This window comes from Gambusia affinis, linkage group LG21 (assembly GCF_019740435.1).
Source record: "Gambusia affinis linkage group LG21, SWU_Gaff_1.0, whole genome shotgun sequence".
In the NCBI taxonomy this organism is placed as follows: domain Eukaryota; kingdom Metazoa; phylum Chordata; class Actinopteri; order Cyprinodontiformes; family Poeciliidae; genus Gambusia; species Gambusia affinis.
In genome coordinates this window covers 6,724,450-6,782,706 of record NC_057888.1, presented here as the reverse complement: position 1 = coordinate 6,782,706, position 58,257 = coordinate 6,724,450, and the positions used below count along the sequence as shown (strand labels likewise).

General features: G+C 38.7%; 3 protein-coding genes across 12 annotated transcripts; 1 reads left to right on the top strand and 2 right to left on the bottom strand.

Moving 5' to 3' along the window:
* Nucleotides 1-328: 328 nt before the first annotated feature.
* On the bottom strand, nt 329-12,616 carry topbp1 (DNA topoisomerase II binding protein 1). Of its 3 annotated transcripts, none has more exons than XM_044104717.1 (28): nt 12,287-12,616; nt 12,022-12,186; nt 11,783-11,917; nt 11,339-11,482; nt 11,046-11,227; nt 10,394-10,587; nt 10,094-10,270; nt 9,350-9,516; nt 9,103-9,266; nt 8,067-8,311; nt 7,670-7,995; nt 7,414-7,586; nt 6,662-6,873; nt 6,152-6,468; nt 5,888-6,073; nt 5,638-5,753; nt 4,909-5,032; nt 4,037-4,195; nt 3,838-3,934; nt 3,571-3,763; nt 2,823-3,052; nt 2,571-2,713; nt 2,399-2,495; nt 1,959-2,122; nt 1,610-1,738; nt 1,418-1,507; nt 676-837; nt 329-573 (listed from the first exon to the last, which is right to left on the bottom strand). In XM_044104717.1, the coding sequence occupies exons 2-28, from the start codon at nt 12,106-12,108 to the stop codon at nt 445-447; spliced, it is 4,542 nt and encodes a 1,513-aa protein (XP_043960652.1). In that variant the 5' UTR covers nt 12,109-12,186; nt 12,287-12,616; the 3' UTR covers nt 329-444. The 3 variants fall into 3 exon arrangements, with proteins under 3 accessions (XP_043960652.1, XP_043960653.1, XP_043960654.1); XM_044104718.1 differs by having other exon boundaries at nt 12,022-12,114; XM_044104719.1 differs by lacking the exon at nt 12,287-12,616 and adding an exon at nt 12,214-12,231 and having other exon boundaries at nt 12,022-12,114.
* Nucleotides 12,617-13,493: 877 nt separating this feature from the next.
* On the bottom strand, nt 13,494-48,893 carry LOC122824221 (dnaJ homolog subfamily C member 13-like). 6 transcript variants are annotated; one of them, XM_044104566.1, is made up of 56 exons: nt 48,475-48,893; nt 43,399-43,479; nt 36,088-36,163; nt 35,229-35,378; nt 34,962-35,003; nt 34,365-34,565; nt 34,045-34,251; nt 33,312-33,407; nt 33,061-33,152; nt 32,727-32,896; nt 31,818-31,897; nt 31,575-31,744; nt 30,726-30,825; nt 30,043-30,150; nt 29,783-29,938; nt 29,632-29,688; nt 29,422-29,543; nt 29,245-29,320; nt 29,020-29,115; nt 28,239-28,379; nt 27,422-27,436; nt 26,176-26,258; nt 25,836-25,989; nt 25,645-25,748; nt 25,394-25,553; nt 25,249-25,311; nt 25,063-25,164; nt 24,059-24,163; nt 23,721-23,923; nt 23,540-23,624; nt 23,298-23,452; nt 22,634-22,679; nt 22,392-22,546; nt 22,083-22,284; nt 21,888-22,003; nt 21,304-21,382; nt 21,091-21,226; nt 20,812-20,996; nt 20,639-20,713; nt 20,314-20,433; nt 19,321-19,716; nt 19,118-19,231; nt 18,918-19,034; nt 18,673-18,850; nt 18,501-18,592; nt 18,104-18,203; nt 17,939-18,013; nt 17,714-17,826; nt 17,452-17,621; nt 17,323-17,365; nt 17,056-17,229; nt 16,796-16,975; nt 16,218-16,358; nt 16,004-16,147; nt 15,823-15,922; nt 13,494-14,557 (listed from the first exon to the last, which is right to left on the bottom strand). In XM_044104566.1, the coding sequence occupies exons 1-56, from the start codon at nt 48,498-48,500 to the stop codon at nt 14,460-14,462; spliced, it is 6,825 nt and encodes a 2,274-aa protein (XP_043960501.1). In that variant the 5' UTR covers nt 48,501-48,893; the 3' UTR covers nt 13,494-14,459. The 6 variants fall into 6 exon arrangements, with proteins under 6 accessions (XP_043960501.1, XP_043960500.1, XP_043960504.1 ...); XM_044104565.1 differs by having other exon boundaries at nt 27,422-27,439; nt 48,475-48,892; XM_044104569.1 differs by lacking the exon at nt 48,475-48,893 and adding an exon at nt 46,403-46,479 and having other exon boundaries at nt 27,422-27,439.
* Nucleotides 48,894-49,876: 983 nt separating this feature from the next.
* Nucleotides 49,877-58,015, top strand: lztfl1 (leucine zipper transcription factor-like 1). Of its 3 annotated transcripts, none has more exons than XM_044104793.1 (10): nt 49,877-50,142; nt 50,439-50,563; nt 51,970-52,164; nt 53,977-54,034; nt 54,284-54,355; nt 55,544-55,609; nt 55,697-55,774; nt 56,007-56,165; nt 57,396-57,499; nt 57,629-58,015. In XM_044104793.1, the coding sequence occupies exons 1-10, from the start codon at nt 50,140-50,142 to the stop codon at nt 57,645-57,647; spliced, it is 879 nt and encodes a 292-aa protein (XP_043960728.1). In that variant the 5' UTR covers nt 49,877-50,139; the 3' UTR covers nt 57,648-58,015. The 3 variants fall into 3 exon arrangements, with proteins under 3 accessions (XP_043960728.1, XP_043960729.1, XP_043960727.1); XM_044104794.1 differs by having other exon boundaries at nt 49,878-50,054; nt 55,989-56,165; XM_044104792.1 differs by having other exon boundaries at nt 49,878-50,142; nt 55,989-56,165.
* Nucleotides 58,016-58,257: the final 242 nt, after the last annotated feature.

The following is a 58,257-nucleotide window of genomic DNA, read 5'->3' as shown; positions in this document are numbered from 1 at the left end:
AATAACTAAACATCATCTTATATTTGTCTTAATATAAATGAAAAATGTTCAACATTAAATTAACTTTTATTTCTGAGCACTCTGCAGCTATTAAGCAAAAGTGTTAAATCACAAGTCTTAAAATACGATTTAACTCATAGTTTACACTCTTGCCTTTCTGATGCAATCCCTGCACTGCCCTCTACAGGCCGCAGTGTTTTACTCCACCCAATTACAAACCATGACTCAACATTTTCTGCACACCATATTTCAGTCATCCATCACTGCAGACTCAGCGTGAGCAGCAGCAACTGCAGTGGTTGGAACAGAGGCAGCAGGAATGACAATACAGATGCGACATTTATTTTATTCCATTTTCATAAATCCTAAAAAAAACCAACAATCTTATTTACAGTTATTTTCACTCAAATGAAAGTGTTGCAGGAATGTATTTGTGCAAAGGTTTCAGTTCAGACGGCTCTTTTTCAGCTTGGAGGGGTCGGCTGCTGCTTTACGCTTACGGGGCGGTGTGCATGGGTCTTCCTCAGACGGAGCTGCAGTCAGACAGTACAACTCGATGGGCGGCGTCGGCTCCTGAGATCAGAAAATAGAGAAAATATCAACAAAAACACCTAGAGATCCAACAGATTTAAGCCATTTGAAAGTAATTTATAAAGCACGTTTACAGTCAGTCACCTGCATGAGGTAATCTGCAATGTACTCCGGTTTCAAGCATGTCACTCCTTGCGCCGTGGCCTCAGCTACGTCCACTTTGAAGTCTCTGGGTTTGAGACGACTGAAGTCTGCGAACAGATGTGTGGCCTCTCTATAGAGTGACGGGGAGGGGCTGGGCAGCACCTGAAGAGAAAACATGACCAGACGGTGATAACTTAAACACATTTCAAGAAATGTTACATTTATATGTAGTTTAAAAAAAAAAAAAAAAGAAGAAGAAAGAAAGTAAACTGTCTGGTCTTTTTGACGCTGCTGTATTTTCTAACTTGGTAATAATTAGTTGTCAGTTTATTTTTTAATTCTTGCTCATATATTTTTGATGATCCAGGCTTCCACATGTTTCATGACTAAATACTATTTATGTCAAGACTCATATTAGCAACTTTCCATTTGGACTCATGCTGAGCTTTATAAAACATTTTCTCCATAAATTTGTGAAAGATATTTCTGCAGAGGTTGAAGAAGCAGCTGGATTGATTGAAAACCAATTAGCATAAAAACCGGCATAGTTTTTATAGCTGTTACGGAACTAGAATCCACATAGTAGGGTTTGAATCTATCTACAGACTGGAATTATTTTACTGTATATAATAAATTGGACCTGCTTGTCTTCTGAAGTGCCTGGAGACAAATTGTGGTGCATGAATGTAGGTTTTGGCAGCTCCTGTAACATGTGGCTTGTAAAATAAAAGCAGGGAGAAACCTTCGCTCCACCAGACTGCAATAACCGCCTGAAACCCGACTCTCTGCTCTGGTCGATGTTCAGCATCACGATCCAGCCACTGAAAGCTCCCTGGAAAAAGGGAAACATCCTTAGTCAAGTTAAGACATTTATCTTTTAAAAACCTATGTGAGTGACAGTGATAATTAGCCTTGAAATGGATCTGGTGCGTACGTCATGTTCAGAGCTTCCCTGCAAAGCTTTTCTCCAGCGCATTGCGGCCAAGGCCAGTCTCTTCTGCTGAGAGGTGATGGAGGGCAGAGCCTCCAAGATGGAGCAGCTGCCCCATTCATAATCATCCTCCTGCACCGCAGGAAGAGACGAAAGGAGAGAAAAATCCCAAATAATCAACGTATTCGAATGAAGAAATGATTGTAGAGATGAAGAGCTAGCATCTTAACCATGTGATGTCATAACAAATCCAGCTGAATCCAGATGTTGATATACTATATTTTCAGATTGAAGCTGCATTATTCTGCCTCTGGAATGACAAAACATAATGGAGTTGTCTTCAGGTTCCCACCTGAATGAAGTGTCCCACAGAGCGACACGCCTCCAGGTACGAGCGATGCAGAATCCACTTGCCGGCTGCCATGGCGGCCAGATACTTCTCGTTTCGCAGTGGACTCCCTACGATGATGTGGGAGCAGCTGGGGTCAAAAGATTGCTTGTCCAGGACGATGCCCCCTACAGGACAAAGAGACAGGTGGCATCAGTAAATTACACCTGGTAGATATTTAAAAAAAAGAAAATAGAGCTCCAACTTAAAAGAAAAAAAGAAATTTGTTACATGCAATTAAATTAAGTTCAGCTACTCGTTATTCAATGCGAGACTTCTGACTGATTAAGGATTCGTTCTTATCATTTCAGACCGTTGATGTTTTTCTGTTTTTTTTATGTACTGTATATATAAAATACTGAAGTATTTTGACATTTGATCCCCAGAAAAGCTGAGCGACTCACCGAGTTCCTCTATCAGATGACTGTAATCAATTCTCTCCTGAGGGCTGAGCGACGACAGCTGAAATCTGGGCGGCTGTTTTTCTTCCTCTTTCTCTTCCTGACAGAAACAAAAGACCTTTACAGCTGTAGCGGCGTGCTGGAAATAGCCAGGGAAGTTCCAAGAAGCACTTACCTGTGGCTCTTGTGCTACTAGCGGTTTGGCGAGAGGGAAGGCGATGCTGGGAGCTTTAGGAGTGAGGATGTCCTCTTCTGGATCCTCTGATGAAGGCGCCGCGACCTTCTGACCCATTTGCTGGTTTATAACGTCACAAGCAGCTGTGAGGAAATTGAAGGATGACTTTTAAACTAAATGTGGGCATTAAATTGCACCTTCATTTTACCTTTGATTCTCAATACATCCAGGTTAACATGCGGATCCTCTTACCCATCTCTACCAGCTCAGAGTCCGTCATTGAGTCCTTGAAGTGCGGTCCATTTTCTGCTGTGGGAGGCGGTGCCGCCGCCAGGGGCTCTGAGTTTTGTGATGGACTCCCAGGCCACTGGAAGTTATCAGCCAGCTTCGCTCTCTCCTCCCTGGCTGTAGGATCATCCCAAACTATCTGCTCACTTTGAGACGGCTCAGTGTTTATGTCCGTTACCGCTTCCCTGGGGACCCTGGAAACGCATCAGTGAGAAACAATTAATGGTTTCTCATCATATCTTTTTGATGGTTCTATTTGGGGTTCCTCAAGGCTCTACTCTGGGCCCTGTTCTATTCCTACTTTACTGGGACGGGTAGTGAAGAATATAAGGGTTTCATATCAGTCAATATTAATAATTATCGATTAGTTTCTTGTTTTAAATATTTGAAATACTGCCAAACTGGTGACGGGACCTTTCTGTTTTATCCAGTTTTCTCTAAAGATTTTGTTCTCATTTCCTTCTTTCACTTTTTATTTTTAAGCAGTTACGAGGCACAGTGGTGAAACCTTAAACTGCTGCTGCACAAGTTACTCAAAGGATGTTGCTAGGTAACCAAAGCGTGAGTGAGTGGCTAGGTAACCAAAGCAAGAAAGGTGATGCCACAAACCTAGCTTAGCTAGCTAGAAGCTACATTGCTTTTTTGCTTCAGTTAAACACTCCCACAATCCCGTGCTGCATCACTATCACGATCATATGACCATTTTTTGTACCTCAGAGCTTCCAGAGTGCGTCTGCTCCCACTGCGTCCAGCCCGGCTGCCTTCAGGTGTGTTTGGACCCGAGTCGGTGCAGCCTGATCCCATCCTGGCAACTCTGACAGAAGCCCGCCTGCCTGTTGTCATTTTGGTGGCCGACATGATCTCCTGAAGCTGTCTTTGAAGGTTCTCTCTCATTTCCAGAGTATCTACAATATTGAACACACTTCAGTCATCAACTTCTCAAGTCATTAGTGGAATCAGCTCCTCAACAACTCCTCACCTCTTTTCTCTGTGGTATCGTTCACCTCTTCTTGATCAACACATCCATTACTTACAGAATGCAAAACTGCGCTTTTCTCTGCAGCAACAACCGCAGACTGAAAAATAAATATATATTTGAATCACATTATTAATGAGATGGACACAAAAACACTGATATGGATGTTTAGATGAAGATTTCTTCACATATTCAGACCAACCTTGTTGTGTTTTGATTCAGCCGCGTCTTTGCGTTGTGTCCGTGTTAAAGGTGGAGATCTCTGGGAGCCACTGGGAACCTGGCTGAGGTTCAGACTCATCTTTGGATTATAAGTGAAAGGATACAGAGACTCTGAGACGTGGCTCTGCTCCTCAGCACACTGCACAACAAGAAATGCATTAAACAGTCATGAAGAGACAAAGCAAACACTTAAAAACTGTTTTTCTAACAGATTACTTCCTTTATGTAAGATTTGGTAAAAATATAACATGGCAAGAAGAGTATAGAGGAAGATAACTAAATAAACTATGAATTCATAGTTTATTTATGAATTCACAATGAATTCACAATTCAGCACATTATGAATTTACAATGCTCTGGTCATTTTAATTGATCTATTTCAACTATAAACGGTTTGGAGCTTTACCAATCAGATGTCAGGATCTATTTCAAAAGCAACAGTTTAAGCAAAATAATTTTATTACGTTAGCTAGAGGGGGCAAATTTGCACCATTATCAAATCTGTGGTAAGGGGAGCAGATAAAATTATTCAAAAGGCCACAAATAGCCTTTTAGAAATTGACAACTTTCAATTTTAAGTGTCACTTTTAAATATTTAATTTATATTAATTTATAATTTTAGATTCTTTTTAAACAAATACATCTTGAATGTAGTTGTATACTTTTTTTTTTAAACATAAACCTGTATAAATAAATATGTTTCATCATTAGTTTTTTTTCCCCCCCACATGTTGTGCCTTTAAATGTTGCATTAAATAAAAGCCGCTCTAGAATGACAGAGGAAGGCAGCCATATGAAGATGGATTTATATTTTAATTTGGTAAAATAGTATTTTTACTGATGTGAGCTCACAGCATGCAGCCAGTACTGGGAGACCACATGCAGGTCCTTCTCCTTCACTGCCTTGTATTCGCGGGAGTTGTCTCCAACACGACCCTGGTAGATGTAATGCGTCACTGTGTTATCACAGGCCCACCTGAAAACAACACAGAGAGAATGAGCATATCTGGTCAAATTTTAAAACTAATTTCTTTCTAAATCCAGGTTGCCGGTTAACGTTTTTAACTGCTCTCGGCTTTTCTTCCTGTCTTCAGTCTAGGAGGAAAAACTTAAAGAAATTATATTTATAACACAGGCAAACAGGAAGTCACTGATTATTAATGAGAAGTCCATAGACTGACTAACCTTTAAAAGGTAAATTAGCAATAATAATTTTAAAAAAACCCAAACATTTCAGTTGCATTTATTTTGTGAAAATTGTTAGAGATTTTTCATGCGCTGAATCAATGTGCTGAGATTTAAGTTTGCATTTCCAATAAAATTATGCTAAAAAAGAAAGAAATTTATTATAAGCCTTTTTACTTATTCTTAAGAGCCACTACATATGGAGAGCACAGAAATGGTCATTTTTAACTGAACTTTCAGTCAACCTCTTAAAAGGCTTGATCTGCAAAAGTCTGAAATAGGGGAGATAAAATGTTATATTTCTGTGTAAAAGTGATTCGGAAATCCATAAATATGAGGGTTTTTTTTTTTTTGTGAAGACATCTTTATAGCAAATTTGCAATAACTGCTAAGTACCTGAAGTCAGCTCCAAGCGAAGCAGCAATAGCATTCAGTTCACTTTGCATTTTGCTCAGTTTCTTCCCCACGCAGATCACAACACCAGTCAGGGGTCCCGAGTCTTTCTGCAGGATCTTGAGAAAACAAAAACACTTAAAACAATATACATATTCTGAGTACTTCATTAGATTCACTTTGTCGGTTCAGTACAGTCATGCGTCATGCACAGCATAACAATATTTAAACTAAAAATGGCCATTTATCTGACCTCCTTGTCGATTGTCTTTGCCAGCTGGGGGCTGGCAGAGACTTCCTGCATTTCTGTGGCGTTATTCACTGAGCTGTTTGCCAGAGCAACCTTCAGGTTCCTGTTGATAACGTCGGTAAGTGGAGTTTCCACCCTTTCTCCGGGTTTAGATCTTCCGCCAGGAGTCTCCAAATCTTTGAGTGCATCCTTAAAAAGTTAACAGATTCATCTGTCACGTGCCCCCCTGGGAGGATAAAACTAAATGTCTGTTTTTTTGGTGCTGACCTTGAAGTTAAAGGACGGCCTGAAGAGCTGGTCCCTGACCAGGAATCGAGAGGGAGTGTCCAGCTGCAGGGACGGCTCCTTCTGGAGTGGTTTCCCTCTGCCGCCATCTTGGTTTGGTGTCGGTGTGCTCGGGTTTTCTCTGGGCTTCATCTCGTCCAACACAGATCGAATCACTTTGCTCTGAAAGCGACCGCAATCGAGCGGCGTGACCGCTTTCCCGCCCTGCGGACCCAGCAACGGGATTTCTGGGGAACAACGAGCGGGTTGGAGCGGAGCTGCTTTCTGGGATCCGCTGACGAAGCTCTCGTCTTCTTTCTCTGTGGAATTGCAAATTGTGACGATTAATTCGACATAAAATTTTTCATTTACTAAAAGGGTAAATTCACATTACTCAGTTTTATACTTCCATTTGGGTCTCAAATGGAAGAGTCGATTTTTGGCAGTAGGAACCTCAAGGTTCAACGGGGTTAAAGCAACACAAAGTAGATATACAGATAATATGAGTATCACCTGGAGAGGAAGGCAGATCCACCAGATATTTCTCCTCTGCCGCCCTCTTCCCTGTCCGCGCAGACTCAAGTATCCAGTGCATGGAAACGGCAGGAAGCCCCCACTTCTTAGCTGCCTGGTACTTTGTTCCATCAGGGGTCTGTAACACCAGGTGAGTGCTGGCCAGCATGCCTTTCTTCTGGTTGGCCAGGCGCACAAAGTAATCCTGGACACTGTAGGAGTAAAGGGAGAAAAGCAAACGGTTTGAGCAAGAAGTTCACAGCAAAAGGAACAACACAAGTAACAGAGGGAACTAAAATGATCCTGACCGAAACACAAAAACAGCTTGCAAAACGGGTATTTTATAGACTGCAAGTTATTATGCAGTCTGTCAAATATATCTGTGCACCCTGTTAAAATGCCAGGGTTGTGGCAAAAATATTACTTCGTTTTAAAACTTTTTCTACATTTAATGTGGTGTAATAAACGCCAAGAACATCTGATTGGACAAATGTATTAGTCAGGAGAAGAGTATGTTGCAAAAACAAAATCTTATCAAATATTTTTTTGTTTAGTTTTCAGTGCAAATACCTTAATTCACTTAAAATAAGACAAAACTAACATACAAATAACTTTTTTTTCTCTTACAAGAAATAGGAGCTTGTTTCAGTGAACAATTCCTTAATATATTAAGAGATAGTTCCTCCGGCAGATTTCCTTCACCTATAAAATGGGGAAAATGTTTGTTATAAGTGAAAATATATGCCACGTACTTGGCTCCGAGATGTTTGGCCAGCTCCACTAGAGACTCCCTCTCTGCTCCAGTAAACTGGCTGACAGACAGAACACAGTCTTTGAGAGGAAAGTACCCCTCCCTCACAGGAACGGGGGTAAACAGAGGGTTAGAGGACAGCGGCAGAACGCGCTCGTTCTCCACACACATGGCCTGCAATAAACAAATCAGAACATGAATGTAGCTCTGCAGGCCAAATCAGAAAAATAAAGCAAAAACACAATCTGAGTTCGCACCAGCCATGTGTCAGTGACCACCTCATCCACAGTGGCCTCCACTGTGCAGCCCAGCTGAGGGACCACAGCGAAGTCCGCCACCACTCGGCTGCGGCCCGTCAGCAGCCTGCCTCCTTGCTCTTTCAGCAGCGCTGAGAGCTGAGCCTCAGCCTCGACACCAAAACCCACAAGCAGGAAGGATTTCCCAGAAAACAGACCGTCCTGCGGCAGTGGCTCTTGCTCTGGTCTCCCAGTGTGGAGGGGCGTCCAGAACTCAGGCTGAGGTTCTGCAGCTGAGCTGAAGGCCTTCATGCTGGTATTCTCTGGTGCTGCTGCTGCCAGATCAACTTACAGATAAACAAAAAAATGATTTCCCTCTGAATTATGTAATCTGAGAATTAATTAATCAGATTCTTACCCACTGTGGGGTCGTCGTCCATGTACTGTGAGAGAAGATCCTCGTCTGTTATTGGTTCCTTGGGAGTGTTCGGGTTGGCAACAGGCGGGCCGGAAGACGAGCGATGTCTCATCGGAGGACGGGCGGAGACGGAGACAGCGTCTGAAGCTGGAGGGAGACAGTCCGGGTGGAGGTATCCGTCCTCTGGGACCAACATGCCTTTGGAGAAACAATCCAGCAGCCACTGTGCTGTTACCACATGGGGCCTGAGAAGAAACACAGGAACATATTATTTAATTTTATTTAATTGGTGAAGCACCCTTTAACAGTTTTCTCAACCAATACCCATCCACAAACTCTATAAAGCTACAGAGAAAATACTGAAGGCCAAGCGCTTCCAAGCTTAGATGTCCTCTACTCTCTTTGCCTTTGAAAATCCTGCAGGTACAGCGATTCCAAGTTGAAGTTGCATCTCTTTCTATTGTTTTCTGCAACCTACTCCACTCTTTCTGTTTGGCTTAGTTTTTGTTGCCATAGAAAGTACCTCTAGTTCAGCTTCCATGTTTACTTATGCATTTTTCTTTGCTGGTCCTACTGTCCGAGCCAGGGGTGCCCAAATTCGTCCAGGCCGGCATCCTGGACGTTTTAGTTCCCTCCCTGGTAGTCCCAACAACTTTTTCAGCATGTCAATATTCTTCTTAGGCCTTCTAACGAGCCAACATTTGATCCAGGTGCGTTAAACCAGGAGGAGAACTAAAACATGCAGGATGCCGGCCCTCGAGGACCAACTTTGGGTACCCCTGGTCTGAGCTATTGGTGTCGTTAACATTAACTCTAGGTGTTAAGTTTTTTTTTCACAAGGCTTTGATGATTAGCTGTGCATCTTTTCTGGACTGAGACACTGTTTTCCTTTCTTTAGAAAGTATCTTAATATTTATTGGGTGATCTAAACACTTCTTTTCCTCTGATTTGAATAATTTGATCATTTAAAAGACTAAAGCCAACCACATTTACAACCAAAATATAGAATTATTATCAGAAAAATTGTATTTCGAACCTGTGAGTTGCTGTGGACAGAAATTTCTGGAGCTCCTGGTCCACTTCTCTCACAACCACATGAGTGAGATCCTCTCTGGGCTGGTTGAAGCGCAGGCCTCCAGCAGCGCTAACGAGCCGCCGCAGCTTCTCCAGCTTCTTCTCCGGGAAACCACTTAAATATAACTGTGCAACAATAAACAAATTTTAAAACTTGTCTAAAATGAAAGGAATGACTTTGCTTTGTGATAATGTGGACTATGTTCTACCTTACAACCATCCAACACATCATCTGCTGGGCACACAGTGAGGTCTAAACGGTCTATGGGGTCTGGTGTCTCCATGCGACTCATTGTGATGTTGGTGAGAGCGGTGCTGTTTATCGCTACACTGGTGTTGACAGAAATGTTGCTCAGGCCCAACACAGATGGGCTATCTACAGAAAAAAAAAAGCACAACAACCTTAAGAACAAACCTCAGCAGGGGGAAGTCATGATTTATAGCTCATTGCAGCAAATTGATGGCTAAACCTTTGAATAAAGATACACTAATCTGTCAGCAGAAAATTTGCCACGATCTACCATTTATGCTTTGGAAGGTATCCAGATGAGCATAAATTCATAAATTTTCCACCTTAGTCTTGGAGAACTTCTGTCCGTTTCTGTTGCAAACATCTGCCTTAATAATCTCAGTAAACAAAAAATGTGATTTTATTTTCCTTTTTTTTTTGTTTTTACAAATTTCTCACTTTACAATGTCAGAGAATTTTTGATTTTTTTTCTTTAATTGTGGAATTTTTTTTATTTAATTGCAAATTTAAAACTTTGACAATGTAATGTTTTTTTTCTTGTAAATATGTGAAATTAATCAAAAAAATCTGAGTTTTGGTGGAAATTTACACCTCAGTGGTCATTTTTTTTTCAAATTTTATCTACAACAGCTGTAACACGCCACTGTGGATTTGTTTTTACTCATGAATGCATCAACAAAAACAGAAGAAATTGGCAGGGTACCTTCTCTCTTGCTGGTGCCTGTAGGAGTTGAGGTGTTAGGCCGTGTGGTTGTTGAAGCATTGCGCTGCACCATGTACCTGCTCTCATCCTGACAGTAGCCTTTCTCTATGCTTTCGAACAGCCAGTGCAAAGACACACAATACACGTTCCACTTCCTGGCGCATTCGTACTTCTGACCTGCAAACAAAAAATAGACTCTCAGCAAAACAGTAACACCAATGAAAAAAATATATATATATTTAAGAATATTACTGGAATAAAATATTTTTGTTAGACAAATTTAAATTGTGGAGACTTTACCTGTCGGTTCACTAACAATGAGATGTGTGCACTCGTTCATTTTGAGCTGGCCGGTGTATTTGGCCCCGTGCTGCTCGCAGAGCCGCTGCACCTCTTTGCGCTCTGTGCTGGAGAGGCCAGTCACACAAACGGTACAGCCAAGCAGCACGGGGCACAGGTAGTCCTCAACTGGCAGGTCTGTGTACCTGAAGAGACTGGTGAGGAAAGTGCAAAAGAAGTTTTTAAAACTCCACCTTGTAATTTAAGAGCATTGTCATGACTTCAGGTTTCTCTGGGGTCTAATGCCCTCATTAGAGGCCATGGCATCACCAACACTTTGATATACCAAGATATCTTAAATAAAAAAATCTAGTTCACAGTGAAATTACTATTATTATTGAGTCTTTGAAAAAGAGTCACAACATTTGGTAAAATTAACACAATTGTTCACCAGACACAAAATCAAGCCTTTTCCTGCCAATCTTTCTTTAACAGACTGTGTTGCATCAACTAAAATAATTTGCTGCTAAACATTTCAGTTAGAAAAAAAAGTGCTTAAAATTTAAAGCTGAGTGAAACTGCGTTTATTGTTCAGTAATTAAATATAACATTTCCATTTTAATTAACAGAAGCCATCCTTTAATGAATCAACCAGGTTCACTAAGGTGCTTACCTGTCTTGTGATTTTTCCCAGCAGGCTTTGACCCATGTGGGCAGCAGTATGGGTTTTCCCAAGCTGGCAGCCACCAGGTATTTTTTGCTTCCTACCTCCCCAGCAATCAGGTGTGAGACAGACACATTAAGATCAAGATAGACCCGTCCACCCATGAGCTGCACCAGATCCATCACCTCTCCCTTCAGAGTGAGACAGAATACACATAAGCACATTTATATGTAAAACTTTTGTTTCAAAATTCTGTTTTTTGAAAGGAATATTAAATAAATAAATAAATCATCAGAACCAACCCGTGTTGCTTTATCCAGACTGGTGCAGGAAATAGTGACGTCAGCCATCGCCATGTTGTACACTGGTTTTTCTGCTTTAGGGACACAGCGCTGTTGCTGCAGGCAGTCCAGCACCACCAGTGGACTCACTATTCTGCACCCAAGCTGTAGAAGCAAACGTGGCATAACTTTTAAAAAGCTTGGAGATGGATCAGTTATAACTTTTCAAATAAAAAACATTCCTAAAAGAAAACCAGAGATCCGATTGTTACAGACCAACTGTTCAAATTAGCAGGTGTTTAGTTTATACTTGAATTTAATTCTATGCATTTAATTTAAATATTAATTAAGGCATGTTACGTACAAGAACGGAACTGTAGTAGTCTAAAATTTCTTTACTGTTGTAAATAAAAACAATTAGATTTCATGACAAGTTTGCAAAATGCATACAGAATGAGTTCAGACCTTTTTGCAGTGCAGAAAAGCTGGAGTGGTGAAGTTGACGAAAACAAACAGAGACTTGTCCTTCTGGTCCATCTGTAAAACATCTTCTTCCTGGATGGTTTTTAAATACTTTTCAGACTGCAGCTCCAGAATGGCCTGCATAAATATGACTCAAGAGTTAGAACTGCAAACAGAAACATGGTTCAAAAATTCCGTGAATTACAAACACAATCAAAGCTTAAGCCAGAAGTGATATTTACCTCATATGCTTTGACTGCATAATCTGGTTTGAATCCTTTACTTTCCACAAACTTCACAATAAAGTCTTCCTTCCCTGGTTTAGACATGCTCACCTCGATGTTAGAGGAGACTTGACATGAGTTACGAACGTGTCTTATTGACGGAACTTCAAGTGAACCTTTGTGCTTATTAAAAATAAAAACAACACTGACCTTTTAGGCTTTCCATAAAGTACAACCCACACTTATTCAAATTAGTAAACTTGAAAAGACCCGAATTACTTACTTCTTGTAAAAAGACTCCGATTGGCTGAAAATGTAAAGATGTATTCTGTACTCATGACAGAATTTAGCTTTTCACCAAGAACGTGCTAAACATTCGCTCTCAACATCTACCACTAACCTTTGAAACTTTAACCGGTTATTTTTACAACTTTGAATGTGTCAAGATTAATTAACATTCATACAACGTAACTAATACTAGTCACAAAATGCATAAACAGACATAAATGAAATGTTATGTTTTTCATAGCAATTCGTCTAACTCAAACTGGAGTTATTGTTGACACTCTTCGCGCCGTTGGCGCAACTTCCGGTGTAACAAGCTAATCCGTCCGAGTGGAATCAAACAGCTGCACCGGCAGATCCACAGACTTTCAAACTGGACATTTCACGGATAAGCAGCATTTTGCCTCTTCCCTTAGTTTTGAACTCTGGTTAACAAAAAGTAAAATTGTCTTGTCATATGTTAAACCGCGGTCTTCCTCATATTTGCTTAAATCTAAAACCCTTGGTTTTTAGATGGTTATCTTATTACCCTTCTTTAAGATAACCATTGCAAACACATCCATCATAAGAACATTGTTATGCTAATTGAATGCATACCAATTCAGCGGAACTGCTGCACGCTCATTTGTGCTTATGAATATTCATAAATTAAGTATTCAAATCCATCTTATTTTTTTTAAAGTGGGAGAAGTAGTTATTGTCGGCTTTCTATTCTTCAGCTGAATGTGAATTTGAAGTTATCTTTGGACCTAAAGAGGAACAATCTTCTAGAGTAAGCAACAGCTTCAGTTATAGCTGTAGTAGTTGATCCAGAACATTGCTGCTTGTGTCACATCACAGTTCTAATATCTGTACACTGACTCACTGTAGCTCAGACAATAGACTTCAAAAATACCATTAGTTTACAAATCATTAAACAGCTTAGTATCAAAATACATTAAAGATCTGTTGTCATTGTATCAACTTTTCAAACCACTCAAGTATGTTCCTCTAATCTGAAACAAACTTCCACAAAATTGCCGAAACACTGAGTTCCTTTAAATTAACGCTAAAACATATTTGTTTAGGACTGCCTTCGATTAACAACTGGAACATAATTTTTTTAAAGTCTGGATTACAACTTTTCCATGGGAATGTAGTTCTTGTTTATCTGATGTTTTCATAAAGTTAAGCATTTTGAATCGTCTTGTTGCTGAAATGTGCTACATAAATAAATGTGGTTTACTATAATTCAAGCTGTTCACAAATCTAAATACAAAAGAACAACACTTTAGGTTCCCTTTTATTCTTAAAATTTTATGTACAAGTTGTGACTGATTTCATTTTTAAATGTACATTCAATATAGAAAGTTTATATACGTAATATTACATTGAACATCTCACAAATTGCACTAGTCTTTCAGATAAGATTTCAAAATCAGTCAAAGTCATTCGTCATGTATGCTGAAGCTCATTTCCTGTGGTTACTTTAAAGTTTCTATCTTTACTTAAATAGTAAAATGCTTTTTGCGTTCTGGGAAGAGATTTGCTTCAAACATGGTTGGCAGGGAAGAAGAAGGATGAAGATCAGAGAAATTAAAGGCTGGCTATCAGAGCTGGACAAGCAAAATCAGAAAGGTCCACTTCAGTTTTGGGAGCTTTCTTCCTGGGGAGATTGCACACTTTTTTCTTTTTTAAATATCCAATGTCATTTCTATTCCAAGTTATAATATTGTGATGTTTATGTAAAAAGAGAGCACAAACACGGCCAAATTTTCTGGGACAAGGAGAAGATTTTGGGATATGATAAACAAGAAAAGACTGAAAGAAGAGGAGAGAAATTCCTCTAATAGTAAGACTTGGGCTTTCTGCAACTTTCTAACAAAAAAAAACAAAAAAGTAAAAAATATATTCATACAAAAAGTAACCCTTTTTCTGTCAGAAGAATAAGTAGCACAGGAAAAGAAAATCCAAATATGGTCATTTGTTAAAAGAAAGTAAATCTTGAAGACTTCAGTGTCATCTGAAAGCCGGGGGAAGGAGAGTGATGCTGCATGACGAATTGCAGAGAATTTGGTGACTGTCTTCCTCGGTCTTCCCTCTCCCGTCCTTTGTGATGTTTGGGAAGCTGAGCGGTCCCCTCTCCAAGCTGTAGAAGGCAGTCTGGAAGCCTTAGCGTGACTGTCAGTCGTTCAGCCTTGGTCTCCGCTGTCGTTGTCTACAGGGGGTGGGACACTTGACAATACTGTCGAGCCAGTTCCTGCCGTGAGGTAACCTGCAACTCCTGGACCTGAAGGGCCACAGGGACAATGGGTTAGGCTGCATACAAGATGGGACTTAGAAGAGGTGGAGCTATAATGATTAAAGAGTGAATGTTCACAGAGTTCATCAATGTACTTTCCCTAAGTTGGAACCAAGAAGATGTAAAAGTTAAACTAAAGCAGTTTTCTCCAAATGCTCCACTTTTTAGGAGTCATAGACATGTAAAAGTATTTACACGCCTTACATTTAGTTCCAGCCACAACAGTGTATTCTATTGGGATTTTATATGATAGACTAATAACAAATCTAGTGTTATTTGGTTGCACTGAATATTAGAATAAATGGGGTTCAATATAACAGCGTACCACACTTGTTACAAGGTTTTGGAAACCTTGTATAATTTTACTCTAATTTTAAAAGCATGTCCTGCATTGTGCAAGTCTTTTAGGAGGAAAAAAATCCAAATAAAAGTGGGTTGTAATTTCTCTCAACTTACAATTCCTCCTCACTCTGGAACAAATATATACGTGGCCAAAATCGCCAAGTTGAAAAAACTCCGGGACGCTAATTTATTATTTGTTTTACAATTAAAAATCCATGTTTTGCTAGGAGATTAAAGGCTTATTTTATGTCAGGCTGGTAATAAAGCCAAAAAAAATTATAATAATTAGAAACAAAAAACAACTATTTCAACTTAAGAATTAAGCTTTAACATGAATGTTTACCTTAAAAAATTTTTAACCAAGAAAAAAAAAATCTAAAATAATAGCTTCATATTCACTTTAATTTTTATTATGATGACAAGAAAGTAGAAAAACTTTCATACTGATATATATATATTTACCACTGTGAGATGAAGACTTTGGAATGGAAAGTGGCATGATGGAACAAGGATGGAGGAAAGAAGGGGAGGATAATTATGTGATAGTAGGAGCCAGGCAAGAGTCTACCTGCATCAAAGCAAGAAAGAGGAGGGCTGTGGGGGCCCAGCTCTGGAGTCTAGAGCCCACCCCGCAAAGGGCTGCTTGCGGCCAGGAGAGAAGGAGTGGAAACCCCTGAGGAGGAAACGTAGAGGACAAAGAGGGAAGGGAAGCGTAGAGCCGGGAAGTTACAGGGATTGGATAGAAAAAGGATTGCTTGGAGGAATCAGCCAAGTGATTTTTAGGATAAAGCGAATCACTATGTTTCATCAACAGCTCAAAGAGAAGCAAGGAGGGCCGGCATTATTAGTAATTGGCAACGTTTTGCTTATGTTATTAATGTTAGCAGACTTAAAAAACAACAAGACTTTACCCGTCAGGTAGCCTGCAGTCTGAGTCTCTGAGATGAAAAGATCATGCTTCTGGTCTTTGAAAGCACTCCACACTGAAGACTTTGCAAGAATTTCATTCACCTTTGAAATGGTAATTACAAAGAGTTTTTATTTGTAAAACAATTATTGTCATTCCATTTCCTTAATTATTAAATATAGTACCTGCTCTCCATACTGCAGACTGCGAGTCATAGACTTGAGTGCCTTAACTATCTGCGCTTTAGTAGCTGAAGGGTTTTCTAGAGTCTCCAGGCCAATGCCTTCCAGTAACTTCAGAAGGTATGGAACCAGCTCCACCCTTAAAGCCTGTGGATCAGAAATAAGGATGTTATTTTGAACAATAACAGGGAAAGTTCAACAAACACCCACTGCTTACCTGAGCCACCAGCTCTGTCTGTTCTTTCTGAAACATCCGGTTGAGAGCTTCACACGCCAACCCGGCCATGTCTGCTCGAGATTTCATCCCGGTCATCAGGGGACCAATCGTCTCCAAAGACGCCATGGAGCGAACGCACAGCTGCACGTTGTGTGGCCAGATCAGACAGTTGGAAAGTGGGGTTATTACATGGTTTCTGTACATTTTACATGTCAAGATTAAATATTTTGTCAGACTCAAATGATCAGAACAATCCGTTCCAACCCTAAAAGCCGTGGACAGATATTTCAGGTTGGACATCCGGTCTTTAGACAAAAAAGGTGAGAATGAAAACGCTTCTATCCAGTATGTCATGTTTAAATTAAGCTCGAAAAAAGAAGAATAAAAAATCCCAATTTAGCTCAGAGGAAAGTAGAATTGACAGATGAATGGACAAACAGATAATATCTGGAAAATATACATATTTTTTCAAAGTTATGGTCAACTTTCTGCCTATCCTATCATTGTAAAGGTTCTTCTGTGGCCACGTAACGCAACACAGCTGCATGCTACATGTATGATGCATGTGAGCGTCTGACCTCATTGTCTGACAGGACGTGGATGAGGCGGATGGAGCTCTTTGGCACAGCGTTGTTTTTGTGGTTGAGTGCTGCCAGGATGCGAGGCAGGTGACCAAGAGGGGGAACCTGGTCGGCTAGATGGGTCTGGGTGCTAAAAAGGCAAACGGCCGCCGTGGTAACAGTCTCCAGGCTCTCACCCTGCAGGAAGCAGTTTATGTCAGGCAGATGATCATAAACTCTAGGCTTATTTATGTCTAGTTCAACATTTTGGTGCGCACATTGGGGTTGTTCTTCTCCAGCAGCTCGCTCAGCGTTTCCAGCAGCGACACAAGGAAGTCTCGAGGTTTCCGCAGAACCCATCCGGGCTGAGCGATGAAGATGCGCAAGAAGACTCCGCCGACTTCGACCTCGCCCTGTCCAGCTCCGTAAGCCACAGTGAAGTCATCTGGCAACTGAGAACACATGAAACAAATCCATTCAAATGCAAAGAACAAAAAAAAAAACAACAAAACAAATCGTCTTATTTACCAGCAGCTCAAACTTACTTTCCAGTTCACGTCAGGATTATCCTTTTGCTGTTTGAAGTGCCTTAAAAATAAAGGATTTACTATTAAATTTCCAACCCACTCATCTGTTTCAAAGGTGATGACCATAAACTCAATTGAGACACATACTCAAGCATCATCTCTCGCACTGTGGTGGACACTTTCTCTCTCGAGGTGTCATTCCAGATGAGCTCAGGGTTTTCATGCGTTCCCTCGAATATCTGAACCGCTGCCTCGGCGTTGTCTCGCATGGCGTCCATAAACACACCGGGAAGGAAACGCATCAGCGTCAGACGCACCTAAAGAAGGAAAAATGTATCAAAGGTTGAGTTAAAGATACAAATAGAGGAGAGTCTTTTCAGAGGCTTAATTAATATCTGTTCATTCTGACCTTTGGTCCAACCAGCTTGTCTGAGGTCATCTTGGAGAAAAGCTCTGCAGTCTGAGTGCGGACCTGTGGATGTGTGCAGTTGCAGAACAGGTCCAGCAAATAAATCAGAGCACCTGTGGGAGACGCAGATCAACAAAAATACTCACTAAGGCAACATTTAGAAAGACATCAACAGTTTCTAAGAAACCTAGTGGACCTTTAAGACCAGTAAGAAACCTTACTGACCTTTGGCCATGGCCTCTTTGACTATCTTTGTGTTTGAAGTTAGAGCATGGAGAGTTTCCAGCACCATCTGTCTGCCTAAAGTAAGCAGCAACAATGTCAGTCAACAAATCCATTATGAGAAATAATCAGAGAGGCAGTAAGTTAAATATGTTTGTGTTTTCTTACTGGAGGGAAGTGAATGCAGCAGCAACAACAGGTTGGACAACACCAGGGACTCGGCAATGTTGCTCACACATTCCTGGTTTGATGTCACTGTATTCACAACCTGAAAAAAAATAAAAATAAATAAATTGCTTTCCATCAACTAGATAAATTAATGTCAATTTTCAATAAAATCATATTAGTTAAATATCAACTTGCATTTTACAAGGCAATCGTGATTAAATATAATATATAAATTATATAGGTTTGCACATATATTATTTGTTATAGAACATAATACTACTTGATTAAAATAAGTCAAAGAATTTTAAGTTTTTTTAATGATTTAATACTAAAGCATATTAATTATGTGCTTATGCATAAATACTTGTGAACACGAAGGATAATAATCCATCATTACCTCCAAAACGAGCTGTTGCACTCTACCGGCTCCATGAACCCGCAACAAAGAGAAGAGCAGCTTGAAGTGGCCGATACACTCCGTCTCAGAACCTGAAATTATTCGGAAGGAAGAGGTAAGAACAGAAGAGAAAAAGCAACGAACATCTGGATACACTGGAGTAACATCTCACCTGGGTTGTTCTTAATGACGTTGCGGAGAGCCTCTAAAGCCATCTCAGCGAAACAGAGCCTCTCTGCATGCTGCTGGGACTCAACTTTGTTACTCTGACTCATAGCCAGCAACGTGTGGAGGTACTGAGCCTGAGAGCCCACATAGTCCAGCAGACAGGCAGCAAATGCTTTGGGGTACTAAACACAGAGCAGTATTATAAGGCATTTTTATTTAGAAAATAAGATTGTAGGTTGTAGTGCTCACCTCTAGCGGGAAAGTAGGCTGCTCGTTGTAAACCCGGACGAAAATCTCCCCCACTATGAGCTCTTTGTTGTGATCGTCGAACACAAAATCGGCACCAAAGGTTTTATCGTTTTCTCCCTGTGATAAAACCACAAAGTTGTTTCAAGAATAACTGTGCTTGACAACTCGCTAAGCGACGATTGAAGAGTCTTTATTCTTACTCTCTTGATGTTTCCTTCCTGCTGACCCTCCAGAAACTCCAGCAGCTCGGCTCGTGTCCTGTTGTTCCAGATCAGGTAGGGATTCTCAGAGTTACTGTTCAGCAGCTTCAGAACCTAAACCCCCAATAAGTCACACTCTGTTTAGTTTTTGAGAAGTTTATAACTGTAAAAAAAAAAAATCATATTTGATCTTTTTAACTGACCTCAGCTGGAGACCCTGTTCCCAGCTTCCTTGAGATGTACGGTGTAAGCATTGCGGCTAAGCTCTTGCGGATGGTGGGGTTTTCCGGTGGGGTGCCATCCACGCCGTTTGTCTCTGTAACAGGATTGCTGGCGTCTGGGGGGGTGGGTGTCTGAGTGTAGCCTCCTAGTCGGCTGAGGGCCACCAGGCTGAGCTTGGCCAAGCTGTTAGCCACCTCCTGCTGATTGGTGTCCTGGTTGGCCTGGACGCCGCTCTCCTCTAGCGTGTAGTCGTAGTTGAACAGGTAGATGAGAAGATGCCAAAGTACACCAGCGTGGTACAGATGGGTCTGCAGGAAGAAGTCTATGGCGAAGGAGCTGATGCACTGCACTGCCAGGGCCGCCGTCTTTGGGAGACCCTGAAAGGAGATGAGGAGGAGAAAATAAATCGCTGAATAGCAAAACCCTGTGACTGACCATATTCGTCAAATATGATGACTTATGGAGCACTTTACAGTCAAAAATCAGCACAATATCCTTCAACATCTCTTAACCGCAACATATAAACTGTTTAGCAAGTGACGTAGTAAAAGTGGGACAGAAGAAACTTGCTGCTAAAGTTTTGGAGTCAAAGACATAAAAAAAAAGCACAGATTTTAATCAAAATTGAGCTTCAATAAAAGTGAAAGAAAAAGACGACAGAATAAAACAGATTTGTGCAGTAAAATGCTGAGCCTGTCTTTCTTTTTTAATGTCTTTTCATACAAAAGACATATTTTGTGTTATATTTTATATATATGCAAGCTAAGCAGCCAAATAATTATTCCTCAAAAAAATATTCTGGTGATTTAGATGCAGTAAAACTGAAACATTTTATTGCCTCAATTAATATGCCAAAAAGTTAAATTAAATACCAAATCAAAAATCATGTTTTCAAGATCATTTCTTCTTTAAGAAAATACCGTTTCCTGCTTTAATATGCAGTAGGATACAAGTGAACCATGAAGGATGCTCACCTTTCCGTAAAACAAAATGTGACAGAGGTCCCGGATGATGTTTGGCAGCTCGATTATCTTTTCCCTGCATTCCTCAAACTGGGCTGCCACACTGTAGCACCTACAGATGTGCCCGCACACCTTCAAGGAGTTGTCAGAGAAACCGGGTTTTAGAAATTACAGCAAACAAAGAACATGGCTTTCAGGGTAAATCTTTACTCTTCTAAAGACTGACATTTTCCGAATTCTCAAATCTTTATATTGCATTTTTAAATTGTATATACAAAAACACCTGTATGAAATTATAGAAAAGATGTTTTCAGTCATCAACCTATACATGTGTTACCTGAACAGCCATGTCATCAGGCTTACTGGATGCAGTCAGAACAGCAACACACCGAGAAAGAGCTTCCAGTAAAATCTGCACAAACACATTTTTTCCCCTCATTAACCAACAGGATAGAGGTGGACATTTCATCTGAACATGGCGACATTCAGAATTGGTTAAAATACTGATACCTCAATCCCGTTCTCCCGCCGCAGTTCCTCGGCGTTAAGAGCCGAGCAGTTCACCGTGTGGAATGCCAGCTCAGCAGCGGCCGGGAGCAGAGGCGACGTTTGGGAGAAAAGCTGCGCATCGTCCGTCTCCATTTTGATCGTTTTGATGAGCATGGGATAACCGGCGTACTTGTATGGCTCCAGTTCTGGAGAAGTAGTCAAAGTGTCAGTATTAGCAGAATATATCAGCACTAGCTGCTTTTACATGGGTAGAGCTGATGCTTAAATCCATGCTGAAACCTTTCTGATGTCGATTGAAAAGGATGCTCTGAGTTTTGAGGATCAGGATGATGTTTTCTGGGTCAGGACCGTCTACGATCCGGGCAGACTTTGTGCAAAGGAACTCGTACGCTTTGTTAACTTTCTCGAACATGTCCTGGAAGACAAGAGTAAACACAATAAGGATTCTAAGCCTTAGCAAACATTTATCATGAAAATAGTAATTGTACATACCCTTCCTTCTGGGTTTTTGTCAGGATGGTACTTCTGTGCCAGTCTGAAGTAAGCCTTCCTGATTTTACTCTCTTCATGCCTGAAAACACAAAGGGCTGCATTAAATAATTGTTTACATAGTTTTCTACATTTCTTTCAAATAAAAATGCAAAAAACGTGAAAGCGTCTGAATAAAATCCAGTCAAACCATTAGCCATCATTCAACACCTAAAAATAAATCCAGATGATCTCCAAGGGTCTCAGAGGTTCATTGTTTTGTGATAGATCAAAACTTGTTGGTGTGTTAAAATGATAAACTCAAAATCCAGACCTAAATTTTGTTCTAAATCTGTGGCACAGATTGAAAATGAAAGTGCACAGAAGCTCTCTATCCAATCTGATTGAGCCTTAACCATTTTGCAAAGAAAAATGGGCAAAAATCCAACCTCTAGGTGTGTTTAAGTTGACACCGCTCAAATCTCTTGTAAACACAGTTGCACCAAAAAGGTAATAAAAATGAAAAGGGGCTGAATTAAAATATTTGAGTTAGTTTAACTTTTTGCAGTGTATTATGAAAACTACAGCAGTAAATTTCTTCCACTCACTGGCCCTGTCCTTTGGGGAGGTTGAGAACATCGTACGCGTCATCCACAGACATTGAGGGTGGCTTCTTCTCCACCTCCCGCTTCCAGGCTTCAAGAGTGTCTTTCAGCAGCTTCACCTTCATTAGCAATCACAGAAGTTGATTATAATACTTAAATAATAAGAGTCTCCGACCATAAAAGGTAAAGAAAACTCACAGCGTCTCTTATAGGCCAGTTGGGGAAGCGGGTGGTATCACACAGATGCCGGAGGTAGTAAATGTTGCAGAAGAGCTCATTGTCTAGCTGGGGGAAGCTGATCACAGGGATGGGGCAGTACTGGTAGAGAGCTCGAGTGTTGCTCTGCAGCCTGGGGCTAAAATCAGCAATATGGGCGGCAATCTTCTCAATCATCATTCGCCTGAAACAAAATAAGAAGCAGGCATAGATCAAATGACAGAATCATTCATTGTTGCGACAATAACGTTACAAGTAAACTCGTTTTACAAAGCAGAGGTGACTTCTCACCTCATCTCACTGCTCCAAATGGCCTCAGGTGTGTCAAATTCGCCAAGGAATATCTCAGAGAAGCGCTCAGCTTCGTAGTTCTCCAGGTAACACACCATGGCTTCTGGTAAAGCTGGTCCCAGAACGCTGCGTTGTACGATGTCCTGACCTTTGGACTGCACAAGCAACATAAATTAAATAACGTTTTAATCTCATTTCTGTCACAGAATCTTGAATTACAATGTCGGTGTCATGATAAGCACCTCCTCTGATTTGAAGGCTTGTTTTAAATGAGTGTACTTCAGGAACCTAAAGAGAAAAGAGAAATTTCACAGATTTTATTTTATGCATCCTACACACCAGGATTTCTAAGCACCTAGGTGAGAAAGATACAGGCTATTCCAGACTAATATCTAATATTCTTATTTATTTTTAGACAATGTTCAAAAGGTGAAAACGGATTTTTTTACCCTTTAAAAATCCTAATGTTTCAACCATTATGAGTCAAAAATAGAGGGAAGGAGGAAGGAAAGAAAGAAGGAAGGAAAAGAAAGAGGGAAAGAAAAGAAAGAGGAAAAGAGCAAGACACAAAGAAAAAATAGCTGAATGGCATGATTTTCTGACACTTGGGATATGTCTGTGATATAATGTAAAGCCCAGATGGATGAAATGACGTAATTTATAGAAAATGGAAATGTTTTTCCAGACTCCATTTCCCTCTTCCATACTTTTGCAAATCTGGAAAACAACTTAAGTCATATTTCATACCTGTTCTAAAACTAAGCTCAAGTCCAAATGTTTAATATGTTTTTAGCATGATTAAAACTCAACACCGAGTTTCATCTACAAGTAGGCATGCAGGCTGAAAAGAGCAATATTCCAAGATGATGCATGCCCCTAATAATAATCCTTGTGATGCGTTATTACCTCGCAACAGGCAGCACGTTGGAGCCTGTGTACATCATGATGAAGAAGAAAATCCCTGTTAAATAGAGGCGCTGCAGATTTGGGTTGTCCTGCATCACCAAGTACAACAGGTTGGCTACCTTTTCCACCAGAATGGGGTCAAATGTCAGCAGCAACTGAGAGGAACAGGAAAACAAGAAAAACAAACAAATGAATTTCTGCCCAGGTATAATACACCTGTAGCACCCAAACTGTAGACATACCTGGACAATATGTGGGAGACAGGCATTGTCGCTAATCATCCTCTTGATTTTAGGTAAAGGTCGGATGATTGCGTTATCCTGGTCCCTGCACAAGAAATAAAAGCAAATGCCCAGATTATTAGTCTTCATGAGCTTTTTCTTGAAACTGGAGGGAAAAAAACAGAAAAACAGCAGCAATCACCTGCTTGGGTAATACGAGCACATGGTGATGAGCATGTTGAGGATCATTGTAGCCAAGTCGGACTCGTTCATCACTGGCTGGCCTGTGGCCAGGAGGCACCACTTCAGCTGAGGGATGGCCTGTAGGGGGCGCCATCCGTCCATTCCTTGAGCCCAGCAGCGCGTCTTTGCCGTCAGGACACCCGTGTTCCAAAACTCCTGCATCTGGAAAAAAGAAAGATAGAACAAAAAGATTGCATCTGAACAAGGAGGGAAACGTATATACAAGTAGTAAAAAAAAAATTTAAAAAAGTAACGGCATAAAGAGATGATCCAAAGGCCAATGTGACTACTGCTCACCTCCTCAAAACTAAAAGGTCCTCTTCTTTCTTTATCTGCATTCCCAAAGTACCACTCTTTCTCACCCTCCCTCTTCATGTCTGGTGATGCCTCCAGAACGTTGCTCTGTGGAAATACACAAGAACCATGTTTAAGACTAAAGAGACTATTTTTAAATCATAGGTTCCAAAATTGGGGTCTTTGGCACCCACTGGCTAATGGTCAAGGTTATAAACCATAATGATTTCGAAACCTGGTGTGAAACCTAAGTGTGTTAAAATGTTATGAATAGTGCAATAGGAATAAGTGTATTTAATATGATTTATTAATTTAACAAGAGAAGGAATATTTTCTCTTTCGGTTTTAAAGCGAAACAGTTCAATCAAAATTGAAATGTCTGTAAAATCTGCAAGACTGTAATATTTGATTTGCATTTGTAAAAAACAACAAATTTATGTAAAGTCTTTAAGGATGCAGTGCAAAACACTACGGTTAAAGAATGTGTGTATTTGTGTGCGCTACTAGAGTGCAGATGACTTGGGGGCTTAAAGCAGTTAAAGATCACACAGAACAAAGTTTTATTCTATGCTGATGTTACTTTTCATTTTCAGCTTCCACATTTCTTTGAAATAAATGCATCAAATACTGTTTGGATGAAGAAAATTTACACAATTTTAGTTAGACAAATAGAAAGTTTTCAAGTCAAGATGAAAGTTTGAGTAGTGGCCTGCAAGAAAGAGATCTCTTGGCTATCTGATGGATGTTTAGAGCTTTTGCAAGGATGGATGGGAAAAAATAAAGAAGACTTGAACATTCAACTGAATCAAAAGTATAAGTGTATGCATACTAATACAGTCAGGTTATTGCAGCTTTTTATTTTCTTGCATTCTTATTATTTCAGTTTTTAAACAGTTTTATTGTGTGATATTAGTAGAAATTAAAAAGTGGAAAAACAACTGGAATCATTTATTATGGTCTTAATTGATTTCTAACCAAATAGGAATTCACAACTTCACAGTTTTCACCTGAAGTGGAACGGTAGCTCTGCTGGTGTGCAGGTGGGCTAAAGTAAGCAAGTCCACCATGATACGAACTCCGTTTGAATCCATCACATCCTTCACATTTTTCTGCACAAAAAAGATAAAAAGGAATCATAAAAATGTGGGTAAGATAACACACTTGTGCAAATTTGTTCCCATTTTCCAGGTTACCTTATGTAGAATGAGCTTGTTGAGGAAGAGGATCAGCCTGTCCCTCTCTAGTTTGTCTGTACACTATGAAAAGAACAAGATTTCAGAATTTACTTATGGACAGTACGCATAAAAAATGTCACCTGCACTGTTTCTCAGCACATACCCGGTCCAGCATGCCAACAATGTATTTTGTGTCTGTGAAAGGACCAATCTCCTCAAAGCACTTGCCGTACACAATTGCTAGTGCCTGTAGGCACAGGCACTTCATCATGACTTTGGGTGTGAGTAAAAAGCGATGGTAGAGCTCATTGAAAAACTCATATCTGCAAATAAAATGAGGCATGACATGAATCATACTTTAAGGAACTGGTGTTCAACAATCACTGTGGACAGATGGGAGAACTGGAATCTTACGATCTCTTGATGGCACTCGATTCTTCATTTTCATCTTCTTCCAGCAGCAGACGTAGGTAATAATCTCCTATTTTTATCTCATCAGAAAGGCACTCGTATTTCACCTGCACAGATTTACAAGCAAATGTTCTATGATCCCAGATTTCTGAACAAGTAAGAAAAACACATCCAGGGTGGAAGTGTGTCCAAACCTCAAACTCCTGGTGATTCCAGGAGATGACGGTGACGTTGCCGAGCTCACGGTCCACACTGAAAGCACGCATCTCTCCCTCCAGAGAGTCACGCAGCTCCTCCCTCGTTTTAAGGTTCCAGATGAGGTTGGAGCGCGCATGGTCCAGCTGGAATCTTTAATAACAGTGGTTTTATTCTTTCACAAGCTGGAAAGCTACTAATGTATAATTTCGACCAAACAGTTTAGCGATGTTTAAAATAAAACAAATAGCACTTCAGTTACAAAAGTTGCTGTGGAAATATGACAAAAGTAAGTTATGAGTCATACATTAAATTTTATTTGTGATTAAAATGAGCTACCTGTAATAAAACAGCTCCCAGTTTGATTCAATCTTAATTCTCTGTCTTCTCTTCCTCAGGATGACTGGCTTTTGGTTTGGATTCTGAAAACAAAAACAAAAAAAACACACCTTTGAATGCTTGTTTTAGTTGCTTAGTATCATAGCATCAGATCTCCAACATTTCAGTAAAACTGAAGATGAAACGGAAACAACATGAGTAGACTTTTAGGAAAAGATGAAAATTAAAACACTTCAAGGGTCAATTTGCCACTTCACCAATTCAACTCATTTTGCCCAACTTTTATTTTGACCCTGTAAATAAATTATTCATCTAGTTAACCTGATCTGCACTTAAACGGTGCTTTAAGTGCCACAGACTTAAAGCACTCTTTAAGTCTGCTGCTCAGACTTAGAGGGTGCTACAAACCTTTCCACCTCTTGCTGTGCCTTGCTGGTCAGCTGACTGCAAGATTGCTACACTTTTTCCTCTCCAACAAGATAAACTTCTAAGTTATTTGGAAATATAACTAATGGTAAAACAAAATCTGTACAATCAAGGTGTGAAAACTAAAAATAACATCAGTCTTAGTGACATGACCAGATAGCCCAACTAACTACCTCATGTTAACTTGTTAAATACAGCAGTGTGGCCATAAGGAAACCACTAACCAGAGAAAAATGCATTAATTTGATTGGACTCTGGAGCAAAGGAAGAAGCTCATGTGTTCAGATAAGTCCAGATTTATCCTCTTCCAGAGTGATGGGCTCTTCAGGGTAAGAAGATAGGCAAATGAAGTGATGCACCCATCATGTCTACTGTAGGAGCTCTACAATGAACCACTGAATCTGCTTTTCTGTATAGCAGCACACAAGAAAACAAAAAATGATGCCAAAAGTGTAGAAAACAGAGCTGGATGGAAAATTCTACTCTAGGCAAGTTGTTCTCCTGTTTTAGACAACTTTTCTGTTTTATTTATGACCCAAACTTTCAGTAAGTTTCTGGAAGCTACAAACACCCAATTCACTGAGTGTTAATCTCTGGAAGCTGCCTGTAATGCAAGTAGAATATGATTTATTATCTAGTCGACTGTATGTTTATCTTTTTTTTTATTATTATTTTGTTAGGATACTAGCTGATAACTGGCAAAACAGAGGAAAGAAAAGGCCCCAGAATGTGAGATGAAAACTGGAAAATGGTTATTTATGAACTATGAGAAAACAAAATAAAAAGGAACATCTGAAACCCATTGGTTAGCCCTACTTACCAAGTTGTTTCTGTCCTGCTGCATTGTTTGACAGCACAGAAACCAGATGTGACAGAGGGGAGGGATGGGGATAGAGACACAGAGAGGTTATTGTTCCTCAGATCAATCACAACAAGGGTCATAGGTCATTACTTTGTGAATATTAAAGAGACTGACGTGCAAAGCAGTAGGTAAATCTTTAATATTCAAAGGGTGAGTAGATTTCTGTGTTTTTAATCACAGCAAAACAAATCAACAGGTTAAAAGTTAAGAAATGGATGCATGTGGTTGAGGAACAGTGAAGAGAGCAAGCATATCAAACACCTTTAGTGTTAACTGACGATTTCGAGCCACTGAAAAGTAAAGAAGATGCAAAAGATGTCAGATTATAAGAGAAAACCTGAAAGAGGAATGGATTTAAGCCACTGAGACATCAACGAACAAGCAAAAGTGAACCACGGTTTTATGAACTAGTTTCAATGACAACACTTATTTCCTGCCAAACAAGTATTAAGGCCAAATAGCAAAGCAGTTTTAATAAACACTTAGATTGCATTTAAAGTTAACCTAAAAAAACTGCATTGCCTCTAAAAGAGAGCACACACTTTAGATGAAAAATTAAATCTTTACTAAGATACCCTGTAAAATGCAGCACCACAGCAGACACTGCTTTCATGCAAAATAACAGCAGCAATGAGTTTGGCCCTGCGAGCTGCAGCAGCAGTCCACATCAGCAGCAGGAGCAACATCTTAGCAGCCAGCAACAGAAGCTGGTAGCTTTTGCCTTCTGTCTCAAGGCAAAAGCTACAAGAGCTCTACTAAAAGAATACATGTTCACCTCCTTCTGGGCAATGCCCATTTTATCCCTCCAATGCATCAGCACCAGGTCCGCTTTCTCCTTGGCAAACTTCTCCACCTCTTTGGCTGCTTTACCTGCAATTCTCTGCCACTCAGGCACCTTGTTGCGATTTAGCTGATCCTACAGGAAAGAAGAGCAGAAGAGTAACAGGATATTATTTTATAGTCTACTGCAATTAAAATGAAAATATGTTGGGGACAGAAAACCTAAAATTTGTGACATAACTGAATTACTAAACTCCTTAGTGTGCATAAGTAATTTTAAAACGCTGTTCCCACAAAAAATATGATTTGGATTTTTTGAAAAATCAAACATTTTACCATACCCCATTTCTTTTTTCCCCATAGTTAACCAGACCTGAAAATGATAAAATCAGGTGGGACAGGTCACCTGAATTGTGTCAGAAGGAACTCCGTTAATGGTTTCTACCATTTAAGGACAACATTACATTCATACTGGTCAAGCACTAGGACCAAACGGAGTGTGATTGGCCATCTTTGCAGTACCTGTGCTTGCACTAGAAAACTTGTAAAACTAGCTGGCCAGGACTTCTCGCTCAATGACATGGTGCAAAACATTCTGAAAATGCTTTAGCATCATAATGATCGATGAGAAAAGAAGTAGTGAGGACAATACAGCTTTTTAAAAACATTTCTAAACCTCAGATATAGGAATGAATATGACTCATCACCTACATGTCCTAAACCATGAAAAAAAAAAAAAAAAAGTTCAGAAAAGAAAAAAAAAAAACACCACATACCGAAGCGATTTTTAAGTTGTCCCGGATGTGCATTCTGTCCATGTCTTTCTCTGGAACTGGGTCAGGACTGTCCAAGTAAGCCAGCAGGCCGGTTGGCTGCAGGCATAAGAGCAAATTAGTGACTTTAGCGTACGAGAATACCAAACCAAATGACAGGCAGGCCACAAATAAACATTGGAAGACATTCTTCACATCCAGCATCAATGTAAGAGTTCAGAAGCGTACCAGGATTCTCTTGAGGAGGTTCATAGCCACAGGGTTCTCCGCTGTCCACAGTCCCACCAGGTGACGACTCAGCTGCCTGAAACAGACGGATTAATAACAAAAAAACATCTAATTTAGTTCTAAATAATTATTTTACTCTAAAGAAGCACAAAATGTATGCATTTATTGAAGGCTGACCTGTTGGTGAGCATTCGCTGGTCTGTGCTGACTGTGAATAAAGACGTGTGTAGGTGTCTTGGTAAGGCCCCTTCACTCAGAGCCAGCTCTTGCATCTTTGTGGCAATTTCCTTGTCTCCTTCCTAAATATAAACATTTAGAATCACAGATCAAAACCTGATAAATATGACCAAGAATTTAAAAAATAAGTTCATTTAACAAAACACTTGCCTCAATTATAGCTTTCATCACAAGACCAGCTCCTTTTACGATTGCCATGGAAGGATGCTGGAGATAGGATTAGCTTGATTTAAGTCACTTAAAGTGCAAAACATTTATTGTAACAAAGAATGTGAATTATTTGCAGCCTTAGCCTTCTTGCCTGGAATAGTTTGAATAGTGTTCGCCCATCGGAGGCAACCATCTCAAGCAGCATGTCAAATTGCTGCCCTTCAGTGGTTTCACTGTAGGGGGCGCAAAGTGCAAACGTTAAGAAGTCCAATAAGGAGCTGATGACCAAAGCTCCAGTTCCATGGTCCTGTCAAAAACAAATGAAAGAGGGGAAAAAAACCATAACTGAACACCAAACTGCATTTACGTTTAAGCTTCAGCAAAGCTCCTGACAACTGGAAGGATAGTTACCACATTGGTGATAAATTTTTCAAGAAGATTTTCCAGAAACTTCTTGGAGGACAGAAGAGAGGCCTTATTTAGCTGTTCCTGTCTCAGGTCATAGTCATCGTGCATGGGCTACAAAAAAAGCAGAATAATCTCAACCATGGTAAACTATGATGCAATCCCCTCCACAATTACTTCTACCTATATATCTTTCATTGCAATATAGTGGATCCCTGCCTAATTCAGTTTTTGTGGCTTTTTCTGTGGGAATGCAGCTTAGGAAACTCAAACACCAAGGTGCAACACTACTTGACATGCTATTGGCTGGTGTTTGGAAAGCAGCCAGCCGAGAAGCGACGTTTATTTTCCTCAGCGCTGACTGGCTGTAACTCCCAAAGAGTGGAGATAACATGTTCACGGTTGTAATGGTAGGGCAAGCCTCCCAAATGCCTATGGTTTGGAAGGATCTACTTATTTTACAAGAAAAGACACTGATCAAGTTATCAACAAAATGTAAATAATAAATGATCATACACAATTTCAAGGAACCTTTAGGTGTATCAGTTAAACAGTTAAAGTGGGAGTTTTTACCAAACTCTGAAAAAGTGCTGAAATTAAAGATCAGGATATTTTTCAATTTTTAAAATAATCAGGGAGGATCCTGTAAATACAATATACAGTAGAAATAATATTCAAAATACACTTACACACATAAGAGCACAGAGCATGTCAATAGCGGCATGAGTCACACCATTGTTGTTCCTTTTTAAAGCTTTGACCGTTTTTACTCCCAACTTTTCCCTGAACCTGCAACATACAAACGCATATATAAATAAAACACAAAAGAATGACCTTGCTCCAATAAATTCATCACTGTTAATGAGAATAACCAACAAATTAATACAAATGCCGGTCTGGGGTTGGATACACAAATAATTCATTGCTTCTTAAGTGACTTGTTGTTTCTTTTGCTTAAACAATAAAAAAAATAATAATTAAAAAAAAATCAACATTTCTGAAACGTTTGGATGTTTTTATGAGTCTGTGAGAGGAAACAGCAAGCTACAACAGCAATGAATCTCTCAGGAAAGCCAATTCTGGCTCCTCAGCCTCACAAGCTACAAGGAAAAATGGTCAATTACAGTTCCTCTCATACATCTCAGTGACCCAAGAAGAATGCCAAAATAAATAAAAGGATCAGAAAACTGAATGGGCAACAGCAAATAATGAAAAGTGATATGGAAGCGTAAAAACAAAAATGATAAAATGCTGAAAACAGGAGGCCGAGACGTATTAAGACAAACTGTCAGCCTGAAAAGGATCTAATTTCTGACTTGCTTGTCTAAAGACTTCAATAAAAAGTGATGGATGACAGTGGAAAAAGATATAAAATACAGACAAAAAGGGCAGACTGAGATGCATGGATTCATATTTACGTTGCATCTGTGAGTCCAGACCCTTGACCAGACCTTGGAATAACAGAGCATGCCTGTTACCACCAGCAGCTCAGCACGGCAAGACTTTAATATATAAAGAACAAAGAGCTGCCATCTTACTTAGGCAGCTGGGTGAAGGCCTGGAAGCCGGCCTTGGAGGCCACCAAGCGTCGGATGGCCTGGAAATGGCTTTCCAGCTCTGAGTTCAGAGCCGGGAGCTCCACTTCCTGGGCTAGCAGGGCCAGGATGGCGTTGTTGATGAGCTTCTCCTTGTTCTCAGAAAAAAGACCCTGGACCGAGAAAAGACAAGGGTTTCAGTCCGAGTCCAAGCTGGACAGAGAAATAAAAACTGATCAAACTCACATCTTGGGTAACTGCATGGAGAACTCCACTGTAGGATATATTGGCATTGAATCTGAACACTGAATCTGCAAAGTTTCCACCTGAGAAAAGCAGAAAAGGTTTAAATGTAAAAAGATAGACTTTCTGAAAAAATTTTAACTTTTGCAGAATTACGGTACATTTTCAAGACTTTGAAAATGAATTTCTGGTAATATTGGTAATAACGTTTACCAATATTATCAACATGTTTTTACAGTAATTTTTTTTTTTTAAACATACAACTAACTTATTGAAAACCTCAAACAAAGAAATAAATGCTTTTAAACTCCGACATCTATTCCTGAAAGATTTAGAAGTCTAAATATAACAGCATCATTCTTTATTATCTTCTTTATGAACATAAATCTGTCTCTACTCATTATGGTCACATTTCTACAAAATATTTATGTGCATTTTGGAGTATCACAGTAGAAAAGGTCAATGGGAACAGAAATTTTTTTATAATTTTCTCAATTTCAAAAAACATGTTTTCAGTCATTTGAGGTGGTTTTTGGCTTATTCAAAAAGAGTTTATGCCCCAAAGTGGAGATGGAAACACATTTGTCAAAAAGGTTCTGACGTAGTGAACTCTCCCAGTCCGAACTTCCAGAACAGAGGGGGAGGACTCTTTCCAGTGACATGTGGTCCACGTTAGTTTGCAACTCCTACATCTTGTTCATCACCCGGGTGATGAACAATTATGCTTTCCGTAGTCTGGTTGATTTGCTCCAGACCAGTAAATAAAAACGCACCTAATTGCATTTTCATTTTTGTAAAATTTAAAAATTTTGCTCAAAATTCACATGACAATTGGATGGAGATATAGATATGGGGAAGCTCAATGTTTCTGTCTGAGATGAAACCCCATTCAGAAGAAGAGCTTTAACTCACCAGGAGGAGGCGCTGCCAAGAATCTGAGATGCAAACTCTCCACCTCCTCATCCACCGGCATGCTGAGCAAACCCCATCTCTGCCCTCTCTGCGTGGGGGCCATCTTGACACAAACATCCCTGTTGCCCGATGCTCTGACTCCATCCAGGAGACTGGCTAGAAGGGAGTCCCTGGACACACAATTGAAAAACAAATTTGTTATTGGGTGCAAAGCAGATTAAAGGCTGTGAAGCTCAGCCACATCTATGCAAAGTAAGAAAAAAAAAAAAAAAAAAAAAAACACTTAGGGTTGTAAATCTAAAGCAAACACAGAAAGAGATTTGTGTTTGCAGACCTTTCAGTGGAGGAGTACTTCCTAATCTGGCCTCGGATGAATTCCACTGTAAACACCTGAGGGTTATCTACATCACAGATGAGTGCAAACACCTGAGGGAACAGCAAGAGAGTTGGAGAAAACTTTGCAATTCTAGATGTTTACTTGCAGTTAATCGCAATGAAACAAATATAATTCAACATTTAAATTTGTCAGAGTACAACTGAGCAGTAATATTTTTATGACTTTATGATGTTTGTGTTATATCTCACCTCTCCAAAGGGTTTGAGTGTGACTATGTTGTAGGAAGCAGGATCGCGCTCCACTAGACATGTTTCTGTGAGGGCAAGGATTCGCTTAACTGGCTCCTGGAAAGCACAACAACACTGAGATTATAATACCAATAAACACAAGCTGCTGAAGCAAGCAGCTGACACTGAATTAAATATTTCATGCTGCTAAGTCAAACGGACCCAATTAAACGAAGAAGGAAGTGACATTATTATCTAAAAAGATAAATTTGGTGTATAAACCTTTACACCAAGTAGAAGTGGTAAAATTAACAGAAATGAAGTAAAAACAAAACAAATTTGTCTGGAAAGATCAATTATAAATCTCTGCAGAGAATTTTTCTTGTACCAGCAAAGAGTTTTACCGTTTGGAGACGTTTTCAATTTGCCAATATCATTCTGAAAGCCCTCTCCGTACATATTGGTATAGTAGCAACGATGTGTTCCACCATTAAAAACAAATGGGTACAAGGCAACACAAGATCAGACTAAAGCCTACATTTCCACAGTGGAGATGGTTTCATCATGCAAATAAAAATAACTTGTCCTGTAGTTTCTGCATAAGATAATGGCTAAAACAGTTATCTATATTGTAGCAATGAAGCTGAAAAAAAGAATCCCTCCAAACTAACCAGTAAATCAATTTACTGTGGATTTTTAAACAGAATAAGTCAGATGCATCTTTAATTTGATAAATATTTTTTATAGTTCCTACCGAGTGCCGTGTTGTGATCTTCTGCACCACGAACTCAGCCAGAGAAGTGATGCTCTCGTCTGAGCTGTACTTTCCTAACCTGTCCGTCACAAAATCCTCAAAGGTAAGAGCCTCCTTCCTCAGGCGTAGCATGATGCCGATGTAGTTTCCGGCATGTTCGATGGCGCTCCGGATGATTTCATCTCGATGCTCAGAGGCAAACAGATGCTAAAAGAAACAAGTGACTGAGAATCCTGAATTTGCAAAGCCAGTACATGAAGATAAAAACAGACAGCTGAGCACAAAATTAAACTTTTTTATATACTTTTAATGATACATACCAGTCTGCTGAAGCCACCATAAAGGATGCAAAATCCTCCCTGGTAATCAGAAACCTCGACAAAGCCCTCTATGTTTCTGTAGTCGTAGGAACACACCACTCGGTTAGTGTGAGGGTCGATCTGGTCGATGCCACCAGGGGTCACCTCTAAATTAACCGGCTTCCGCATGTCGCTCCAATGATGCTTGTAGCAGTTGTAACGCTGTGAAATGTTAATCACACGTATGTTATAAAACAACAATTGTCATTAATATGGCAACATTCAGCTAAAGACTTTTTCTCTTAGAAAACCTAAGATAAAGAACAACAAATTATATTTCTGACCATTAGTTCTGATTCAACTGGTTGTGTGAACTCGTTTTTATCGGGATTGTCAAGAAATTTCAGAAAACTAAATGAGGCTATTTACATTCGCTTATGTACATTTTTCATCTCCTCTTCACAATGTTAAGATCTTCTAAGGACCAGGTAATTTATTTTTTAAAACCTTCATTTGAAAGTGGGTGTGTTTATTTACTTAACAAAACTCACTAAACCAGAATGTAGTGAGTTTCATTTGCCCTTATTTTTAGTTTCTTTATTAGATATCAGTACTTACCCTACCAGTAATCTTCCCTTCTGAAAACTCAGTTCTGAATCTCTGTAAATCAAAAATAGACACAAATACAAAATTCATTTTAGTTGGCGTTTTCCAATGCTAAACTCACTAATCTACAATTTAAAACCACCTTATCTGCTGATTCACATTTGTGTTTCAAAACTAGAGAATCATTTGGTCATTCATAAAAATATTTGGAAAACCTGACTGAATTCTGCACAGACAAAATCATTAGACAAAATATTGTGCATGATTATTTTTTCTGACCAGTGCTTCTGTGAGTAGCTCTGTCCGGTGCTCCGTTGAGAACTTGAGTGTTTCTGACTTCTTGCCGCTGCCTTTGCGGAATGTGAGGCTGAATTCTGTCCCTTGGCCTTTTCCGACTGGACCGATGCCACAAATGTCTCCATAAGGCCACTGGCAACAGAGAAAGCAATTAAATCAACACGTAATTGACTTATGACAAAATACAAAGTAGGAGCGCTCTTGTTTGAATTTTGTGGTTGATTTTTCAGCTCCATTTTAATCACACCAGCAAATGATATCCTCAACAACAACACAAGCCTTATTTACTCAGTAACAACATCCACACCTCTAGTTAGTTGAAACTGATAGCTTTGGTAATGTTAGTTCATTGATTTGAAAAGCATGTGATTTCTGGGTTTCAGACCAGTTGTTCATCTCATTCTCTTCACATTCTCGGTGCACCTCTAATACAAATATATAAACAGAAAAAAAATATCAATTTCCCACCAATACTCTGGATTCATTTAGTCACTTAAAATCCTGTTTTACAGCACTCTCAGTATATGATAAAATTTAAAGTGATGCCGTCTTCTGTTAGAATGAGAGGTTTCAATGAGGAGTTGCTTAATGGTTATTGATTATGAAATATAGTTCATATCCTGGCTTGATCAGTATTGAAACATATTTTTGCCTGCAGCATACTAAAACCTTACAATATGTGAAGACAGACCACAGCTTTAAGTAATGCACTTCAAATGGATTTTTAATAGTTAAAAATCCATTTGAAGTGCATCACAAAATCTCAGTCAGCAACAGCAGACAGACTGAGGTTCCTGCAAGACCAGAGGGTTTCTGTAAAGCCTGATTTGTAGGTACTGACCTGATTTGTTACTTCTAGCGTGGTCGGGTTATAAGTGGTAATGCCATGAGTCCCCACTGAAAAGACTCGCTTGTATCTGCAACATAAAGATTAGACAAGTCAGAATATACAGTTCCTGTGACCCAGTTTTTTTGTTCTGTAATGATTTATGATGGCTTTGAAGACCTAAAAACATTTATTTTTATATACTTTGTACATTTTTTGTACAAAAAAAAAAACTAACTGATTAGTTACAAAACCAGTTTTGAAAAAATATTTACGATTGTCTTACTGGAACACCTGATAGTATCTAAAGCTTTAACCATTGGACCCCAAATAACAGCCTTCAATGAAAGAAGATTAGTTAGGACATTTGAACAATCAAGGATCAAATGAACTGGAAAACAGCTATCAGTGTGCACTCTGAAGCTAGTATTATATCACCATGGACTGAGAATGTGCCGACCAGGAGAGAAGTTCCTATTCTACCACAAAAATCTTCAAATGGACTGAAATTTGCAGCTGGTAGACAATCTCTTTTAGATAAATGTTCAATGGTCAGATGAGACAAAGACTGGGCTCCTGATCCCTGTGCAATTGAACATGCCTGTTCTATTGTACAAGAACAGGCATGTACAATAGACACTAGGTATATGACGGAACATCACTTCATCTGCCTCTTTTCTTATTCTGATACACCCAATATTTTGGAAGAGGGTAAATCTGGACTCATCAGATCACATGACCTTCCAGTCCTCCAGAGTCCAATCTTTATGCTCCCTTGCAAACTAAAGCCTTTTTCTCTGGTTAGTGGTTTTCTTATGGCCTCACAGATGTTCAATCCAATTCCATCGACTTCCCTTCACATTTTACACATGGAAATGCTCTTACTGTCCCTATTAAACATAGCCTTGAGTTCTACTGTTGTTTTTCTTCACTTTGGTGTCATCTAATGTTTAACTGATCACCAATCATGATCATTCCAGATTTTTTCCAACCACATTTCTTCCTCTCAGACGATGGTTCACCACTTTCCTTCCACTTTTTAATAATACGTTGGACAGTTCTCAACCCAAACTCAGTAGTTTCTGCAATCTCTATAGATGTGTTCTCTGCTTGGTGCCAATGATTCAACACTGCTGAAACAGACTTGCATATTTTCCACGACCGCAGGATGTGTCTTTCAACATGGTTGTTTAAGAAATGAGAAGCTGCACATTGCATCAGCTGGGGTTAAATAACTTGTCAGTAGAAAGATAATGGCCTATTCAGTAATTATCCAATGGGAGCCTTATACCTATTTGCTTAGTCAAGTCCTGGATGCGACTTCTCTTTTGGTCAGGCAGTGTATTAGTGGGAAGTATATATATATATACACACACTTCTATAAATAATTTTGTATACATCGTAGACAAACTAAGATTTGAGAACCTGGCTCTTAGTTTTATAAATTCAATAATGTGTTAATATATCCCTTTAAAAAAAACCAACAGTTTTAGTGACTCATTAGCCCAAAGTAATGACATTTTAACATATAGCTTTTGGAAAGAGAAAAAATGACAAACAGCACTCAGCTATCAAATCCATCATTGCCAGGCATGTTTATGAGTCAGTATGAAATATGATACAGATAAGATGAATAACATCTCACCAACTGCTTCCATCAATACATCACTAGTAACAGACTGCAGTAAAGGCAGCAGAAGCTTTAATCACTATTGAGATTTGCCGTTTTCTCCATTCTTTTAATGACTGAGAAAGGCAACAGTTTGATGTTGGCGACTTTGGATCCTATGAAATGAGTCACTGACACAGAGGCAACAAACACTAATTCATTAACCGTTATAATAGTTGGTCTTTCTCGCACAGTAGGAAGGAAGTGCGAAAGATATGAGTGTGTGCAAAACAGTGAATGCTTGTGGGAATGTGCGCTAACCAACAGCAAAATCGAAGTGTGTCTCATTGCGGTTTGGCAATAGTTTCACTTGGCACACTTGAGTAATTCATCGCATTCTGTTGCAGAACTTGAAGATGAATAATTATTTGACATCTTTCATAGTGTAAAACAGAGATTATGAAGTTCAAATATAAGAAACTTGCCAGTCAGTCCAACATTCATGCTGTTTTCCTTATATTGCTACTGTTTGCAGAACATGCTGACTTGACATCTTTCCTTTTTTGCACATCCTCATATGGCAAGACAACAGGAGGTGTGTTGCAGAGACCGTTTCAGCAGCTGTCCAACTATCAGGGAGCAGGTTGGGGGTTGGGGGTATAATTGAGAGGCTACTTCTACATAATGCATTGCAGCTGAGGCTAAAGTGCCTGACAAATACAAACAGACAGTACAGGCAGTGACCTGAGGCAAGGCTAAAGTAGAACATTAGGATCGGCATCATACGCCCTGTAAAATTACACCAAAGTACCATCACCACTGAAATGACGATAAAGATAAGAGGATAAGTGATTCATTTGTTTGGTGAATTAAAGTGAGAAGTAAGTGGAATCTATAGCAAACGACTGTGTGGCCTCCAGGCCTAGGAGGTTTCTCCAACTACGTTCCCCTTGATTTGGAAATATTTACAGTAGTGAAAAAAAGAACAACAGACATTCTGTGAAAATGAAAAGGAGCTAAACAATTAGTTTGCATTGTTACGACAAAAAGTATTCTGCACTACAGGCACTTGAAAACTACAACAAAATTTAGCAGGTGTTTATTCTATACTGCTACTTAACTCTATATAAAATGACAGTAACAAAAAAATCTAAGACATACATAACATTATGCTAACTGCAGCAATTGATGTTTTTTATGCTTTAAATAAAAGCAAAAAGATTATACTAATGCAAGTTTATTGTAAATGTATGTCTACACGCCATGCAATAAGGTATTTATAGTGTAGGTAATCATTCCATGAGAATATTTTAAGCAAGCCAGAAATCCCATGTCTAGTACAAATCTGCCATTTTGGCTAACCAGACAAAAACCTAGACATCTCGGTTTGACATGGTTAAGTTTAGGTAATGTGACTGCATGCATATTAGCATATTTCCATTTCAGGGTTTAAACACCACAGCATCAAACTTGTAGATATCATAAAGCAAGTAGCTTTGCAAAACTGCTTACAGGAAAAAATACCAACAGAAAACTAAAAACAATAGGGCTTCACAGCGCTTTGCTGCTCGGGCCTAATTAACATCCAATCAATCTGCTTTTTAAAAATGCACCTGCACTCATTGGGGCACTTCTGGTTTAGATATTTTGGGGCCACGCATCTCCTCTTCTGTCTTGACCTTGGTTCAGACTGGTCTGAACTGAGCATCAGCACAAAGTTAGTTAATTATTCATAGACTGTGAGCTGACTTTCTATTTTAGCACAGTGACGAAATCTAAATATCCTTGACTAATTTCTTTCATGTCCACACTGTGCCCAGAATTTGTTGCTTTTTAAAAAAAATGTGATATAACAGCAACAACAGCACTAAAAAGACTCAGAAAACTGCTTATGACATCTCACTACAGCTTAGGATTTATTCAGTTAACTCAGTAATTCTGCAACCAATCAGGCAAAAGAGACACTGGTGTTTGATTTCACAAATAAACCTCAGATTTGCATTCCCTGTAAGACACGTAAATGCAGCGGATTTGCATTCCCTGTAAGACATGTAAATCAATCTGGAGGAACCTGAACTATCATGAGCCCTTTTACAAGCCTTATTGCACTAAAAATAAAATCCTATTCATCAGCACCATGCTGTAATTTGATTACATAGAATGAAAACGGTAAGATGACAAGAATAGGATTTGCGTGGAGTCGAGTCTTCTTTTCGGCCATATTACTACCTCTGGTCCAGCTACAGAAAATAGAGAGATGAATCAATTTAGAACCCAATTTTCCATCCCTCAATTAAGATATCAAAGCACAAAGAGCTCCTGCGATGGGTTTCCTAGTATAGTTTTTCTATATACTTCATACAATAAGCTTCGTTTGGAGTGCATTATTCTTAAGATAGTGCAACAAAACCACATGTCTTTAAAGCTTTTCTTTCTTTCCAAAGTTTCATAATAAATCACATTAGGCAACTTCCTGTAGAGGACTCCTCACTACCACCTCCCATCTATAAGCAAATTATCCCCAATTTTGCACAAATAACAGTCCGAGAAGCACAGATAAGTACAACTCCATGTTATACTGAACAAACATTGTTCACAAAGAGGGAATCAAATGATAACTGAAAAAGAGCCCAGTAACCACTCCACATATGAATATACAATCAAAACGTCATTTTATCCACAGGACAAACAGCCCATGGAGCAACAATCAGTCAACACACCAACATAATAAAGTAATTTTTCCAGTAACACTAAAGTTACGACAGCATTCAGAAACAGACTGTGATTTACATATGCATGCACAAAAAGGAGAAGTTATGATGATATAAATATATATAAAAAAGATTAAGCTGGGCTTCTAAGCATATTTCAGGTCAAAATTAAATAATGCTTCAAAATAATATTCCCATAATTTGCAGTGGTTACTAGATATTGCTTAAGGTATAAAAAGACTGAACATTATGGCAGATGCTTGAACCACTATGAGCCTTTAAATGAGAAACTTTGCAAGATCCAGACGGAGGGAAACAGGAAGGATGACAAACTGACAATGAATGAATGAATGAATAGAGAGACAAATGGGAGGACATGAAAGCATTGTTGAACATTCAGTTTATGACTTATTGTCCAACTCAGTCACTGTTAGTTTTATAATGGAATCACTTGTGGTGCAACCAGTGACACCGCCCCCTAACCAATCAGTGACAGTCTTCTTAGGTGGTGTTTTTGAAGGCTGACTGCATGCTTTAAACCCCAGGAGAGGGTGTAAAAGAGGTGGTTGGTAGCACAGATCTGTCACTGGTGGAAAATTCTTATAACAGTAAGGCTGAATCAAGCTGCAGGTGCACTGAGTAGACACTAGTGGGCCGATACAGGTGGATTTATGGGTTGAAAGATGGAGAAATAGAGGAATGGATAAATGCAAAGATGGATGAGCGGAACAAAGGATGGTTGCACAAAAAGATGAACGAAAAAAATGTTTGATAAACTCTTAAATGTGACCGAGAGTCCATGGAGAATCCATTTTTACAGAAAGGAAAAGCCTTCCATTCAGAGGATACAAACATAAAGACCCAGTAACTTCCAAGGCAGTCACAAGACTTTTAGTAAACTATGATCACGAGCACAAAGAAGTCATAATTAGGTCTTTCAGACATGCAGCAATGTTTACCAATTTATATCCCCAAAACAACTTTTGAAACAAAAAAAAAAGCTAATTACAAGCATCAAAGCAACAAAATACTCTTTATTAGTCAACCTCATGTTGCCTTTAAAAAAAAAAAAATAAAAACTTAGAGCAGAAAACAGTTTTAAACTTCAACCTGAGCAAAATAAAAAGAAAGCAGAAGTAAATTCATATTTTTAACTAAAAAAAAAAATTCACAGAAAACCACTTTCATATTGCATAACCCATACAGGACTGTCTTGAGAAGTCAAACATCATTATGAAGTCAGATGAAAAGAAAATATCCAAACTTTCTTCTTCTATTGAGCTAATGAAAGTCATATGGATCCAATGTATGGTGCTTGACCCAATTCATAAAAGTCTGCTCCACCCCAGTTGTGCTTGATCTGCCAGCATTCATACTTTTGTGTCAGTGAATACAACTACATAGCTTTGCTAATCCCAAATATCTGCATTACACATGCACCAAGTCAAATTTCATTTCTTTCAGCTTTCTGACATGCCCACTTAAATTGTACATCTTCCAACGTTTGTCTTTCTTCAGAAAAAGCAATGCTATCTGATTTCTCTTAGTAAGAGCATTTCACCAAAACTTTGTTAGATATGTTATACTGATGACAAGTCAGTACACATAAACGAATTTAGATAAACAAGAGCCTTAGATAAACACTGCTTCGCTGCATCAACACTGGCTTCTACCGGACTCACCAGGAAGCATTAGGAAGCTGAGTGAGTGATGCCCTGCAGCCCTGCTTAAATTACTCAAGTCAACGAGAGGCCTTAACAGGACAAAAACATTTAGAATGCATGTATTGGTAATGTGATATGACCAGCACACGACTTGAACTGCAGCATGCATTATATCATCACAGAGGGCCTCCATTATCCACCAGCTCTAAAAGACCGTTCTTAAACATTTTATCCATTTCTAGAATTCACACACCATAGCATATAATGCTTTTTAGTGTGTTTTCACACTTGATAAACTCTGTTGGATTGGGGACCAAAACTGCAACATTTCTTACACTTTCAGCTGGTCCAGTTCATTTTCCCACTGCATTGTGTCAAACACACCAATCCTTCAAAAAATGTGTCCCCCTCCCGCCTGTGGGGTACTAATAACTACTTAAGGACACAAAAATCTCTGAAGAAAACATGATCGCAACTTCTTTCTTCACAAAATGTAAAGAAAAATGGAGTAGTGTCAGATTTTAGAGGTTGTAGGGTTTCTCTTGTCTCTGGTAAAAGATTACGAGCCATTTCTCCTGCTAGCACCAGACTCTCGTGTTTTTCTTTTGGTTGCATTTAAGCAGAATACCCTGGGCTTTAGTTCACTTCCTGCTTTTGGAGTAGTCTCTTCACAGCAACAGTTCACTTCAAAGGAACTGAGACCCAAGTTCGCTTTTATAGACAGTATCCGATTCAATAGCACCTCCCCAAATAAACAAGACTTTCTAAAAGATCGGACACTATTATACATTGGCCTAAGAGTGTACAGTAACCCATGCAGAGAAATACTGTACATTACAAACAAACTTTACTGTCACCTAAACCAATAAAGCATGCTGCTCATGTTTGTAAGATGAAAAAAAAATCTAAAAAAATTTAAGGGTAGGAACACTTCTGCAAGGCGTCACATGCGGTTCCATCACCTGTGTAGCCTGTGACAGCAGAAAAGTGTTGCTATCCAAAGATTAAATCAGTGTACTGTAACTGCAATTTGTTATATTTCAGAAAAGGGGATGTATATAATTTAGCTTGCAGAAAACAACTGCATATCAACATACCGATATCTTGCAAAAGACTATATTTTTCCTCAGTGCACTATCGGTTTCACCCGAAAGTGAAGCAAAACAGATCAATCACATGCCTGCAGACTGAGGTCTGAGGACCCATTATCCTCAACAAAGACAACAATAGAAGCACTGAGTCAGGATTCTCTCCCTAACCACATTAATCAGAGCTGAGATTTTGGTCGGTTTATAATACATAATGGTTATGTTTAAAAAGAATACAAAAATGTATGTCTTACTTTCCTCTCCAAGAGTGTTTAGTGGTATAGAAACAGGCCAGGTCTTTGTTGTCTTTCAGGATATTCATCTTTTCCCGAGACCTAAAACAGGCAGAAAAAATGTTTTTAGTAGAATCCTTTTATGCTAGCACAGATTAAATTATTTATTGCACCACAGAATTTGGTCCAGGGGGGCCTTTGCAAGTCATTACTACTTATTTACAAGACACAGTCCAACACGCTGTTCTTCACAGCATCATTCAACATTTTTTAGCTCAGAGGGAGAATCTCAAGTCAGAGAGGAAACACTGTAAACACTTATCAAATAACAGAGAAAGAGCCATCCCACAATTGCTGTCTGATACCACAGTTAGAAGCCATTGGATCTGTCTATTACCTGAAAAATTATAACAGTGATCCAGAGGAATACATGTCAATCCAGTCAGCGATATTTGTTGATTAGTACAAGATAAAAATATATTTGTCTGTGTGTTCAATGAAAGAATAAAGCACAAGTATTTGGAAATCATTCAGAAGCTACATGATTTAGTTAAGCTTTCAAACTAGCAAACTGAATGGGAACATCTGACAGATTAACCTTTCAAAGAAACCATAATATAGTTGAGCAAGAGGAGGAAATAGCTGCCTTTCTTATTCTGAGTACAGTCACTTGCTTCTGTTAGCTGGACTGTGACAAGGGGAACCTGTGTCAGCACTCAGCCAGGATCCTGGAAAAATCCAACTACAGTTTTCCTTCCTCTTCATTCCAGTGTGCAACTGAAGCTGCATTATTGACTGAATGGTGAGGGATTCCTAGAGTGCTGTGAGGTGAGTTTTAGAAGTGCCATTTCTTAGATAAGAACTGGCAAAAAAAAGAAAAGAAAATCATTCAGGTATACCCTTTGTTATGAAAATTACACAAAGTTTTATTCAAATGCACATCTATGAACTGCCTACATGCACAAATGGGACGTTTGCTCTACATAGAGGTAGTTGGCTGCCATAAATTTACTGTTACTATGTACAGTTATCAGGACTAGGTCATGTGATTGTCCTTCCCACTTCTGGATTACCCTGAGGCTATTGTTAAAAAAACATACAATAACTAGGGAACAGAGGAGCAAACTTTTTGTGGATCATAGCTCAAAACAAAGCATATCTAATAATTTAACTGTGACAAGAAGATTTCAAATGTCCCAGCTAAGTACGGTAGATAAATTTCTGTTGTAGTATTTCAACAAACATTTTACAAAACAGTAACAGACACGAACTTGACTTATTGGTTCAGTGCATTATGTCATAAAAAAAGAGAAACTGGAATTTGTTAAAAGTTTCAATTCATCCAAAAAAATATAAAACTACCAAAAAAAAAAAAACGTAGTTTCCTCAGGTGGGAATCCCAATTTAAAAGGTCTGAGATTTCTGACTAAAATAATCTAATGTGGCCAATTACACTTAATGGTAGATATTAAATTCAGGTCGCGAGGACAGCAGCCAAAGCAGAGAGGCTCAGTCTTCCCTCACTCCAGCCACTTGGATCACTTCCTCCAGGACAATCCCAAGGCGTGGGACTAATAATTAGTCTCATCATTAAGGGTATTAATTAGGAAATTTCCCAAATTCCATTGATAATCTGTGGTAAGACCAATGTTCACAGTTATATGGAATAATGTAAAGTTGAGTTTGATCCCATTCCCATATTAGAGGTAAAATGGCCAAAGCATAAGAATCCAATGGCTGTTCATTCCTACTTCACTGTTGTCCCATTTTCTTTCCCCCACAGCACAAGTCAATATGAAGTTGAAAAACAAAGTGCGTGAACAACTCTGCTTTTTATGGGTTGTTGACTACTAGCTTTGTATCAAAATTAGGCTTGTTTGCATTTATCTTGCAAATTATAGCCACAACTCAGGAGTATGATTAACTATAAATGATAATAAAAAGATGGGACAGATACCGTTAACGTACTTGACCCAATACAACCCAGACCCATTCAAAACGATCAACACAAGCTACAGATTTAGTTTGTCTGGAAACCTTTACAAACAGTTCTTCCAAATCAAACAGATGTTCAGGTTACAGTTTCAGTTTTCAGAGCTGTTTGGATAGGGTTTTATTTCAGAGATCATCACTGGAAAACTACTTTAGCATCAGTGTGAGGTTCAAGGTTCAAATTGTCATGTGCCATGACATCAGTTCAGTTCTATCTGCTGCTTTTATGTCCAGCTAAAAATGTTAAACTTGTGACACCTGGGTTATGAAGAGTTGATTTAGACATTCAGAATGACATCAACCAAGTAAAACATTACAGAAATATCAGTGTGTGAAGCCTTTCTAGTATTTTCATCTGACCAAGCGTTGCAACACCCCCCTGTATTTGCAAATTACATGAAGCAAACACTCTTCCAACACAGGAACACAAAGGCCAGGAACTTACCCTCACTTTATTTTTGGGGGGCTCAATGAAGATTCTGAGCGATAAATAATGTACATGTTTAATCTTTTAAGAACAAAGCCAAAATGTAATTGCCATAAGAGGGTTTGCAAGACAATGTCACTTGTTTAAGCCCCAGTGTGTGCGTGAGCTGCAGTAAATCCATGACAGACAGAATTAACGTTACCTGTCTCCCAGGAAGCTACTTCATTGCAGCAGGCCTCGACTGTCAAAACAAACACAGCAGCTCTCTTTTGGTATGTTGAAGCTAGTGCTTCATCTAACCGCGACAATAGCCACACTATAAATACATTTAAATGAGCGTTTGTTGCATTGAAATAGGTGGAGGCACCGGTAGGCTAAGATTGGGTTAGCTACAGGTTAGCGGCTAACTAGCGCATCAATTAGATCCTAGCACTGGAGCTCAATCAAGAAAACACGAAGACAGAAATGGCACGTGCTAACGATAGCATTTACCTGTCAAATCATTAATATGTGTTAAATGTAGCCGTCCCTCAGCCCCCCTCCCTCCTCTGACCGCGGTCAGTGCTCCTCAGTTTTCCCACTCTGACGCTGAAGGCAGGTACCTACTCAGTTCCGCTGTGTTTCCCCCTAACAAGACTCAGGACGCTGCCATATTCCTGAGACCAAAAGGCAATAAACTGCGCATGCGCGGGGCCTGCCCTGTCATGCGGCTGTCAGCTGATTGGTGAGTGCGGAAGCGTTAAACTGATCTTAGAACAGTTTTCATTTGGTTTTCATTTGACGTTTGAATGGAGGGATACTACCAAAGCCGACCTTAAAGCAGTTTTTTTCGATTCTGTCAAGACGCAGCGTTTTTAAAGGGGTAAACCAAAAATGTTTATATGGGCCTCTTTTAAAAGATTATGAGATGTTAAAACCACAGGCGGCTTGTAATTGTTACGTTTACCCAGTTACATTTACTTGAATAACGTTTAGAAAAAATTTACTTCTATGAGTAGTTTTTCTTCACCACACTTTACGTTTACTTATGAGGTATCGCAACTCTTCAGTAAAATTTCTGGCTACTGTACCTACTGCAAGCAACTTCACTGAATGAATAACAAATGTTTTTGAAGCAAAAATATACAGGAACACACCTATATTAAAAATTAGACTTCCTGTGTTGTACTCGGCTTTAATGTAATGTTCAATTTGCTGAGTCTATTTGGAGGTCAATTGAAGAAGAAAAAAAAAGGTTTATGACTGTAATGCATTACTCTGATTTTTATGTTTGAAAAATAGTGATTTGTAAAAGTATTATTAGTAATTTTATTATTTTGTAACAGTAATATTATTTACATTAATTTTAAGATACTAATCACACCTATTTGTAAAATCCATTAAAATAACTTTAGATATCTATAGAGTAACAGGGCATAGTCAGATTATTCTGTTTGCCATTGTGTTGGAAAAGTATAGTCATGAAAACATGTACCATCCCACAAGGAAGCTTTAATGTGCATTATGATAACAACAGTACCTCTTAGATATTTATTCAGACATTCATTCAGTCGTTTAGAAAAAAATTTACTTCTATTAAATTAAATTTTAATCACCAATTAACCATTAAGAGACATGCTTTTGGACTCTGTGTGTAGGTGTGTGTGTGTGTGGGGGTCAGTGTGTGAGAATCAACAGAGAGAATCAACATGTAGACTTCATGCAAAAAGATCCTGGACTGGGATTCAGATCCAAGTCCTTCCTTAAAGTCAACATTGCTTACAACTGCTACACTTTAGCAGACTACATTAAAACTTATAATGTAGTTTTAATTTCTGGAAGAAACTGATATGTATATACACAAAAGAACTACACTGAATTAAGTTATTCATTAAAAGTAGGTGGTTAATTGCTCAGAACCTTTCCGCAGAATCCAAGTTCAAAAATTCTGAACTATCCGTTTGATAGAACATTTTGTTACGGTTTAAGCAAAATTAATTAAAATAGCTAAATAGTCAACAGCATAAAACTGCCTATAAATTTGGGTAAAAAGGTAAAAAAGAAAGGCTTTCTTTCTGGAAGTTTTGCTAAAAAATGTGACTATTTTGCCATCTAGTGACAGTTCCTCATCAATACATGCATCTCACAGGCAGCTTCAGAGCACACAAGTCTACCATAGATATACATTTAAAACAACTGTAAGCATCCAGTACAATCTATTTATTATCAACAATCAAATATATTAAACCAAATTTCAAGTGACGTTTACAGTCAAGTATGTTCAGTATAGTATATTTGGAAATAAGTGAAATCTCAGCTACAATAAATGCCATTTAATTTTTTTAAATAATCAAAGTACATATTTATTCCTAGATTTCTACCAATTGAGACTTTATAATCCCTTTCTAATCATTATATCTCCTAGTTTTGAAGTTGCATCACTCATTCTACATTTGTAATTTATTATAAGTACAGATATTTAAGTGTTCTGACCTTTTTATTCTACAATGCAATTACTGTTTGGCATCTTCCGAATAAATGTCTTTGTGTTACTGATGCCATGTAATCAAAAATAGGTACAACTATCCCAAGATACAGTCAGAACAGTACAGAGGACTTAACATGTAATATCACTGAAAAATAATGAACAAAAATAACCAACATCATTTGATCCTGCTCTTAAACTGTCAGCAACTCACCGCGACTGAAGATATAGAGGAAACATCTTGGCCTCTCTTAATGACTGATCTGATACACTGAAACTCAAGTGGAACAGCACAGAGTGGTCACGTTATAAGGCATCTGCCTGGGTGACAAACCATGTGCTGCCTGTTAGACTAATTCAATTACAGCAAGAGAGCCATGAGGAAAAGAAAAGTTTGCTTCTTCTTTCCCCATTTGAATCTCCCCTTAACAGGATGGAGAGTGAAGCTCTTTAGGCTTTCCTTAGGATGACAAGACTTTCCCATTCAATTACTGTGAAAACTTAATTTAGCTCAGGTAAAGTCGATGGGATTTCTGCAGCACAAAGACTGTTATTTTATGTTTCATGCAATCATTAAAATGATTACATTTCATATATGTAGAGAAATTATATTGCAAAAGTTGTTTGTCATTTAACACAGTGGGCCCCAACCCTGGTTCTCAGGGTCACTGCCCTGCATGTTTTAGGTGTTTCCCTGCTGCTGCACACCTGGGTTAAATGAATAGGTGAATTACCGACTTCTATAGCAATTGCAGGAATGCAAAAGAGGTAATACAATCATAGGAATCAGCTGTGCTGGAGTCCGGACATGTCAAAAACATGCAGGATAGGGGTCCCTGAGGACCAGGGTTGGGGACCACTTATTTAACATATGCCCTGCAATGGAAACAGATACGGTCTCAAAGTGAATAAAATTAATTATTGTGTGTCATGGGACTATTACTCCAGTGCAATAGGATGAAAAGACCCACTTTGCTAGTCATTTTTCTTGCATCACACTGCCATCTACTGGTTTCTACTGTAACCTGCAGCAGCATTGCTTACCAAGCCAAATAAACAGTAATGTAAATAACCAAAGCATACACAGATAAAAAAACAAAAACAAACTCTTAATAATGTTAACAAACCAATGTATTTATGCAACCACACAATATGGTAATAACAATAATGATCCCCAAAATACGAAAGAGTACGTGGTTATTATTATTATTATTATTATTATTATTATTATTATTATTATTATTATTATTATTATTATTATTATTATTATTATTATTATTATTATTATTATTATTATTCGCGAAGGTATTTTTGGAAAAAAACAGTATTGAACGTGTGATATATAAAAGAAAATAAAAAATGAACTGTTTATGCTACATTAGCGATCAGTACAAAAGCGATTGGTCATTTACTTAAAAAGTAAAATTTATCCTTGTACATGTACAATAATACGGATAGAAATTATTTTTACGCTTTATGTTGACTTGAGGCATAAAAGTCCGGAATTTTACATAAAATAATTCATTTTTAGCTAGACTATTTTCTCGTGTTACAACCTGTCCGTGATGCCCATGAACCCACCTCCCGTAACCAAGGTGATGACGCTATATTCCGTTACCAAGCCATTCTCAAGACAAACACTAGCTGGTTAGCTAGGCTAGCAGATCTCCAGGATAATCTTACAGCTGTGGCATAACGGAAATTTTGCTCAATTTGTTTACTTAAACAAACATATAAAAGATTTTACTGGATTTCAAACTCATCATATCGACTCTGGCTTTTAGTCTTCCTTGCGTACGTTGTCTAAATTAGATAGATTCTGCTTCTTTTCTTTTGGGATCAGCTCAAGCTAACTTAGTTACGTTGCAAAACAGCCATTATGGTAAGTAGCTGGTGTGAGCTTCGCTGCTAGCCTTCTCTTTCCTTGTAGAAATGCCAAATGAACCTGATTTTAAATAAAATGCCATTAGAGTAGAACGTTATAGCTAGCATGCAGCTCTATAGAATTACCAGCTCATGTGGAAAGGCCCTCTAACGTATTGGCAAGAGGAAATCCTCTTCAAGTTAGCTAAGCTAATTGGTGTTGCTATTACATCAACCCTCTGTTTTCATGTGAACCTTTTCTCCCCTGATGCACAATTGTTTTTGCTAATCTGTTTTCTTCTTGTCTCCACAAAGGCTGACTTTGAGTTTAACGAACACCATCAGTCTGAAATCATCAACTACATGCGATTTGCTCGCTCAAAGAGGCTCTTAAGGCTCAAGACTATTGACTCATGTTTTGAGGAACTCAAAGACAGCAGGTGATTAGTCATAAATGTCCCCGTCAGTGTGATCATGTACTTTTATTTAGATGTCTATGCACATCCATAGAGAGAGCTTGTACTGGACAAAGCAATGGTGTGAAAATATTGTCTTGTAATGGATTCATATTTAATACCAATTGTATAATCACATACAAATTTCAGTACCATTCAAGTATAAAGATCACTCCCTGGTCTTTGTCAGCTGTTGTTACTTTACAACCAAAATTTTTTAATTTATTTAAGTGAGCGTTTGTAAGATCGTTGGAGAACATCAGTAAACAAAGCATTGTGAAGATTACAGTACACAGCAGACAAGTCAAACAAAATCCCAAGCTATTAAATTTTTTTAGCTGCATTCCATGACAGCTTGAATTAAAAAGAGGTCTTTTTTTTATTGAAGCTTTTAAGTTAATATTTCACTTTTTAAAGTTGATCAAGGACTATCAAGGAAATTTTACTCTTTTATTCCATGTTGTCTATTAGCCATGCCTAAAACTAGAGAAAAAAGAGTAAAAATGGTCTTTTTGCATGGTGACACAGTCTTTCTGCTGCCTTGCACCAAAAAGAAGTTCAAATCACAGCTTTGAGTGTTTCCTTATGGGCTTTGGATGCTTCACTCCAACTTCCTCCCACAGTCCAAACATACCTGTTAGGTTACTCTACATTCCCCTTCGGTGTGAATGTCCATGCTTGTTAGTCCTGTGGGTCTCTGTGTTGAACTGTGATGGACTGGTTACCTGTCTACGTAGTTTAATGACCACTGCAGGTAGGCACCAATGACCCTACATAATACAGTACAGACAACGGACGGATGGGAAAACATCTACAGAACTGAACATTTCTGAAAAAACAAAACAAAAACAAAAAAAAAACCCTTTGCTATTTTTACTCACTAAAATTCCTGTTAACTGGAACTGAAGGCTTTGTCAGATGAGACTGAGATTGATCTTATTGGCAACAAACACACCATGTGAGCTTGGCATGAAACTAAGAATGAATATATGTAACATCACCTGAACAGTGGAAGATCTGTTTCTCATCTAAAAATGTCATCAGGAACTCTTTGAAATACTTAGAGATTAAAAAAAAAATCTAAATAAGAAAAATTAAAAGATGAAATATAGTTTAATCGAATCTTTTAGCATGGTAATGATCCAGAACTTATGCCCAAATCAACACAGATTCATGTCACCAGACACAAATCAGCCTTCTACCATTACTATATCCAAATCCAGATTATTTTTAATTCACTCAATCAATGTACTCAAAATAAGGTTTAGATTTAATAAAAAGGAGTTTGAAATTATGCAAGAGCAACAAAAAAATATATTTATCATGGGGGGCAATAAATGAATGTGTACAGCTCTGTACATTAATTTGTCTGCCTAATTTTCCGTCTGAAGGCTGGTGGAGGACACCTTCACAGTGGACGAGGTTAGGGAGATGCTGGATGGGCTGCAGATGGTGGTCCGGGGGGAGGTGGAGATGGAGCTGATCAACACGGCCCACACTAACGTGCTGCTTCTCAGGCAGATTTTCTCTCAGGCTGAGAAGTTTTACCTTCGACTCCAGAGTGATATCTCTGAGCTGGAGAACAGGTGAGCTGAAAAGACTCTGATAGCCAGCGACGGGAATACTCACACTGGCATCCAGACACTCATAGCTTGGGAAGCTGTTAGAATCCAAAAGTTATAATCGTACTCACTCATTATCACTGCTTTGGTGGACATTTTTCAACCTTTCTCATCTTTCTCATATAAACTCTAAGTTAACAGTAGAGCCTGAAACAGGCAGCTTTTTAAATGTTAACAGTTACGTTGATCTGTACCATATTTTACTTCCTCTTCAGTTCTTTTCTGATCCAGATCTCTTAACATGTCATTCACCGGGTAAAAAGGTCAGCAGTCTTTACTGATCTACGTATGTGCAACCCAGGTTTCCATCGTGTCGGTTTCCTTTAGATCTGCAGTTGTTTGGTCTAAAAACCACAAACTGTCACCTTTTTCATTGCATTTTCAAATTCATTTTTGTAGGTTATAAGCTATATATTTCTTTTGGTTTTGCCTTGTAAATGAATTTGTTTGCAACAATAGAAGCTTATGTTTCAGAGATTATTTCTCAGAAGGAATTGCATCTTATTTAAATATTTTTTTAATGTTATTTTGTATCTTACCAGAAAGAAATGTCAATTGAAAAGTTATTCCCCACATTTCCACTGCATCATAGTGTCTAGAGTCTAGACAAATGTTACAGATTTGGCCATGCGTGGCAAAAAGTTTGGAAACCTCCACATTAGATCCTAGAAGAAAACATCATCATCAGAATAAATTTGTTTTTGAAGTAAAACCTGAAAACTAATATCTAACACAGACATTTCTGTATTAAAAATGTTTTGAAATTTTTTAAACTTTTTTTATTTTCTAACAAGAATAAATCTAACAAATACAACATAGCAAATTCCCTTTTTGAATGGAATGACTGAAATAAATGTAACTTTTCGATTATTAAGAAGGATGGGCAAAACGCGATAAAGTGTTTGAACAAGTATGAGGAAACAATGTAAAGTTAAACTCCTTCAATCAGAGGCATCTTCGGAATCACTGTAATATTGACTGCTACAGTAGATCCTTCCTACCCACAGTTAGAAGCATCTACAACAACTCTTTTAAGAAACTTAGAAATTATGATTTATGACAACATTTAAATTGGATTATACCTCCCATAAACCACCCATTTTCAGCGATACTCATTTAAATTAAACATATTACATAAACCTCTTTCTGTTCATCAAATTTAATACTGATGGCCTGTTTGATCTGACTATGAGGTTCAAACTTACTGAACTTAATATAACTTTTGCCCTCATGACCTTTCACCTTATAAAACAGTGTTTTGATGAAGATACTTTGTTTATAGTAAAGCAGGCACATGGTGGGTGGATGAACGAACAACTCATGAACCCTTTTTGTTTTCCTCTTCAGGCTACAGCTGTACGTGACTGAATAGGTGTCTAAAGCTAGGAAAACGCCCCTTGTGATAGGGCTAGGTGTCTTCAAATGCTTTTTAAAAAACCACATATAAGCTTTGTAGAGAACAGTGCTGCTCACCACAAACAAGTGTCTTTACAACATAAGTGCTAAACTGCCATCAGGACCGAGGGAGTTCACTTTTCCTTTGCCAAACATTCTCGACCGCCAAATAGTAGATTGTGGGGTTAGCACAGATGAACATCAACACAGAGGTTGCGCAACTGTTGTGAAATGAATGTCTTATCAGTGCTTCGGTGTTGCTCGCAGATTGTGGTAGGTTGTAGAATCAGTTTACACTTTTTAAGCATGTAAGCTTTTGTTTATCCACTTAATTTTTCAGTTAATAAACATTTAATATCTTTTTTTCTCTCGCCCTTTTAGGGAGCTGTTAGAGCAAGTGGCTGAATTTGAGAAGACTGACTTTAAAATAACAAATAAGGTTTGCAAAACACTTTCTTCTTCAGACATCAGGCGAAATTCACCTCTTCTTAGATTACCTCCCCCCACATTTAAAGAGGTTTTAAATGTCAGGCTGCCTGGCCTATATTTGTAGAAGTATGGTTCAGAAGTCACGCGTCACTGAGGTTCACCTGTGGTTTTATGTTACCATGTCTAAAACGAATAAATAAATGTTGCAGTGCAATGCAATGCTTTTGCATGACTGTATGAATCTGAAACTCATTTCTAGATAAACCAGGAAACAAGTAAACCCAAGTTGGCACCACTGAATGAGGGTGGGGTGTCTGAGCTTCTTAACAAGGTAAAATAATTTTTTGTATACACTGCCAGCCATGGTCATCATAGCCATAATGATGACTATGAAGTTACTGTTTGAGATTTTTAACATGTAACATTTGTGTTATTGTTGCCTAGAAAGTTGGACCTTAGCTAAACGTTTTTTACATCAATCAGTAAGACTCAGGCAAAAATCTGGTGGTGATGATTGACCACTTTTCTCATCAGAAATGGTCGAGTTCCTTTAAACTAGTTGGTTTCCTGCAATAGAGCTGATCTTTCTTTGAATCATTAAGATTGTAGGGGTTATGTTATTAAGGGTTTCAGGTCCTATGGCTAATAAGTCTCTGGCTAAGTCACAAATGACAGCTCTTAGTGCCAACTGACTAAGAGCAAGTGGCTGAATTTTAGAAGACTGACTTTAAAATAACAAAATATTTGACAGTCATATTAGTCACTTTTGATTTCTCTTAGTCATTTGTGACTAAGAAAAGTCATTTGTGACTGGAAGACTAAAATAATTAGTAAACCTAACCTTAATGAGGAACTTATTAAGTTCCTCCAGACTAGCGGCAGCAACAATTAGCAAACACCAGGTGAAACTGCACATCTGCTCAGCTCATCATACAAGCTACTTCTGTCCAATGCCTCTAAGAACTGTTATCAAAGGCATAACGTGGAGCATTGTTGTGATGGCATGTTGAAGACGGAGTGTTGGAAAGAGTAGGAGCTTCTTAAAGAGACAGAGGCCAATTTCAAGGTGTCAAATTGTAAAGTCAAAAAAAGTTATGTTTGATATAACAGTAGGTAATGATAGTAGGTTACCTACTGTTTTATAACAAAAGTAGGTAATGCAGTTATAAAATGGCACTGTGTGCCTGGAAAATACATAATACCACCCCTTTAAACAGGACCATAAACTGCATAAACTATCTGTGGATTGATTAAACAGGCTAACATTAAGCTTCTGGAAATGCTTTGGACCAGAACCCTTTGAAAATATATAGACTATTGTTTAGCGTGTCTATCCAAAGGAAAAGAAGCAATTTAAATTAATTACCATTTCTGATAAGAGGAGTGCTCAGATCATCAAATGCATCATTCACAGTCCAACATTAATGCCATCAATACCCTCGGTGAGCGTTTGTTGTCCTCTGATTGCAAAGTTCAATAAAATGCTCAGACCAACAAATTTATTTTTATCTTGTTTTAGGAGATAGCGAAACTACAAGAGGAGAATGATAAACTGAAATCCAGACTGCGGACTTTAGAATCACAGGTTAAAAAGAGGCCTTTTAAACTTATCCCTTTATCTTTCTCAGTTAGCTAGTTGATAATTTTCTTTGTACATGATTAATTTCATCAGGCCATGAGTGCACTAGACGAGAAAACAAAAGCAGAGAGAGCTCTGAAGGATCTTCAGAGGACACAAGGAGAGCAAAAGGTATTACTTTTAAAATACTTTTCACTACTGCTTTCCATTTCCTTTATTTTATCTTTACTATTTATTTTTGATTTTTGTCATCTGCATGCTTATGATCGGCATGCTATGATCTGCATGGTATGTATGAACCTGAATGAACTCTATAGATGCTGTTTTGCTATGTTATGGCAGTGATTGCCGGTCAAGCCATAACTGGTTCTCTTCTACGTTTCAGCTTTCTGCTCAAACAAAGGAAATCAACAGCCTGGAGGACACAGTAGCAGCTCTGAAGGAGGACTATGAAAGATCGCTTAGTGCCAACGCTGCATCCCAGAAGGATCTGAAGGAGAATCTAATCACTGCCAAGCACGATCTTCTGCGAGTGCAGGAGCAGCTGGCCTTGGCAGAGAAGGTACCAGCTCTAGAGCTTTTCTCTTTCTGATAAATTAATGCAACAAGCACTAATGAAGTTGGACTCCATGGACTCACCTTTTGATCCGCACAGATCATTTTGACTCAGTCTGTGAGAGCATCATAACCACAGACGAGACACAAGTAGAAGTCGCCCTTAAATATCTTCACATTTTGTCTCTTTATTTGTAGAGGACGTTTCATACAGAGAGCTGTAACACAAAGCGCTGTAGAAACGTAATTTAACAGAGCTCTGTTCAATCTATTAAACAGTCTTAGCAAGGAAGGCATTAATCAAAGAGGCATTCAGGAGCTCCATGGTAGCTCTGGAGGAGCTGCTCAAGTTGAAAACCTGATCACAAAACAGCTACTAGTCATGCATCAACAAGAAAATCCTATTTTTAGATGGCGTGTGGAAGAAGCTGCTCTAGTCAAATTGATTTTATTGACCTACATAAAAAAAATTCCCATGTGGTGGAAAGCTTATTGGATTAAGCATAGTGGTGGTAGCTTCATGTTGTGAGGGTGCAGTTTTTTTTCCAGTAGATATATGGAAGATGGTAGTAGAAGAGATTAAATCCAACTATATCATGGGTCAGCTTTCTAGTCGGTGAGCAAGACTAGAAAGCTGATATTCACAAACACTCTACAATAAATCTACTAGTTTAATACACTGTTTGATAACTTGGATCAACTGGAATGTATTCATATGCATCGAAATAAGCTGAATTCAAACTGAACTTTAAAAAACATTCTCCATTTTCCTTTTACTTCAAAATTGAGCACTACTTTGTGTTGGTGTATCACATGAAAAGAGGGAAGTTTGTGTTTTTAACACAACAAAATCTAAAAAACAAAGAGTTCATGAGATATTAATACATTTTTGAGATCCTGTATTTTGAATGTTTTTTCTAATACTCCAAGCCTTCCTCTTTTTGACACTGGCATGGAGGAAGCAAAACATTTCCATGATCACTGACATCATAAGATCAGACAGCTGACTTCATCTCAGGAGTTTTGTGTTTTTCCCTTTTACCTTCGGTGTTTTTGTGCGTGCGAAAAGTGTGCAAAATGTCGTGCAAATGAAAGTTATTTACTCCTGCACTTCCCCCTGTTTAGCACTGTTGAGATCACATTTAAAGTTCAGACTTAGTGGGATTTCTAACTTGTAGTGCTATTGTTATTTTTTCTTTCCCCTCTTAATGTTTTGGCATTTGTGGACTGTGTGTAGGAGTTGGAGAAGAAGTTCCAGCAAACTGCAGCGTACCGCAACATGAAGGAGATTCTAACCAAGAAGAACGAGCAGATAAAAGAAATTAGGAAACGATTGCAGAAGTGAGTTTTCACATTTACATTGACATTCTAAAAATAGCACAGTCCTCAGTTACTGTGATGCATCTTCAATGATGTTTATCAGATATGATCAGTTTTGTTTACCATCATGTCTTTTCCTTTTTGTTCCAGATACGAGCCAGACGACTGAGGTTTCGCATGTTTTCATTAGAAAGACGGACCAAAATTTTTCTGACTGATTTGGGACAAGAAACTACCAGTTCCGGTGTTTTTTATTTTTATTTCTGCTTTATCTGGCATTCTCTGTTCCTGTTAGCTTCATTAAACAGCATTTAGGTCAGCTGGGGAAACCCATAGGTGAATACGCAGAGGATCCGATGACGTGTGTTTTCCTACGGTAGCTGGCAGATTTCCCTCAGTGCTCTATGCAAAAAGCAGCATTTACCTGTTTGAAGGGGCCTTGTCCTTTTGCTCATCTGGACAGAACTGTACTGCCTGAAGCCTGAAGCTTGTAGTCTTAGTGTGCCTTGCAAAACTATTAAAAGCTCTTGAAATGTTCACATTTTATCAACATTTTTTGTTGCTAAATGTATATGTTAAATCAACACAGCAACAGTTATCACAGTCAAATTTAGGTCTGTGCTTTGACTATTCCGCTTTATTGCATTCAATTGTGGCTCCGGCAGTATGTGTTGGGTCATCCCTGACCCCAACAAACTCTCTCACACACACATCCTTCAGCCCTATGTATTTGACAGGCTCTAAGAGGTTGTTTTCAAGTATTACTCCATGTACTATCT

Coding starts and splice junctions, on each gene's coding strand:
- lztfl1 (XM_044104792.1), top strand. Junction 55,610..55,696: donor TGCGGACTTTAGAATCACAG/GTTAAAAAGAGG, acceptor TAATTTCATCAG/GCCATGAGTGCACTAGACGA. Junction 55,775..55,988: donor GGACACAAGGAGAGCAAAAG/GTATTACTTTTA, acceptor TCTACGTTTCAG/CTTTCTGCTCAAACAAAGGA.
- LOC122824221 (XM_044104565.1), bottom strand. CDS start 48,500: ATGTTTCCTCTATATCTTCAGTCGCG. Junction 35,004..35,228: donor AGCTACTCACAGAAGCACTG/GTCAGAAAAAAT, acceptor TTTGATTTACAG/AGATTCAGAACTGAGTTTTC. Junction 15,923..16,003: donor GTCTGCAGTATGGAGAGCAG/GTACTATATTTA, acceptor ACCATTTCAAAG/GTGAATGAAATTCTTGCAAA.
- topbp1 (XM_044104717.1), bottom strand. CDS start 12,108: ATGTCTAAACCAGGGAAGGAAGACTTTATTGTGAAGTTTGTGGAAAGT. Junction 11,228..11,338: donor GTCTGGATAAAGCAACACGG/GTTGGTTCTGAT, acceptor CTCACTCTGAAG/GGAGAGGTGATGGATCTGGT. Junction 1,739..1,958: donor CTGTGGGACACTTCATTCAG/GTGGGAACCTGA, acceptor CCTGCGGTGCAG/GAGGATGATTATGAATGGGG.